We start from the raw sequence: 72089 nt of genomic DNA on the forward strand, positions 1-72089 counted from the left end.
AATATTCATACACTATAATGTGTACCCGTTCTGAATGGGTTATTTACTATTCAACGATATGGATCAATATTTAAAACAATAAATTAAACGAAGTTAAATTAAAACAATGAACCTGAAGATCGACTTCGGTTCCAGACCTGCTCCACTACTGTTGGGACCCTGGGACCACATCCAGACCACCATGTACCTCCCTTTAACCCATTCTAATTTTCAAAATTTTTCAAAAATAGCAGATCTACAGGCTCGCAGCGCGGCACTCGGTGCCGCGCTGTGAGCTTGTATATCTGCTATTTTTCAACAGTTAAAGCATGAAATAATGATACACGATAATGTGTACCCGTTCTAAATGGGTTAAATAGTCGTAGCAAGGATCCTTTTTATGAATGCAAAACTCGTCCCGCAACACCCATAAATATATTGTCTCCCGGAAGAAAGATGATACGTTTCGTGGACGACATTCGGTAGCAGAGTTTTTAAGGCGTGTACACATTTTAGTGTTTTATTTTTTTATCTTTTTAAATTCTATAATCAACCGCCTGCACGGTTGATTAAGAGAAGAGGTACCCGGCGGACTGGAGCAGTTCAAGGCCTCCGTGTTGGGACAGAGTGATGGGACTTTGCTTTCTTTTTTTGAAAAAATCCGTAAGTGGAATTTAGCTAAAAGTAAAAGAAACATTCGACGACAGCGGCATTCGCTGCTCCAGCAACATTTTGAGTGTTTTTCCCCCAACGAGCGAACGAAAGGGTCCTTTGGTTTTGAAAAAAGAGAGACGCCTGTCCCGTGGAGACGAAAGGCGACAGTCTGTTCTCCGGAGACGAAAGTCTTGACTGTCACGCTAGAAGCACAGCTTGTGGATCGTATGGTCCAGCATTTAGTAGTATTTTAGTCAGGGACGTGCTGGCCATTGGGAAAAGCGGGACAACTCCCGAACGGCCGGTTCATTCCCGGCCGGTCGGGCAGACACCTTGAATCTCCCAAGTTTCAAATTTGTAAATGTTTTCGCATAGCAAAGCCCTGCTTCATCGTACAAGGCTCTCGCACAAAAGTAGTGAAAACAGCAGATCTACAAGCACACAACGCCTCGCGGTGTGAGGCGTTGTGTGCTTGTAGATCGGCTGTTTTCACAGTTTAAATCATTTTTAAAATGGTTTTGGACATACAAGGTTTCCACCCGACAACGACGAAATATAACTCATGTACAGTAATTGGCCCACCGGCTTGTCACTTGCCATGATCTGAAATGGCAAATCTTTGAGTAGCAGCAGCGCTATAGAGAGAGATCTCTCTATGGCGCGCAATGAGGGCCTCTACAACTCTTTTTCCCGGACTGAATCAGGGGCCCAGCACGTCCCTGATGAAGGGAGTCACAGTAAAAGGAAGGAGTCTGACAGAAAAATGGAAAACAAGCCAGTGACAAGGCACGATCAATTTCTTGGTCCTGTGCAGTCAGTGTCCGGCCGTTTGGGAGCTAGATCAGAGGTCAGAGAACTTGGCCGGGGGACTTTGAAGGCTTCTCCCGTCCACAACAATTCTACCATAAAAAAAATCGAACAAATCAAAATGAGACGGCAGCGTGTCGTCGTCGTCTCCGCGGGACAGAGCGGTCAACACCTGAGAATCAAAAAAGAGATTATATACCGAAGACCGAAAGAGAGACCCAGCCCGTCGATCCCCCCAGCATTCAAAATCAGCCCAGGTTCCAGCCAACGCCTCACCCCATCTTCCAGCGGGGGATGTTTTACAATGAAAAAAGAAAAGAAAAATAATAATAATCTGCTTTGACGCTACAAAATTGTAACATTGTGGTGTACCCCCGGCCGGGGGGCTCAAACCTCAAAAGGCAGAAGGTTTATATTTCTGCATTACAACCGCCAGGGGGATGGGGGCTGAAGCTGCCTCCTGAATTGGTCATTACGTAAAACAAAAAACGATATCCATCTGCTTCTAAAGCTAGTTTCGGTATCCTCTAATTTTTTGGCCCGATTCCGGTTCACGTCGGTTCCTCCTTCGGGCGGAACCCGGCGAGGACCAATTGTAACAACATGTTTCTGTTATGCAAAACGAATAACAGAGGGGGTCGCGGGTTCAAAAGCCCCCTTTATCGCCTGAAGACTGGGGGGGGCAATGCCCTCTCCGCACGCGTGCACGCACGCACGCACACCACACACGCACGCATGCACGAGCACACACAACACACACATACACACACAGTCGCGCGCGCGCACACACACACACAGCTAAAAGACAAAACATGGATTATACCCAACTCCCTGACTGCGGCCCTCATCTAGGTCACATCCAGGGACTGCTACAACACAAACAAAAAAAACAAATATATACACCGTCACACGCCAAAACCGCTCTGCAGAGTGTGAGAGACCGTTGTCCAACCACTGGATGACATTTTGAAACCTGGATTCTGAACAGTGAAGGTGGGTGGGGGCACAGATATAGAAAAGCTAGATATCTCATCCGCCGCTGCAGTGCAGTTCATTGGTGCGACCAGGGGCGTCACAAGGGGTAGGAAAGTGGGACTGAGTTACCAGGGCCCAAGTTGGAGGGGCCCTAGTAACTTTAGCTATTGAAAAATAGCAGATATACAAGCTCACAGCGCGGCACCGAGTGCCGCGCTGCGAGCTTGTAGATCTGCTATTTTTGAAAAGTCATGAAAATGTGCGCAAATCTTTGAATATATGTATTTTTTAAGTGAACATTTGTAACTCAAAATTTTGCTTCTGGGGGGTCCCTGGAACTAAATATTTTGAGATGGGGGGTCCTTCACATGAAACATTTTGAGCATCACTGACAGGGAAACATAGGTTTCTTGGCACACATTTTCACGATTTTTCAAAAATAGCAGATCTACAAGCTCGCAGCGCGGCACTCGGTGCCGCGCTGTGAGCTGGGGGGCCCGCAGTGAATCCTTGTACCCAGGGCCCAGAATTTGGTGTGACGCCCCTGGGTGCGACTGGTAAAACAGGACTGGCGGATGTGCGTAACTGTGGAAGGCACTCTGCTGCCCCCTGCAGTGGGAAAGAGGGAGTCCCGCATCTGATTGGGCCTACCGAGCATCCCATTCTGTGACGCACAAGGAAGCGTCCTTCAGAATTCCGGAAGCTTGCCAGTCCTCTTTTACCAACGCCTCAGAGCCGGAGGAGGCGTCTACCTTTCTATGTCTATGGGTGGGGTGGGGGGGGGGGTGACCTCCTACACTTCTCCCAAATCAATTCTGACTTCGATATCCTCCGAATTCGGAGCGTCTCCTTTGTCCTAACGAATCAGAGATGGGCGACTGCGAGGAAGTATGATGAAAAGCACCTGGCAATTACAAGATAATATGCAGCGATTGTGGAAAAAAAACTGGAATGTCAAAGTCTGATTTTGTGGGTGGAAAACCCCTCATAAGTCTGAGATCTGAAGTTGCGTTCGAGAGAACAAACAAACAAAAACCTGCAATGCTGAGATAGCTATTGTTGGAATCGCAAAAGCGTCATTTTGAGATGTCGGAGGTCACGAATTTCCCCCACCTCCCACGAACAATTCAGGTCTTTTCCAGTGGTTCTCAACCTTTTCAGGCCGCGACCCCCAGAATAATCATATTTTAACTGGGGACCCCCCACACTGACGAGCACTAAGAGTTGAGGCATTACATTTTGTATAACGCGGTTCTATAGTGAAAATAGGTGATCTACATGCGTTGCGAGGTGTTGTGAGATCGTCTATTTTCACTATTTCTGCCTCTAATATTTGACAATTTAGCCAATGTTCAACAAAAAGTCCTTAAATTGTCACTTTAGAAATGTGCAGATACCCTCTATAGTCTATACTCTTAAACTTTGTTTGTTTTGTTCACTGTTGAGTGAGAAAATGTTGTAATGTTGCACATTAAGTTAATCATCTGGGCAGCCCCCAAAATAATGTGGGGACCCCCCTGGGGGTCCCGAACCACAGGTTGAGAACCACTGTTTTATTCTGCAATTCAATCATGTGGCAGAAACTTATATTCCAGGAGAGGAACAAACCATTTACCCACAATCCCCCTCAACCGTCATAAACATTTAAAAGTACATCATTTTCCAAAAAGAAAAAAAAAACACAGACCACAGAAAAGAAACCAGAAAACATTTTCTACAACCATTTCTCTACCAAAACAAACAAACAAACAAACAAACAAAAATATCCAATACGAAAAAGGAAAAGAAAAAACCCACATCGCCACCGATAAAAGATTCAAAATATCATACAAAAAGAAAAGAAAAAAAGACTTGCGAAAACTCATAACTAACGCAGGATTTTTAAGGCACGTAAGGAAACGAAGAGAAGTTCAATCTGTTTGGTTTTGGGGGGGTGGGGGGGGTGTTCTGATAATTTTTTCCGAACAGCGAGTAGGAATTCCTTTTTTTTTTTTTTTGCGGTTCATCCGATTGCTTTTTTCCGTCAACGACGACATTTCGGGAGACCAGTATCGTCTTGGTGGTTCTAGAGGACCATTTGTTGAACTGGTCGTCTCTCTTTGTCACCTGATGGTAGAAGACCAGTGGGTCGTACTGGTTACCTGACGTAGAAGAGTAGGGTGGCTGTACGGGACGGCTCCCAGTTGCCTTGACAGTAGCAGAATGAATGGTAGGTGGTGGTCGTACTGGGCGGCACCCCCCGGTCACCTGACGGTATAGGGGATCAGTGGTCATGCTGGGCGGCCCCCCCAGTCAACCTGAAAAAACCTCGCTCCCAAAGGAAACGACCCGACTTAGAAAGAAAAAACCCAAAGATTATCCACCCGCTCCAACTGCCCCCTCCCTCGAGTTTGTCTGCGTGGCGATCGTTTGTTGAAAAATCGACTCCCCCGCCACCCCCCATAGTGGTACAAAAAACCCAGCAAGTTTTCACATTGAAACTTTGTTTTTAAAAAAACAACATCAGAGTGACGTATGGGAACTCTGGGATTGGAACGAGCGACCCGAGGGTGGCTTCGCCTCTTCTTCCGGGGGAACGGAGGAACGTTTGCAAACGTCAATGTCGCGGTTGTAGACATGGTATTAGTAGTACTAATAGTAGTAGTAGTAGTAGTACTAGGAGTAGAAGTAGTAGTAGTACAACCTGAATGAAGGATCTTTACCTTATCGGTAAACCATTTTTTTCTCCATCGTAAAGAAACATCTTGTGGGCTGAAGAGGGCAGGGGAGTCGGGTTGTCTTTCGGAAAACCCATTGTGAAAAAAAACCAAACAAAGAACTATTCAGGATTTTACAGAACGACAAAAAGGGGTTTGTCAGGGGGGCCGCAGAAATAAATCGAACACACACGCCAAAAGGGTCTCGAAAATCACAACAGTGGTCCCTTCCACTTTCGGGGGGAGAACTAGACAGCGCGAGGGGTGGGTGTGTGTGTGTGTTTTACGAGGAGGCCCCAGAGATTGGGGGAGCCTGGGGCAACAAGCTCCGAGGATCGTTCCCCCTTGATGCTACACCGAGGGAAGGTAGTCTCTTCTGTCGGGTCAAGACAGATTTCTGCATGGATGAGGATTTTATGGAGGCACGAAGGCTTGGAATTGGGAATTGCTCACATTCCTATCGGTTCCCTTGCCTCTCCCCCTCCTCCTGTCCATCCCATGCGGTTGCCCATAATGAGGCAAGTTGCTCGTCTGCCTTGCCAGAGGAGGGTTGTAGTCCAATCAGAAAAAAGGCTGGGAAAACAAGAAAATGTTTCCCACAAAAAGGCCGGTAAGTCGACAAGTAGACGGCCCCAGCGACTAGCTGAACGCTGCCCCCCAAAGCTAGTACTCCACAAAACGACTAGTCCACGTTCCCAGTCCGCTAGTCCAAAAAGGCAACTAGTAGCCATCTATAATCAGCTTGTCGGTTAGCTCGGTCAGTCGGCTACCCAGTCAACTGGCCAACCAGTCGGGCCATATTACGAGTCAGTAAATAGTAGAAGGGGGGGGGGTAGAGTAGCTGGGTGACTAGTCCAGGTAGTAAACAAGTCTAGGATGTGAGCGTCCTCCGGGAAGTCTAGGATGAGAGCCAATCAACCAGTATAGGAAGTAAAAGGTCAAAGTTTGTATAGTAGACATCAATTACTAGCTGATATATATATATATACATTAATCACCCAAATTCACTTAATTAAAGTACAAATACTTAAAAATACATGTAATAAAATCACATGTAATATACCAGTAAAACCAGCTGGCTTTTTTACCAGTAATGGTTGATTGGTAGTAGCAATGACAGTTAAGTTACTTAATATGGTATAATAACTGGTTATTACATTCATTTTACTAGTATGTTACTGTTTATTACATCTATTATTACATATATTTCCCTGGTATATCACTGGTTATGGCATCCATTTTCCTGGTATATATTACTGTCGTGTTTCGATCACAATTAATAATCTGGGATTTCAATTGATATCTAAATTTCATGTGTGTTCGTCCAAAAGTCATAGTTTAGGGGATAGTCGCGCTAATGTCACAACGTCCGAGTCGAAAGCTCTCCATCAGCCAAATGTGCATCAAGAGGGGGTCGACGTCATTGTCTGTCAAAGGGGTCCTAATAGGTCAACTGTTGGTCCGTCTCTCCTGTCAGACGAAGAAGAGGAGTCACAGGGTCGTCGTGCGGCGGCCGAGGTCGACGGTCGCACCGGGGGGAAGGCGTCAGATGGTGGATTTGGAGAAAGACACGCGGAGGTGGTGGTTTTCTGAAAGGTCGTGATTGTGGAGGTCGATCAGCGCCTGGATGGCTTCCTCCACCGAGGCCAGCTGGATCAGTGCCATCTTTCTGTCTTTCCTACACGTGGGGAGAGGGAGAGGGAGGGAGAGAGATGGGGAGAGAGAGAGAGAGGGAGAGGGAGAGGGAGAGAGAGGGAGAGGGAGAGAGAGAGACAGTGACAGAGAGACAGTGACATCATTCCCCAACAAATCCGACCCAACCAAATTATGAATCAACAGAAACAAAAATATGAAAACTATTGGATAGAAACAACAAAAACACAAAGTAAACTAAATTGCTATCTGGCCCTAAAAAGACAATACACCGTGGCAGAATACCTGAGCATGGTGACTGATAATAAAGTGAGAAAAACCTTAACAATGTACAGACTCAGTGAGCACAGCCTGGCCATCGAAAAAGGCAGACATGGACAAACCTGGCTGCCCATAGAGGACAGACTGTGTTCTCACTGTGGTCAAGGAGCGGTGGAGACAGAGCTCCACTTCTTGACTGCATGTGACAAATACAAACAAATAAGAGAGGAATACTACCCTAAATTCACACAAATAACAAAAATAAAGATACAATTCGACTCCATCCAGGCAATCCCCTATTTACTAGGTGAGAAAGCCGAATGTTCAAGGTTGGCAGCAAAATATGTAGCAGCCTGTCACAAAATGAGGGACAACGGGTGAACACTATAAGTGTTGATCACTATGAATAGACTAATGTCATTTTGCTTATATTTTTCTTTGTTTTGTTCATATTGTTCTGATTTTGAATATGTATTATTTATATTATTATTTTGTATCATACTGTATTGTAATGCTTTGGCAATGTAAGAATGCTTGTCATGCCAATAAAGCTTATTTGAATTGAATTGAATTGAATTGAGAGAGAGAGAGAGAGAGAGAGAGAGGTTTGATTAGAGCAGTGGTTCTCAACCTGTGGGGGTCCCCAGAAGTTTAGCTAAATGTTAACACTGTTTTCTCACTCAACAGACCAACATACAGTAGAAGTGTATACAGGGTATATGCACATTTATAAAGTGACAATTTAAGGACTTTAAATTAAAGACCTTTTTTAGTACCTCTGGTCAAACATTGGTCAAATTGTCAAATATTAGAGGCAGAAATTGTGAAAATAGCAGATCTACGTGCTCACGACGCCTCGCGACGCGAGGCGTTGTGAGCATGTAGATCGGCTATTTTCACAATGGAATAGATCGAGTCAAGCTAAATGTAATGCCAACTCCTACAATTCCCAGTGCCTGTGCTGGGTGGGGGGTCCCCAGTTCAAATATGATTATTTTGGGGGTCGCGGCCTGAAAAGGTTGAGGACCACTGGATTAGAGAGAGATCAAAATGTTGTCAGTAGCTAGTAACATTAGAAGTGGTACTAGTACTAGTAGTAGAAATAGTAGTAGTAATAGCAGTAGCAGTAATAGTTGTCCTAGTAAAAGTGTTAATTGATAGTAGTAGGAGCATTAGAAATTAATTAAAAGTAGTACTAGTACTGGTAGTAGTAGTAGAAATAGTAGCAGTCTCTTCCCCCCCTTACTTTAACCCCACCCCCTTGTTTCCCCTATCCTGTACATATAGTGTTTTTATAACCGCGACATTATTGCTTTATAGTTTTCTTTGCTTGCTATTTATTATATCCATGAATTAAATTCCAAGGACTTCCAACGTAAAAAAGTCCATGAAAGGACTTATTTGGGATGTTCCTTTTAGGCAGGGTGTTTAACTGTACTCTTGTACTGTACGACATTTCTATTGTATTGACTATACTTGTACTGTTCTCCATTTTTGTCTAATAAAATAATCAATCAATCAATCAATAGTAGTAATAGCAGTAAGTAGTAAAATGGTGCATTTATAAAGCGCTTTTATCCAAAGCACTTTACATAGATTGTGCATTACATTCACCCATTCACGCACACATTCATACACCGGTGGCGGAGGAAACCATGCAAGGCACCAACCTGCTCACCGGGAGCAATTAGGGGTTCAGAGTCTTGCCCAAGGACTCTTCGACATTAACTCAGGGGGAGCCCGGATTCAAACTGGGAACAATTCGGGAACCCTTCGTGCTCTAATAACGGTTTCTCTACCCCTGAGCTATGCCGCCCCACAGCAGTAGTAAGTCCTAATAGTAGGAGCAGTAGTACAAATAGTAGAAGTAGTAATAGCAGTAATACGTGTCCTAGTAGTAGGAGCAGTAGTAGTAGTAAAACTAATACTCACTGGAAGAACTTGAAGGCCTTGACACTGTACCCACTGCTGGAGAACAAATCCTTCAACATGTCATCCGTAATGGAAGGACTGACAGAGAGACAGACAGACAGACAGACAGACAGACAGAGAGAGATATTAACTTAACTAGGCCTTACCCGTTCAAAGATATGAGCTCCAAAATGATGTGCAGTGTGTGGGTTATGGGATGTGCACTGTGCACACAGTATATGAGGGATGGAAAGTAACTTTAACTGGTGCTTGCATGATGTAGGAGCATCAATGTAAAAAACCCGTTTCGTTTAATGGCTACAGAGATACTGTTCCCCCCCCCAGCCCGCCCGCCCACCCACCCGCCTGCACACACACCCGCCTGCCTGCACACACACACACACGCACACACACACACACACACAGAGCTGGTTAAACATTTTGCCTCAAGCTAGATGCAGAATAGATGTGCCTCATGCTAGATGCAGAATAGATAGTAGATACACCATAAAAATGCTAATATACAGCATACGATTTGTGAAAGTGACAAACGGGCTTCACAGTTATGTCAGGTGTGTTCATATGCTTATGGTGATGCGATTTCAGATCAATTGCTCCAGCCACTGAGGAGAAACGCTGTTTCAGACAGACAGACAGACAGACAGACAGACACTCACTCACTCAGACAGACATTCGCAAAATTATAGTATAGATTGTAAAAGACTATCCTAGTCTAGACTAGACTAAACTTCATTCGCTGCTCTGTTTCTTTCTGTGTTCCGTCCGACTAGGGCTGTCACAATTATTACATAATCGTCTAATCGCAATTATTTGACATAATCACAATTATTTTTCTTAATCGTCATAATCAGTTCCATGTTGGAAAATGTTCATATATATTTTTGAAAGTAAAAAAAATGTGGAAATAGCAGATCTACAAGTTCACAACGCGTCGCATATTTCCACTATCAGTGTTCTTTTTTAAATATAAAGTTGTCAAATATGTCAGGAATTTCTTTGTATTGCATGTGTCATATCATCTACCATGTGCAACTTCAAAGCCTAAAACAGAAATGTAATTGTCAACGACGAAAACACACTTAAATCGTTAATCGCAATAATTTCAGTGACAATTAATCGTCAAGTAAAATGTCATAATCGTGACAGCCCTACGTCCGACGTCGTGAAGGAACGGGTATTCGTGCCCAACAACTACTAAGTACTGATATCTTACGGAATGTTAGACAGGTGGAGGGTTGCAGACGGAGGGAAAATGTTCTGGAAGTTTTTGGAGCCGGGCTTCTTGAAGCGGTGGAGCGGAGAGCCAGAGTAGTCCTTGGTCAGACCCTGGTCCTCCTGTCCTTCCCTGGGGAGCTGGACCGACTGGTGTCTGGACAATGTGACGCGGATGGTCTTGCCGTGGAGACGCTGGCCGTTGAGGTGGGACATGGCTGCAACGCAAGACGCACAAGGCAGGCATTGACACTAAGGCTTGCCCACCTGCCCCCGGCAGGTAAATAAAACGTTTGGGCAGGTGAAGTTTGCTTTCAGGTTGCCCGACCGGCAAGAGAGGGGACGCAACCGTCTATAAACACAACACCAGATATCTGTCTAAACACCTGAACGTGGCCAGAGCGCTCTGTCTTCTGCTCTGTGGAATGTAAAATAAGAGCACTGTTTACCTATAATGTGCTTAAAAATACTTAAAAATATAAAATAACAAGTGTGAAACCGTATACATATTCAATCATAGCTATCTAGGGATTTGGGATTTGGAGGTATTGAGGTATGACATTTTATCGCACAGCCCCAGAAAGTAAATAAATAAGTGTTAAATTGAGCTATAATTAAAATCGTACCTGTCATTTTATAATAGACAATTTACTTTTTGGGCAAGTAGAACATGACCTGTACTTGCCCTACGGGCAAGTGCTTCTGAGACCTTAGTGTCAACCCCTGTACAAGGCAATGGATGAGTGGTGACGTGCTGCTAGCTTACTGAGGTAATAATAATAATAACTAGAACTGCACTCTGTCGAGGTGCCAAAATGCGCCTCACACTCAAGCAGGCCTACTTGTGCGCAAGCAGAGCGCGCCACGAGGTGTACGCTGCTGGCCTCAAGTCCTGAATGTCTTTGCCCGTTATAGCCCGGCAGCTTAACACTTAAGTTGCAATGAATTATTCTCTTTGAAGGTCCAAGATGCCTATGCTCTCCATAGACTTCCATGTAATTCATAGTGCACGGAACGTGCACGCCCATGCCTAGATCATGCACCAGCTTTCAAACAAAAAAATCCGCTTGGAAATCCGTTCAGGCATTCATGATTTAGCAGCCATTATGTTTTCTTCAGATGTAAACAAACATGGCTGCCATGTTTGAAAGAATGGGTTGGTATGGGGGTTAAACATCCAATTTCGCGATCGTGATCATGCCTATTACATTTCTGGAGGTCCAAAAACCCTTTTTTTTCTTTTTTTTTTCTTTCTTTTTTTAATCTTCAAAAACGGCCAAAACTCGGGAAACTCTGGGTTGGCACCAGAAGTGTTAAGTCAGTTCTTTTGGAAGAATTGTTCACTTTGTGATACAAGCACCACATTTTTCTCTGGACCTACTTTTTCCAAAAAGCAAGTTAGCCACTCAAAAAATGGTGGTTTTGGTTTATGGTTTTTCCTGTATAGTAAATTCAATGGGACCCCAATCCTTTTTTGAAAAATGGTGCCCATATTGCATTTCTTTTGAGTGGCTAACTTGCTTTTTGGAAAAAGTAGGTCCAGAGGAAACTGTGCAAAATGTGGTGCTCATATCACAAAGTGAACGATTGTCTCACTAAGGTGCCGGGCTATTAATGAAGACATTATCAAGAGTGCTCTTATATACCAAACTCTGCTGACGTCATCACCAGGAATGCTGGTCCCTCATTGGCTGTTATCCATCACAAACAAAGTCAAGTGACAAAAACTAACCACGTGTCATCCCTATTTTGAGCATTTCATAGCAGGCGAACATTCGGTGAAAATAGGCGATAATTTGCAGAAAGATTTCACAAGTGGGCATGTGGAGTTTTTGGTATTGTTACATCCCTCCACCGTGATAGTGTCTATGGAAAGAAACCTTTCCACGAGCCTGTGCTTAGCCTATATTAGAGGGAAGATCAACGTTCACCTTAACTATGGTCTCAGTTATCCAATATGTCAAGGGCAATGATCTCTCTCACTTAATGGAGGAACCAGGAGTAGGGTAGCCGCAGCCTCTCTGCAGTCACTTGTCCGGCCTTATGGCATGGGACTCTGGGAGTTACTGTTAATGATATGTGCTCTATGTATCATAATTATTTAATATTTTTATGTCTGTTAATGTCAGGTATTGTATGGTGTTGTATTCTCTTTTCTTTTCTTATTTTCATGTTTTGTCTGTAAGTAGTCGTTTTTATTGTCAAGTAAATGTTGTCTTGTACGTCAAAAAAATTAAAAACTAAATAAAAATATGGTCTCAGTTCAAAGATGCTACATTTAACCCATTAAAACCAGGAAAGCATCTGTGTCATTTTAGATGTAACCACTTTATCCATTCTTTGATACATTGGCTATTCACAAGTAGCAGATATACGAGATTGTAGATATGCTATTTTTTGAAGGGCAGGGGAGAGGATAGGGGAGCAGAAACCTCCCTCAGTAGCTCCTCCTAAGGACCATAAAACAGCCTGTTGATATTATACTCAAAAAGAGCCCACGGATATGGAGCAGTGCTAATTTTGCTCTATATTTAGTTTAGTCATAGTCTTTGGAATAACATGTTTTAGTCATATTTCAGTAATCTGAAAGTTTTCGTTTTAGTCATATGATTTTAGTCGACTAAATCTACAGTTGATTTTGTGAATAAAAAATGTATTTTGGTAGGCCTAGATGGTGCCATAATGGCAGATTTTACACTTGCTGAAAACAAGCGCGTAGCTGATCTAAGTGTCGCAGCGAGACGTGTTGTGAGCTTGTAGACCTGCCATTTTCAGAGCAAATACAATCACTTCACAGTCTTTTGGTTCTACTGGATCACTTCTCCACTAGTCCCAACATTTTAGTCTAGTTTTTATTTGTTGACAAAATTGTCTACTTAAAGTCATCATAGATTCGTTTTTATTTTGTTGAAAAAGGTAGATGACAAAAAAAATCGTCATAGTCAACTAAATTGACACTGCATGATGTAATAAACAGCGTTTTCAGCTAACATTGCGATAAGTGATTAGTTGAACAGGTTCTGTACCGAGCTGGGCTTGAGTTGCATCAGCCATCTGGACCAGAGCGTTCTCCTTCTTGTTGAACAGGATTTTGACTCTGTACACGTCCCCATACACACCTACGGAAAGAGGTTCAGAATGAGGAGAGAAATTGGTTCAGAATCTGGCAAGAGAGACATTGGTTCAGAATGGAGAGAAACATTGGTTAGAGAGAGAGAGAGAGAGAGAGAGAGAGAGGGAGGGAGAGAGAGAGAGAGAGAGAGAGAGAGAGAGAGAGAGGGAGAGAAAGATTGTTTTTTATCATGAAGAAAGTAGGGCTGTCACGATATGACATTTTACATGACGATTAATTGTCACTCAAATAATTGGCGATTAAAGATTTAATTGTGTTTTTGTCGGTGATAATTACATTTCTGTTTGGCTTTTAGGCTTTGAAGTTGTACATGGCAGATATGACACATAACCTAAATATACAAAGAAATTACTGACATATTTGACAACTTACTACTTAAAAATAACTTTGATAGTGGAAATAGCCGATCTACAAGCTCACAACGCGTCGCGATGCGACGCGTTGTGAGCTTGTAGATCTGCTATTTCCACTATTTTTGACCTTTTTTTAAATATATGAACATTTTTCAACATGGAAACGATTATGACGATTATGAAAAATAATCACGATTATGTCAAAAAAATCACGATTAGACGATTATGTAATAATTGTGACAGCCCTAGAAGAAAGAGACTTACCAAATAGGATGAACAGGCTTTGTGGGTTCACAGCCTGTAAAAGACAAGTACACATGTTAAATATAATAATAATAATGATGATAATAATCACATGTACTATGTAGGCATTTAATGTGAACTATGTACATTATGTATTGTGTGTGTGTGGGTACCTCTGGGTTCAGATTAGACACCAGTAACACAGCGTGGCCCATAGGTGGACCGTGGGCGAGCGACATTCGACTGACCGAGGCAGAGAGAGAGAGGGGGCCTGGTATCGTCTGCATTGATAGCCCTGAAACAATGGAAGAAGTAGTCCTTTAAGGCATTTAGGCCTAGAATTATTGAATGCTTTAACTATTGAAAAATAGCAGATCTACAAGCTCACAGCGCGGCACCGAGTGCCGCGCTGCGAGCTTGTAGATCTGCTATTTTTGAAAAAGTCATAAAAATGTGTGCAAATCTTTGATTATATGTATTTTCAAAGCGAACGTTTGTAACTCATATTTTGTTTCTGGAGGTCCCTGGAACTAAATATTTTGAGATGGGGGTCCGTGGAAAAATACATATCATTTTGGGGGTCTTTGACATGAAAAAGTTTGAGCACCACTGACATAGAAACATAGGTTTTTCAAAAAACCTTAGAAGGATTTAGGAGACACTTCGGGTCAAAATATTTAAAGAATTGCACACGTTTTCACGATAAAAAAAAAGAAAAGAAAAGAAATAGCAGATCTACAAGCTCGTAGTTCAGAACATATTTAACTGGGTTAAATATGTTCATATGTCATTGGCAACATTGGGAAATATGTGTTACAGAATGTAGCATTTCCTTAACCCTTTAAGATCTGGAACGCATCTGTGTCGCGTTAGACTTGAACCACTTCTAACCGCTATGTTATGCTTTAACTATCGAAAAATAGCAGATATACAAGCTCACAGCGTGGCACCGAGTGCTTTGAATATATTGACCAGATTCGATGTCTTCTGAATCCTTCTTTTTAATCAGTGGTTCTTAAAACTTTTTTCATGCCAAGGACCCCCAAATGTCCATGTATTTGGCCGCAGACCCCCCCCCCCCCCCCCCCCCCCATCTCAAAATATGTTGTTCCAGGGTCCCCCAATAGCAGAGATTTGAGTTACAAAAGTCCGCTTTGATAGCAGATCTACAAGCTTGCAGCACAGCACTCGGTGCCAATTCCTCGGGCACGCAGACATACACTAACACACACACACACACACACACACACGATCCCAATTGATTAATTCGTCTGATTCTATAGTACGAACATACATTGTATGATTGACTGGCCCTGTAGCTCTGAGCCCCTGGGCTGTAGCCCTGTGAGAGCCTATGTGTTAACCCATTTAGGCCTGAACACATTATGACGCAATATTTTATGCTTTAAATATAAAAAAATAGCAGATATACAAGCTCACAGCGCGGCACCGAGTGCCGCGCTGCGAGCTTATAGATCTGCTATTTTTGAAAAATCGTGAAAATTAGAATTTTGACCCGATTCTATAAGTGTCTTTTGAATCCTTCTAAGATTTTTGGAAAAACCCTATGTTTCTATGTCAGCAATCTGGCTAGCCATCGTCAAAGAAAAGGTCCTTTTCACTTAACTGAAGCTCAGTTAGTCTGTTCTTGAGAGACTACTATGTCAGTGGTTCTCAAACGTTTTCATGTGAAGGACCCCCAAAATGACATGTATTTGGCCACGGACCCCCATTTCAAAATATCTAGTTCCAGGGACCACCCAGAAGCAAAATGTAGTTACAAACGTTCGCTTTAAAAATACATATATTCAAAGATTTGCACACATTTTCACAACTTTTTCAAAAATAGCAGATCTACAAGCTCGCAGCGCGGCACTCGGTGCCGCGCTGCGAGCTTGTATATCTGCTATTTTTCACTGGTTAAAGCAGTCAATAATTCTAGGCCTAAATGGCTAGTGGTAGCAGCAATTCTACAAGTATCAGCAGTAATACTACTAATAGCAGCAGTAATACTACTAATAGCAGCAGTAATACTACTAATAGCAGCAGTAATACTACTAATAGCAGCAGTAATACTACTAATAGCAGCAGTAGTAGTACCTGCACCCTGAGGGAATGCCATGGTAGGAGCGAATCCCGCTCCATACGGCGATGAGATGATGCCAGGACCTGTAACACAAAGAAATCATTATTATCCACCAATCACGCGGCTGATCCCAGGTTCTGCAAACAAGCTCGTTATCTGAAGAGTTCTCAATGGCAACCCAAGCGACACAAGGTATTTTGTTCCCCGAGTTAGGAAGAATATGGCAGCGTTACCGAGTGTGACAGGGAGAAGAGAGCAGAATTCTGGGAAGTAACTCACATGGATAACTCACATGGATTTTACACTGGCCTTCAATCCGATCTGGTTCAGTAGCGACACTCACCCTTAACCCTGCAAGGCCCAGCGTTGCTTTTTGGCAACGTTTTTTAAATCATTTTAAAAAAAATGTTATAATTAGTTTTCCTGTTCTTTTTTCACATTAACATCATCATTAAATCCTATTGTTTAGTATTACAATGCCATTGGCCACGATATTTGCATATAAATACGCCCCACAGAGGCTGATATTCACACTTCCCAGAGAATTTGAAATTCCAGCGTCTGGACGAACAACATCTCACTTTTTAACTGAAGCTATTCCTCACAAAAAGTAAAGTAAAATGCCTGTAATATTGTTTTTCGTGATCATTAGAATGTCTAGAACATGTACATGTGTTATTATTGTGAACCCAAAATGCAAATTGGAGCATGATTTATGATTTATGGCTATAAAACCTTACAAAAACATTATTACTTTTTTAACATTACATTTTCCTGTGATTAGGACTCCTACAACACCATCTGATTTTTTTCAATTTTTTTTTGGCCAGTAGAAATTAATTCGGGCCTTGCAGGGTTAAAGGGGCAACACCGGCGCCATGCTAACCTTTTCTGTATCGTTCCAATTTTAGTTTGTCACAATGCTTATCTTCTCTGAATCTTATTTTTTTTGGGTGGACAAATACACTGGGAATAATAAAATATTATGGAAAAAATAGATTTCTTTTTAATTTTATGGTGGGGCCCCTTTAAAGGACCCCCCGATGAGATCTGCTAAAGCGGATCGGCGATCAGGCACCATTAAAGCACCGTAAAGACCCTCAGCTGGTTCTGGTATGATGGAATAATGATTGGTTTCCCTTATAAGACCCAGATCTTACCGAAAGCCATCCCGGGGTCCATGCTGGGCTGCTGGTCGCCAGACGGCAGGTCCAGGCGAGTGAAGTCACGGCTCTTGTCGTTGTTGTACTTGACGTTGAGGCTGGTCAGCTTGGAGTACTCGACGCGCAGCGTGCAACACGCGTTGTAGATGTTCTGCCCGTCCAGGCTCTGGAGGTCAAAGGAAAAGTACATCGGTCAGTCACATCAAGCAGATAACGATTTCCTTATCATCACAACCGACAACTATCCGGTAACGTGTAGATGATTATTGGTTAATGGTTATCGATCACAACTGGCAGACAAGAAGGCCTGTCACAATTATTACATAATCGTCTAATCGTAATTATTTTACATAATCACAATTCTTTAGTCATAATCGTTTCCATTACAGGAGAACAGGCCTGACCCCACTATCAAATGTCATAAAGTACAGAAGATGGATGTGGATTGGCCACGTATGCAGAATGGACCCAAGTGCCATCCCAAGAGTAGCAATGAGATGGACACCACCAGGGTAGAGAAAAAGAGGCAGATCCAAAGAGACCTGGAGAAGATCTGTGGAGAATGAAATGAAAGAAGTTGGATGGACTTGGGGCCAGGTGCAGCATCGGGCAGTAGACAGACAGCATTGGCGTTCATTGGTGAAGACCTTTTGTGCTACCCAGCACGAAGAGGATTAAGTAAGTAAGTAAAGTAAAGGTGGTTGCACACTGCTGCGTTTTTCGTTGCGAAATGCGTTTTTCAGGGCAAGGAGAGAGAGAGAGATAGAGAGAGCAAGGGACCGAGTGGCGCGTGAAACGGGCAGCAGTGTGCAAACGTGACTGACATCACGTGAGGTTGATTTTTGAGCGGTGGTCACAACGCTCCTATACGTGGCCGTGTGTGTGGGTCTGTCTGTCTGTCTGTCTGTCTGTCTGTCTGTATGCGTGTCTGTCTGTATGGTGTATGTAGCCTGTATGTAGTACCTTTTGTGACCACACATGTTAAGGGAGGGGCGCTGTTGTTCAGGCCAGGCCAGGCCAGACACCCACCCACCCACACACACACACACACACACACACACACACACACACACACACACACAATATATATATATTTGTTTTGCTGTTGCGCAGCCTCCACGACCACCGCTCAGTTCACACGGGTGTGATTTTTAATTCACGCTCCGAAATTCACTCCGATATTCGGCCCGAAAAACGCAGCAGTGTGCAACCGGCTTAATCGTTTCCATGTTGAAAGATCTTCAAACATAGTGGAAATAGCAGATCTAAAAGCTCACAGCTTGAAATATCTTTTCCACTATACATGTTCTTTTTGAAGTATAAAGTTCTCAAATATGTAATTTCATGTCATTTCTTTGTATAATTATTAGGTTATGTGTCATAACTGCCATGTGCAACTTCAAAGCCTACAAGCCAAACAGAGATGTAATTGTCAACAACAAAAACACAATTAAATCGTTAATCACAATTATTTGAGTGACAATTAATCGTTGTGTAAAATGTCATAATGGTGACAGCCCTACAGACAGGTGTATCATTATCGGTCACAACAAGCAGATCATTAAGGCTTATGGGTTTCCTCACCATCTTGGCGTTGTGGGCATTCTGGGCATCGCTGTACTGGAGCAATGCCTGGAACTGGTTGTTCCTCGTAAACGTGATGATCTTCAGCACTGTTCCGAACTTAGTGAAGATCTGGACGGACAGATAACACACGGCAACAAAGACAAGTTGGAGTATTACAGGTACTAGGAATTAGGGGTGGGCGATATGGAAAAATGCAATATCACGATATTTTCCCAAGCTGTATCACGATACACGATCTTATCTTTTTCACGTTGTTTTTTATGGTTATTTTTTCAAGTTACTTAACAGTACAACCACCAACAGTTCAAGGTAACAAAAACTAAAAGAAAAAGGAGTAACAGTCCATTTAGACCAGTGGTCCTCAAAGTGGGGTCCAGGGACTCTGGGTTCCTTTTGGGAGGTCTAAATTTGACCCTTGCGGGTCCATTTGGTTTCATTTGTATACTGTCAGAGTTAAGGGGAGACCTTGACATTTTAAAGTTCGAGAACAACTGATTTAGACAAAAATGCAGGTTTAAATGAATTCTGCAATGAATTTCTGTATTAACGATTAAACAGGATGTTTTTATAAGGCTCCCTCCCGCATTGTATCACGATATATACGATATCTCTGAAAAGGCATATCGTGGAGACATTGTATCGTATCCACAATATTTATCACTATTTCGCCCACCACTACTAGTTATAGCATTACAACTAGCACTGCTGCAAGATAACCCCATGAACCCTCGCATCCCTTCTCTGGGGTGAACAGTAGGCAAAAACAGCAACATATCTACATTCTACAAGCTGATTAACGCGTCGCAATGCGTGAGCCGACATGCACATGTACAGTAGTGACAGCTGCTGAACCAGTCCAGAGCCGCAGGGCCATTCCAGCATGAACTTTATCTTGTTGCATTTAATCAACATATGTATTAAATATCCAATGCTGCTGGCTGCCATCAAATATTAAAGCATTTCACTGCAATAAGACGGTTGGCTTTGTTACTAGTACTGATGCCAGTTGCGTAACATACTGTACACCAGAGGGCTTCAACGTTTTCAGGCCAAGGACCCCTTAGTTGAGAGAGAGATGAAGCAGGGACCCCCACAACCTGTTCATAGATTCCATATAGTTTAATCGTTTGACAGCACAATCATCAGTGTATTTTGGATTCATGTCAATTTGTGTTTTCAGTTGTTTAACCACTTAAACCGTCAATAAACTTGACCTTTCACTCTGTACTTAGTCTGCTCTTGTTCCCCTCTACACCAAACCTCTTTGCCAAAAACAGCCGATCTACAAGCTCACAACGCCTCGCAGTGAGCTTGTAGATCGACTATTTTTGGCTAAAGTTCTCAAAATAAGGACACTAGGGTTCAAGTGGTTAATATAAAAATGGAGAAAAGAGTTTCTATCACACAAAGATTTGGAGGACCCCCTGTAGTAACTCTGAGGACCCCCTAGTTGAAGACCCTTGCTGTACATGCTCTACATGCTCACAACGCCTCGCAACGCGACGCGTCGTGAGCATGTAGATCTGCTATTTTCACAATATTTATCTGTGGAAACCGAGTCACAACCGAGTCATAACCTACAATTCCAAGTGCTGGTCAGGGTGGGGGTCCCCAGTTCAAATATGTTTATTTTGGGGGTCACGGCCTAAAAAGGTTTGAGAACCCCTGGACTAGTAGTACAAGCAATACTTGTTTATCCCATTTAGAACGGGTACACATTATTGTGTATCATTATTTTATGCTTTAACTATTGAAAAATAGCAGATATACAAGCTCACAGCGTGGCACCGAGTGCCGCGCTGCGAGCTTGTAGATCTGCTATTTTTGACCCGATTCTATAAGTGTCTTTTGAATCCTTCTAAGGTTTTTTGGAAAAACCTATGTTTCTATGTCAGCAATCTGGCCAGCCATCGTCAAAGAAAAGGTCCTTTTCACTTAACTGGAGCTCAGTTAGTCTGTTCTTGAGAGACTACCATGTCAGTGGTTCTCAAACCTTTTCATGTGAAGGACCCCCAAAATGATATGTATTTGGCCACGGACCCCCCATCTCAAAATATCTAGTTCCAGGGACCACGCAGAAGCAAAATTTGAATTACAAGCGTTCGCTTTAAAAATACATATATTCAAGGATTTGCACACATTTTCACGACTTTTTCAAAAATAGCAGATCTACAAGCTCGCAGCGCGGCACTCGGTGCCGCGCTGTGAGCTTGTATATCTGCTATTTTTCACTGGTTAAAGCATTCAATAATTCTAAGTACCTGATGGAGAACCTCCAGCGAGACGGGGTAGAACAGGTTCTCCACGATGATCCTCAGCACGGCGGTGCTGTGGCCGGGAGGTGGAGGCCCGCCTCCTTCCACGCCAGCCACAGGCCCTGCTCCCCCGGCCGCCACCATGTTCCCAGCATGCATCGGGGCGCCGGGCAGCGTGTTGACGGCCTGCAAGGCCGCCTGGGCCCTCTGAAGAGATCAGAAGAATAAAAATTTAACCGCTGTTTTTAATATCTATTTTTCATCTATGGATAAATAAACAACATTTACCTTTATTTTTAAATGATTAAATTAGTCATTACAGTTTACAGTTTGGGAATTTAGCAGATGCTTTTAATCCAAATCCACTTACAATAAGCAGGTAATACATCAATATAATAAGCAAGATAATACGTCAGTACATCAACAACAATATAACAATGCATAGGAATATCAATCTAGAAAAAACAATGACATAGGTAGACCACGCACCTAATCAGTAAAAAAAACATTTCTAAAACCTAAAAATGCTATTTATCATTTATGTTAATTGACTTATTTTTAGAGTTTTCTTTTAAAATATTTTTATTAGCGTTTTAGGTATGGGGAAAAGAAGGTTCAAACATTGCGTGAATAGAGTCAACCGAAGACGCCCGGGAGAGCAGGATCGTGGCCTCACTCTAACACCAAGGATGTTGAGACGACACCCCGCAGTAGTCCTGACAGACCTGGACTATGCGGATGACATCAGCCTGCTCTCCAAACACGCGGAACAAGCACAGGAGCTCTTGAGCAGAGTGGAGTCAGAGTGTGCCAACCCTAACCCTATAACAGGGTTCCACAATTAGTTTTCCCCAAGGGCCGAATTATGTCTCGGGTACCAAGCCGAGGGCCACAACATTGCAGGGGTGACGGTGGCGTTCCCGCTACTCCAGCGACAGTTCAGATATCGTTGTTGTCGGAGGAAAATCTTGTATGTCCAAAACCGTTTGTTTTGCATTTATCATTTTAAAAACGATTTAAACTAGTAAAAACAGCCGATCTACAAGCACACAACGCCTCGCATCGCCAGGCGTTGTGTGCTTGTAGATCTGCTGTTTTCACTACCTTTGTGCGACGGCCTTGTATGATGAAGCAGGGCTTTACTTTGCGAAAGAACATACACATTTGGAGATACAAGGTTTCCACTCGACAACAACGATATACTAGTGTTGTTGCTGCTCTTATACCACCATTATTACTGGGGTTGGTGGGGGCCAGACAGTAGCCCCCCACGGGCCGCAAATAGCCCGCGGGCCGCCTATTGGGGAACCCTGACCTATAACATCCAATCAGAACATCCACCTCTGATAACAACAGGGGGAACTGCTCTGTCATGTCATTTGTCACATTCCACGCAATTTATAGGCCCTGTTTGTGCCAGATTACATTTTCTGCCATCGTTTTTCTTCAAAACACACTTTTTGCTACTACACCTACAGATTCTGTCCAAAACTCGGTACGCAATTATCTGGGGGGTCATGTGATCAAAATGAGTCAGATAGTTGGCTATGACTGCCTTCCATGGTTTGCGGGCCCTGGGAAGGCAACCCGGCCTGGCAGAGACCTGTGCTCAGAGGAGCACACTTTTAGTATACAAGTCTTTTACAAAATGAATGTGTCATGTTTGCTTTTTTTATTACATCAAACTTACAGCCTGATTGGGCAGGTTGTCAGTCTTGAGCTGTCGGTGGTTGGAGAACTGGATGTAGATTGGCTGATTGCGCAGGTGGGCGGGGGCTGCGGCATAGTAGTTCACCATGGCGACCGCCGCCTCCTCGGAAGCCATTTCCAGAAATGCCTGGAGACAAAACACACACACACACACGCACGCACGCACACGCGCGCACACACACACACACACACACACACACACACACACAGGTAAAAGCATTGAAAATTAAAGGGGAAACAAATTGTAAATAGGATGCAAATAACAGATTTGATTACATTGCTAGTCCAGGAAGTAAGACTACTATAGCAGTAACAGTAGTAGTAGAACCAGCAGTAGCGCTTGATAGTTAGCTAAAGGAGTAATAGTACTAGCATTTATGGCGACCGTAGGTCGCAGTTTAGTATCAGAACCGTCACATCCTGTCCGTGTCTGTATGGGTAACGCTTGTCTTTTTTGTTGATTGACTCTCACGCTCTGACATCACTGTGATGTCAGGAAAACCAAATCCCTTTTATGCCCATCTATGGAGATCCCTGTGATGCCAGGGGAACCAAATCCCTTTTATGCCCATATATGGAGATCCCTGATGTCTTCAATATTCATATGGTCCGATATACAGTACATCACTTGCCAGATGGCCAAGACTTGGCGCGACCTCGCCCTTTAGAGCAGTATTAGTTGTATTACCTTCAGTAGTACCTCAGTAACACATTATAACCAAGAAAGCATATCGTTGTTGTCGGGTGGAAACCTCGTATCTCCAAGTTTCATGTTCTTTCGCAAAGTAAAGCCCTGCTTCATCATACAAGGCCGTCTCACAAAAGTAGTGAAAACAGCCGATCTACAAGCACACGAGGCGTTGTGTGCTTGTAGATCAGCTGTTTTCACTAGTTTATCATTTTAAAAATGATAAATGCAAAACGAACGGTTTTGGACGTACAAGGTTTCCACCCGACAACGACGATATGAGAATGTTTATACTTTGGCTATTCAAAAATAGCAGATATACAAGGTCATAGCACGTCATGAATGTAGATCTGCTCTTTTTGAAGAAATATTGAAAATGTGTGCAAATCTTTCATATAAATATTTGTAAGTGAACATTTTTATCTCATTTTTTTGCTTCTGGGGGATCCCTGGATCAAAATATTTTGACATTCTTTTTAGAACCACTGACATACCGCACCATACATTTTCTGGAAGCTGTTAGGAATTAGAAGACATTAGGGCATTAACGAAAAAGTCGACTCAGTCGTCTTCATTACACAAGTCGACTCCCACCAGAGAAAGTCGAAAGTCGAAGTTGTAAAAAAAAAATATATATATACTTTCTATTGTGAAAACATTAAATCACAATGTTTTTCACACTGTCTGCTTCTATATATTTGACAATTTGGACAATGTTTAATTTGTCATTTTAGAGGTATTAAAAAGTCCTTAAATTGGTACTTTAGAAATGTGAAGATACCCTCTATACACTTAAACTTTTTGTTGGTTTGTTTACAGTTGAGTGAGAAAACAATGTTTCACATTAAGTTAATCATCTGGGGACCCCCCAACATAATTGGGGGGTTGTGTGTGATGTGATGACGTCATCAAACGATAAAGTCGACTTCGACTCAACTTTTTACTGAGTCGAGTCGACTTGCAAAAATCACAAGTCGTTATTGCCCTAGAAGACACGTGTAGACGTGGTCTCAGGTCTTAATTAGTTAGCTACAGCAGTAGTAATAGTAGTACTACTACTACCAGAATTAGAACTAGCCCGCAGCCAGCCTGGGATCAATAAATCCCATTCCGGTGTCTGATCCGGTCAGGAGCGGAAACAACTTATCGTCATGTCGTAGTCATCAGGCTGCCGGAAACACCAAACCGTAACCACTGGTGCCTTGCACCTCCAAAATGGTTAAAATTTGTATAATCATTTAGTTTCTTTTGGTATAATAATCGCTTGGTATGTTCATCTTGTATCCTAATTCGTAGCGCGACTAGCGAGAATAAACAACTTGATTTGCATTGTTACGAAAATAACGTTATGTCACGTTGAAGTTTGTTGTAGTAGGCCAGGGGTTTTCAAAGTGGGTGACGGGGCACCCTGGGGTGCCGTGACGGCAGTCCAGGGGTGCAAGATCATTTGATAATATTTGGAATTTATTTGGACACTTGAAAAAATATTTAGTATCATTTTAAATTTGAAGCACAAAGTTATTTTCAGTCAGTTCTAACCAAAATGGCTATTATCTCAACGTTTTCCTCGCAACATAATCACTAAAATATCGTCACTGTCGGGCAGAAACCTCGTATCTCCAAGTTTCAAATGTGTACGTCTTTTGGTAAAGCAAAGCCCTGCTTCATCATACAAGACTGTCGCACAAAACTAGTGAAAACAGCCGATCTACAAGCACTTGTAGATCGTGCTTGTAGATCTGCTGTTTTCACTAGTTTAGTAAATTTTATAGATGATAAATACAAAAAGAACGGTTTTGGACATACAAGGTTTCCACCTGACAACGACGATATGCTATAAATATAAGGTGCGGGGAGTGAAAATTATAATGTAGGGGTGCCTCGGATTAAAAAAAAAAAAAAAATGATGGGGTGCCCTGAGACAAAAAAGTTTGGGAACCCCTGCATTAGGCAGCCGGAACCAGCCAACCACCCTCCCTCTTTTTTTCTTTTTCTAAAGCGGATCACACGGCTAGTTATAGAGCGAGTACCAGGCTTTCCTCCAAGGTGGAAAGTCTGGTGAGGTGACGCGAGGTTACTCTGCAGCAGTACCTGGTTTTTGGCTCTTAGCATCAACAGGTTGGTGACCTTTCCAAAGGGAAGCCCGAGAGAGATCACTTCGTTCTCAGAGACGACGGCGGAGACGCGACGGAGGTGCAGCACTCTGGACGGGACCGACTGAGCGCGCTCACTTTTGAAGAGTCTGTCACTGCCATTCGCTGACAGAGGGGGGGGGGAGAGAGAGAGAGAGATTGTTGTCAGTACAAAACATACATGTATCCATATTAGTGCATTGGAAGATCACACAGGATGGGAAATATTGTGTACTAATAAAACGCATTTAGGATAAGCAGGGGTCGTCAACGTTTTCAGGCCAAGGACCCCTTAGTTGAGAGAGAGAGAGATGAAGCAGGGACCCCCACAACCTGTTCCATATAGTTTCATTGTTTGACAGCACAATCATCAGTGTATTTTGGATTCATGTCAATTTGTGTTTTCAGATATTTAACCACTTGAACTGTCAATACTTAATAAACCTTACCTTTCACTCTGTACTTAGTCTGCTCTTTTTCCCCTCTACACCAAAGCTCTTTGCCAAAAAATAGCTGATCTACAAGCCCACAAAGCCTCGCAGCGCGAGGCGTTGTGAGCTTGTAGATCTTCTATTTTTGGCTAAAGTTCTCAGAATATGGACGCTAGGGTTCAAGTGGTTAATATAAAAAAAACGTTTTCACTCAAAGATTTGGAGGACCCCCTGTAGTAACTCTGGGGACCCCCTAGGGGTCCCGGAACCCCATGTCAAAGACCCCTGGGCAAGTGCATTGCCATTTAGTGATATAATAACCAATAAATCACTAAATGCCAATGGCATATTTTCGCAAATTGATTCTAAAACAGGCAACCCATGCAAGGACTTTAAAATGGGTATAATCAAATGTGTGCACTATTTATGTCTGGTCTTCGTCAGCACACATGCAGCTGCATTCTGCTAGAGTTGTAACTGACAAACTGCCTTTTTTGGACACCAGACATGAGAGCATTACAGTGATCAAGACTGCAAGTAATAAAACCATGCATTATATTACATTATATTTTCAGTATCAGCCTGAGAGAGAAATGGTTGAACTCCAGCTGCAATGTAAAAACCTTATTTTTGTATAATACAGGCTTTTAAAGTTATAATGCACTTCAGAAGGATTTACGTGTTGTAGAGGACTGAACATTTTCACAGTAGGTAGGCTAGGCCTATACCATTCAATTACTTAGGTTTACAATTTAATTTAACCCATTTAAATCCTGGTGCTACCTATACATTGTTTTACCTTTAACACATCGGGTGCCCACGTGGTGTCTACACGCCAACCTCTTTGATGTCGCTGGAGGCCCAACGACGCGTTTGACGCGTTGTACAGTAAACTATACTGTACTGTGCTACTGCACTTGGCTACCGCGGTGATGAAACAAACTCCATTTCCCAACATGCAGCGCGCAATTACGTCACCCGGACGCGCCGTCGGCCTCGTTGACTTCCTGTCTAGTGGCTGCACAAAAGTGCTTTTTTCTACGGATTCTCTTCCTTTTTTCATTTTTTTCTCAAAACGGCAGCCTCTTCTACCGGCCGTCACACAAACAATGTGGCTCAGAATTGATAAAAAACGGTCCTGACTGAAAGAGAAGATTTTCGCGAAATAAACAGGACATACTCCGATTACATTTACTCGGATTACTTTTCTCGCCAATACTCTCGCCGGTAGGTAAAAGGACGCGTTGCCATGGGCACCAGCAAACACACACACGTCATACATCCGGGCACCCGATGTGTTAAGGCCGGGTGCTACGTCTGTGTCACATCAGTATTTGCTATACATATACTGTAGCAACATAATTAATTTTACATTTTTGGAATAAGAAATTGAAGGTTTTCAGAAACCTCATGTTAGGTTTTAGAAGGCATTTTCAGAATCGGCCTCAAGTCTAAATGGGTTAATGTTATGTTTGCAGGAGGGATTATACGCCACACCACGTGTGCATAATATTTATCAGAATCTTTGTATTAACTGATGAAAAGTAGCCATTAGCAGTAATATAGAAACAATGCCTCCCCCAGTAGCAGTAATATAGAAATGTAGAGAACATTTAAATGCATCGCGATGCAAAGTTGAATGGAATTGTTAACTGGTGAATCGCAATTGAATCAAATCATGATGGCCAGCTAAGTTTTTAGATCTGTTGGGTGCTTGCAGATCTGCTTTATTTTTTATAGGCCTGCTATTTTATCGCCATTGTACATCGCCATTGTACATGATTTCACTGTAGTAGTAAAAACTGAGAGATTTCCGCTTTCAAAATACATTTTTTTATAGCTCCAGAAGCATTAGTGGCTATAGCGGTTAGCCTGGACTTCAGAAAGGAGGACACTTTCCCAGGCTCGCTATGGGTAACAACACAGATTCGAATGTGTTTACACCAGTGGTATCAAAATGTTTCATGTGAGGGACCCTCAAAATAATATGTATTTAGCCGCAGCCCTCCCTTTGTAAAATATGAATATTTATATATCTAATTGTGGGCTCACTGAAAGGCGAGACCAGTACTTACCATACCAAATCTTTATAGGTCAAGTTTATTCTCCTCAAAGAAATTACCGACAGTACAAAGGCTTAGCCAATGACGAGTAACAAGTGCGACCTGATATAATTAACAACAACATGTGGGCTCGAGACCAGTATGTTATATCAGTATGTTATACCAAATCTTTATAGACCAAGGATATTCTCCTCAAAAGAATTACCGACACGTAAAGGCAGGCAGGGCCCTTAGCCAATGAGGAGCAGCCAAAGGGTAGGGTCTTTATTTCCATACATGGTGTTCCATGCAACCCCACACTGTTTCAAGGAACAGTATTTCTAGTTTCAAGCCATTGCACTTTCTTGTGGTCTAAATCCTTTTATTAGACCTTGTATATGAACCGTCCTGTCCTGCTAGTATAGGCAAACTTATAATACAGTATTCAATCAATCAATCAATAGCTTGTAGATCAGCTATTTCTTGGCTTGTTGTTGAAAGTAATTATTCCAGAGTTAAATTGTCCCAAAGTACAGTAAATCTAATCCACACTCTGGTATGAACTGGCATATCTGAAATAATAAAACAGAGAGAGAGTGGAAGAGAAGGGGACAACTCATGGACATAGGATACTGGATAGCTCTGCTGCTGTCAATTGGGGATCCAACAGGATGGGGGAAAATGAGAGGGCAGGCCTATCTGCAGACAGTTCTCATTCAGATTGAGTGATTCGGTCAGTCAAATCATGCCGTTCCATCGTGGCACATTTCCTTCAATCATTTACGCTAAATGAGGTTTTCTGTTTTGGCATCTTTGGGCATATCTACGATCTACCGCAGATTACCTGTGTTACAACTACTGTACTTGGCGTCGGTTCCATCCTAGCCAGTATTTTCTCACTCCACTCAGAATCAAGCTGGGAGGAGCGTTCTCAGTGTGAGTGACTGTTGAGCGAGCCAATGACAAAACGAAACACAAGGTTCACGCAGCCATGCGAGATGACAATGGTAACCGGAAATGATCAGCACTCAATAGATAAACATGCCGCCGTAGCAGTCGCGCCTAAAACGTCTGCTGCACAGACGCGTCACCATTGGAACCAAAGAGTTCAGTAAAAGGGGTGGGACCCTGTCGCCGACGGCTGTTTGCTTAACGATTTGGACCGCAACGGCGTTTGCGTCATTGCAGCCGTAGTCCCGCCTCACGTCGCGGTAGTAGAAACAGGCTCCGTAAATTCCCTAATATGTTGGCTGCCAGCTGTTAAACCAATGAAACGTGAATGACCGTGATATGCAGATACCGGTATATGCCAGTAGAATGCTTGACCGCGCAGAGCTACATTCTATGACAATGAAACGGGAATTTTCCCGAGACATGTAAATGACACATACACAGTAATCACTCTCACAAAAAACGGACCATTATTATGCGTTCGGCCAGAGGTTGAGCTGGAAGGAGGATAGGCAGGTCAAAAACCGGACGGTCCGGCTTAAAACCTGGAGTATGCCATAAACATAGTTAAATGCGATGCTGCGCCCAGAAGACCAACAATTGCAAATTCCACAACTACACTGGTTAAATTGGTGTACTGGTAACAGTACACCAATTTACTAAACTAACACACTTCACACCCCTAATGCAGTGCGGTTCTCAAAGTGATTGATTTGAGAGTCCTTGACAATGAGAACCACAGATGCAATACATGAATAACTAAATAGGTAGACAGACAGATATACAGCTTACCTGTCAATGGGTTAGTGGTGTTCATGGTAGAGAAAAGCAGACAGACAGGCAGCTAAGATTCCTGGAGAGAGAGACAGAGAGAGACAGAGAGGAAGATACATTAAAATAGTTTCTCTTATTTTCACGGTGTCATAGTGAAACGATAATTGGACGAGAACACAGAACGTAAAATATTGCGATCACATTTTCGAAATGTTTTAAAAACAGTGGAAATGGCTGCTCTACAAGCTTACAACACTTCGCAGATTGTGACGCATTGTTGTGAGCAGTATGTAGAGATGCTATTTCCATTAGCCTATTTTAAAAATTCTATGAACACTTTTCAATACGGAAACGATAAAATAATTCCGATTATCTCAACTAATTGTGATCAGGCGATTATGTAACAATTGTGAAAGGCCTACTCCTCCTGAGTCTGACATGATGAAAACATGTCTGAACGGGTTTGTTAACATAGCTCTCAAGGTTTAACCCAAGACCAGAGGGTGATTCTACAAATGCCTTCCAAATCCTAAGAGTTTCTGAAAGACTTATGTTGCTATATCAGTGGTGCTCAAAACATTTTCAGGTCAAGGACCCCCAAAATGATATGTATTTGGCCAGTTTCATGCAGGGACCCCTAAAAGCAAAGATTTGAGTTAAGAATTTTGGGCTTTGAACCCGGGGTCTCCCGCATGAAAGTCCAATATCTTAACCACTAGACCAAAAACCATCTCTTTGGTCTGAGGGAGATATTAGAGTTTTGTGGCTTCAGGCTGGGGCTGTGACTCTCTCCACCACATATACATATACAGTATATGCAAATGTTACGTTTTTCAAAAATCGCAGATCTACAAGCTTGTAGAGCAGCACAAAGTGGCGTGCTATTCGCTTGTATGTCTGCTATTTTTGTTTTCTTAAATGTTTTACCCATTTTTCACCCAGTGCCAATTGCCTAAGCTGTAATCATGGGCGCTACTCTTACTCTGCCAATCTGGGGAGAGCCCCGAACTGAGCTCATGCTTTCTTCGCCGCTTCTTATCACCTGACAGGGGGAGTTTCCCCTGTAGGACGTACAGTAGCACGTGGAGGGAACGCTTTATTCCAACTAGTTCCACGGGTAGAACATGCAACTCCACATAGAAAGGCCCTTTCGCCAAACCCACCTAGCAGGATATGGGCACTGATGACGTAGGGAGTGAAGACTCCCTCAGCGTCCCCAGTGGGAAGCGAACACTGGGCTGTCTAGCTGTGAGGTGACAGCACTACCGACTGTGCCACCGTGCCCCCTATATCTACTCAGTTTGAATAGTATAGTATAATATCATGCTTTATGGATCAAATCTAAAATGACAGCTGCTTTCCCGGTTTTAATGGGTTAAGCTGGGATCAAATAAGACACCAAAGTCTTTGGCAACAGGCCTGACATTGTTAGAAAAAAGGACCAATTATGTTTATCGATTCGTAAGATGTGATTGTGTAATGTCTGCATGACAATGGAAGGAGATGTTACGGTGTTGCCAAAGGAAGGAACATATATAAGGGGGACTAAGGCGTAATGATTATTGTCACCATACTGTCATATCTAGATATGAACATGCAAGATAATTAATATTGCAAAAGGAAATAATATTGATGTAATATATAATCGGATCCTGTAAATGCTCACCCCACACGTGTGGTACAGCTGTTTTTTTGTTTGTTTCTTTGTAAAGTATTGTTGAATCATTGTGTCAAAGCCGAGGTGCAGCAGGTGATTTTAAAATGTATTTAATTTTATTTAAGCAAATTTTAAATAAGCCTAAGCAACTTGGCATTAGTGGTCTTTTGTGTTGCCATTCCAGTTGCAAATGTGAAGTGCTCCCTCTTGTGGCATTTAAGTTAATCGTGAGCTGCAGAGAAATGGCTGAGCCTTCAAAAGCAGTACTAAGCTAGCACTGAGCAGAACATTTCAGATCATCAAACCATGATGTGTTTAGCATACTGAAAACTGCAATTATCACACGGAATGGAATGCATTTTCATCATTGCTGAACCATTCAAAAACAACAGCATGGCCAGTAGTGCAGTAGTGCTTATGCATTGTTCAGGTGAATGGGGGACGTGAATTACTGATGGTTAGAATTATTGACTGCTTTAACTGTTGAAAAATAGCAGATCTGCAAGCTCAAAGCGCGGCACCGGGTGCCGCGCTGTGAGCTTGTAGATCTGCTATTTTTGAAAAAGTCGTGAAAATGTGTGCAAATCTTTGACTATATGTATTTTCAAAGCGAACGTTTTTCAAATTTTGCTTCTGGGTGGTCCATTTTGAGATATGAATATTTTTTACAGGAGTCTTTCACATGAAAAGGTTTGAGAACCACTGACATAGTAGTCTCTCAAGAACAGACCAACTGAGCTCCATTTAAGTGAAAAGGACCTTTTCTTTGACGATGGCTGGCCAGATTGCTGACATAGAAACATAGGTTTTTCAAAAAACCTCAGAAGGACTCAAAAAGACACTTATAGAATCGGGTCAAAATTTTAATTTTCACGATTTTTCAAAAATAGCAGATCTACTCGGTGCCGCGCTGTGAGCTTGTATATCTGCTATTTTTCAATAGCTAAAGCAATCAATAATCCTAGGCCTAAATGGGTTGTATGAATCCATGAGAAAACGAATTCTCACATGCATGGCCTGATGAATCAATAGAGAAGACACATGAGGACATTTTCAGGTAACACGGTTTGCCCTGTTATCCTGGACAACCTCCCTAATACCTTTATAAAGAGAGTACAATTCTAAAATATATATTGTGGGTTCATAATTGACCCATTTAGGCCTGGAACGCAATTGTATAACTATTTTAACCACTTTAACGATTATTTTATGCTTTAACTATTAAAAAATAGCAGATATACAAGCTCACAGGCGAGCTTGTAGATCTGCTATTTTTGAAGAAAAGAAAAAACATGACAATTTGAATATATTTACCCGATTCTATAAATGTCTCCTAAATGAAAAACCTGTTTCTATATCAGTGGTGCTGAAACTTTTTCATGTCAAGGACTCCCAAATGTTATGTATTTGGCCACGGACCCCCCAATATTTCGTTCCAGGGACCCCCAGAAGCAAAATTTTACTTACAAATGTTCGCTTTAAAAATACATATATTCAAAGATTTGCACAGATTTTCAACGACTTTTAGGTCCTTGGCGGTCCTTGGCGCTTAACAGGATAGGGACCTCTGATGTAAACGACTGCAAAGCAGTCCCAGATATGCCGACCCACTTCTGTATTCTACTGATAATAACATTATGATCATCAAGTGCTGCACTCAAGTCTAACAAAACAAGTCAGCATCCATGCATTAAAGGGGCCGTTCACTTTTTGTCTGTCGATTACTCATCCCATGCAGACTTGAATTCATAGATTATTCCAGATTTATTTTTTACAAATTAAAAATAATCGGCCTACAGTAATTGTTCATAATGGTTGGGTCAAGACTGGGTTCTTAAGAAGAGACTGAATCGAAGCAGGGACACGATACAAATAATAATAAAATGGAGAGCAAGTGATATGCAATAAATTAGAAATTTCAACAGGGCAAGAGGTTATTTAAAAAATGGCATTGTGATGCAATCAATGCGTTGTCAGCTTGTAGATTGGCTATTTAACTTTTCGCTATTTATTTGCGCAACAATTTTCTCCTACGCACAGTGTATGTTTTTAATTCCTTCTATGGGAGCTAATAGGATGTTTTTGGAAACATCTATTGTGGTCTGATATATTTTCAACTTGTCGTTTTTAGGCGAGCGTGTGGTGTTTTCAGTCAGGCAAAAAGATTGATTGTGACCGTAGGTCGCAGATTAGTATGTGAACGGTCAAAGCTAGTCTCTGTCTGTCTGTCACACCGACCTGACACTGTGGTTCTATGGGTTTGTCGCTCTGACATCATGCTCTGATGTCACTGTGATGTCAGGGGAACCACTCTGAACAGAATGGGTTTGCCATGCTGACATCACACTCTGGCTTCACTGTGATGTCACACTAACAGAATCCCTTTTATGCCCATATATGGAGTTCCCTGATGTCATCAATATTAAGCCCATATCTAACAGGACTTCATATGGGAATGCTTATATGGCCAAGACAGCCCATATCTGTGTGGCTGGTTCTACAGACAGGGATCTCCATGTATGGGCATAAAAGGGTATGATGTCAGATGTCATAGACGTCATAAGACTTTCACATAACGAATAACTGAGTAAGCATGTTTGGGCTCTCACAGCATATCTCCATATACAGTACATGGATCTCCATATATGGGTACCAGGGGTCTCCATATATGGGTAACTGGTCCAATATACACCACTGGCCAGATGGCCAAGAATTGGCGCGACCTTGCCCTTTAGGGTGAGGTCGGATGTCACCCTGAGGCGTCTTACTAGATTATTATGTGTGTGCTGTGTGTGTGTGTGTGTGTGTGTGTGTGTGTGTGCGTGTGTGTGTGTGTGTGTGTGTGTGTGTGTGTGTGTGTGTGTGTGTGTGTGCGTGCGTGTGCGTGTGTAAAGAATAATTGCAATAAATAGATAATCGGCAGCCCTAGTTTCAAGTGAGACAAAATATCCATGAGATCACCAACAAGCATTGGCATTAACGGTCCAGGGTACACCAGTGAAAGATATCAAAGCAGAGATTAGATCATAGATCAGATGCCTTCAACACTGTCAGTAGAAAAAAGAATAAGAACTTAAAGACATTCATCACTTGAAGAGCATTGCGAGGCGTTGTGAGCATGTAGATCTGCTATTTTCACAATTTCTGCCTCTAATATTTGACAATTTGGCCAATGTTTAATTTGTATGGTATTAACAAAATCAATAACCAAAGACAATGCATGGCTATTTTTCCAGGACCTTCCAGGACCCTTGATCAATTCCAAAACTTTTCCAGTAGTGGAAAAATATTTTTCTAATTTCAAAATATTTCCAAGGAATTTCATGACCGTGGGAACCCTGCTACTAGTACTAGTGGTACTAGTAATACTACTATACTAGTAGTAATGCATTAATAATCAGTGGCAGCAGTAGCAGAAACGTGTATGTCCAAGCAATCATGGCATGAATATTAGAGAAGGCCCAGTTCCACCCTGCAACCACACAACACAGAAACAAGTTCCCTGTGCGCGTGTCGCGTGTGCCCCGTATAACCACGTGCCCTCACTCTCTCTCTCCATCCTACCTGCAAGTGACTCCCCCCGCAAACAAATTGATATTTTAAACAAACCGTCGTCATCAAGAGAGAGAGAAGGATAAGAAAGGAGAGAGAAAAAGAGAGACACACAGATGAGAGGATAGGAGAGGAAAGAGAGGGAGAGAGAGGGAGAGAGAGAATACCTCTAATATATAATTCAAATAGGTTCCTACCCCTTGTAATAAGACACTTCAGGACAGATTATAAGCCTCGTGGATGGACATGATTGTCAGTTAATTCTCCCCCTGGGAGGACTAGGGGTCCAGTTGCCCTCAAGCAAGGCTGTAGAAGAACTACAGTATTAACTATGCCACTGTGTGTATGCGTACATGCTTGTACCGCTGGTGCGGTCGGTAAAACGGGGGAGAAACGCAAGACTTGAAATTGGACCTCAATTCAACTTCAAACCTATGTTTTCACTGAGAAACGAGACACCAGATCCAACATGGCCGACACAGCTCACATACAAACACACACATACAAATACACATATACGGGCCGCGAGGTGGGTCAGTAGTAGTATTAGTATCAATAATAGTAGTGCTATCTGTGGTAATAATAGTTACAATATCAGTAGTGGGTTAGTTGTTACAGGATCAGTGATAGTAAGTAGCAATATTGGTGGTGGTGGTGGTAGTAGTAGTAGCAGTAGTAATAGTAGTTACAGTATCACTAAAGGTTGTACGCTACTGCCAGTAGTAGTAACAGTATTAGTAATAGTTACAGTATAGCAGGGGTGTCCAAACTTTTTTCAAAGGGGGCCACATTAGAACATTTTAAAACACCCAAGGGCCGACTATCTCCTCAAATAATGTACTTTCGGTCGGACCATAACAAAGTCACATAAATGTATCGATTTTAAAGGATTTTATTTAACTATCATCATCAATATTCAATATAAATGGTCTTTTGTCAGGTGTCTGCTCTGAACAAAACACGAATAACTCAGCCTTATTTCACATTACCAAATGTAACCAGACATGCAAGGTAAAACAATACAATAAAATTGCCTTTTTTTCCAACCTCTTCACAATGAGACAACAGGGAACAATCCTGACAAATTATACTCTGGGAAAATATTCTTGTTTGACGGTGCTGGTGGGCCGTTTATAATATAATTTAGGGATGAAGCCAAGGGCCACATAAAATGTGCCGCATTTGGCCCCCGGGCCGGACTTTGGACACCCCTGCAGTATAGTAACAGCATTAGTAATAGTGGTTATAGTTAAGTAGGCTTATTTAGTAGTTGTTAAATATCAGTAATAGTAGTAATAGTTACCCTATTACTAATAGTAGTTGTTAAAGTATAGTTAGTATCAGTGATAGTACTAATTGTTACAGTATGAGTTATAATAGCTGTTCCAGTATCAGCGGTAGTTGTTACATAATCAGCAGAAGTAGCAGTAGTACCTCTGTGAGGTTCTGCAAAAGCTTATTACTCAGAGCTGTCAGGTTTCTAAACACCCTGCCATAAACCGCAACATGCACGTGATTACCCAACTATATATATATATATATATATATATATATATACACACACACACTATTGTATTGTATTTTATTACCACTGGCACTGTGCTCATTGATTAGGCATTATTTAGCCTATATTCTTATAGTTTTCATATTACAATGACACAGCATTAATAATGTATTATAGCCTGATATTCAGTAGGCCTATTCAGATTATCAGTGAGACAATGCTCATAGTGTTGACTGCTACTTACACTGTCAGATAATCATATTGCTTATCCACTGTTTTGATAATGCTTCATTGTCAATGTTATTCTTTCGATCGTGGATACTCTTTCTACTATGTTTACATTCTACTGTGTTCGCTATGTCGACTATGCATACATCCAGGTGTCTAAACACCCAAATTACCGGTAAATGTCATTAGTCTTTGTGGTTCAGTTTTGTTTTTAATTATACATTTTCCTGTGAGGTAAAACATCAGAGTAGCATTATAGCCTACTATTACTGTAACTAACAACGGTTATTGTTACGACTATTATAATAGTTGTTATAATAGTAGTCGTTACAGCAGTAGTAGGCCTAGTAATAGTAGCAACATTACAGCCAAGTAAATACCATGCTTGAAAGCTAAAAATACTATTTAGGAGTGACAGTAACAGCACTGCTTGTAATACTATTACTATACTCCCATTAAACTAGCTTTTACTACTTTTGCTACACTGTTATTGTGACTGCTACTTTACCATAATTAGGCTACTGTTGTTATTACTGTAGCTGCTACTATTACGATAATACGCATGGTGAGCCTTGAATTCACACAAACACCGGACAATGCAAAACAATATTCGCAGTAATTCGACCATCAGCTCCATCCACAACAATGGTCACGCCCCCTCTCGTCCACAACAAACAGTGTAAACAAGGCAACTCTTCCCCAACAGCCCACAACCACAATGGTTTCGCGAGAACACTAAATGTTGCTGACTGTTTAAATATGTAAAAGGCCCCACCGTACAAACAGGGAATATGATTTAATACAATTATTAATAACGCGACGTTTATTGTCGGAAGGAACGCCCCTCTCTCGCGCGCGGCTGGTGTTTTGGAAAATGGCCGCGCGCATTCTCGTTCCGTCTGTTTCTATAACAACCACGAACGAGCCGCTCGAGACGTCGCCGTATTTTTAAGGCCGTTTTCGCTCAAAACGTTCGAACCGAAACGGCAAGGAACGACGCGTCAATTTTTCGGCATTTATTCGATTTATTTTATTTCCTTTTTATTTCCTGCTCGAGCGTCCCCTCCCCGCTCTTCCTCGTGACAACTTTTTTTTTTGTTTCCTCCGAACGCGGAAATAAAAATAATAATAATAAAAACAAACAAAAAACGAAACAAAAAAACCCGGAAAATAAAATAAAACCAACAATATCTGCGCCAAACGAGGAGGCTGTTTATGACGAGAATATGTTTTCTTAACGACGTTCCATTTTATTCAAGTGTGTTGTCTTTTTTCCTCCCTTCTCATTTGACGAAGCGCACGCGCCCCTCGTTTTTTCGACGGGGAGAAGGAAGAGAAGAAAAACACAAGAAAGGCTGAAAAGAACAAAAATGAAACAATATGCAAAACACTCACCCGTCCATTTCCGAATGAGGGGAGGAGAGGAGGAGGAGGGAGAGAAGAGGAAAAGAGAGGAGAAGAGAAAGAGGAGGAGAAGGAGAGAGAGACAGAGAGAGAGAGAGAAGACAGAGACAGGAGGCTCGCGGGCGGAGGAGAGAAAATGTTGTGGTCCTCCAGCTTCCGGCTTCTCTCCGTGACGTCACGGCGACAAAATGGCGGCGCTGCCCTCGAAACCACACCCATCAGTGGACACACCCCACCCTCAGTGTAGAAATAAATAAAACAAACAAACAAACAAAAATACTTCTACTACTACTAGGCTATTACCAATTTATAACAACATTATTAGGCCTATTATTATTATAAAACATGTATAATAGCCTAATAATGATAGTAATAATCTAACTATAAATTACACAATATGTGTGTGTGTGTGTGTGTGTGTGTGTGTGTGTGTGTGTGTGTGTGTGTGTGTGTGTGTGTGTGTGTGTGTGCATGCCTGCGCTCGTCTGTAGTTCATGTATCTTGACACCCGTCGGAAACGAATACTTCTACTACTATTTGGCTATTACCAATTTATAACAACATTATTCAGCCTATTATTATTATTATAAAACATGTATAATAGCCTAATAATGATAGTAATAATCTAACTATAAATTACACAAACATGTGTGCGTGCATGCCTTCGCTCGTCTGTAGTTCATGTATCTTGACACCCGTCGGTCCGAACAACCGACTTCAAACTTGGCACTGCCGGTGTCGAGCGGTTCGGATAGGTGGTTTTCCAGAGCCACTGATTCAACTGGTGATCTTGTTGTCCGGAAGCGCCAATCCAACCGATAAGCTCATAAGGGTCGATTCATACTCCATTCATACTACTTATTTCGGTTCGGCTCTGTCTAAACTATGATATGCCGTCATTCAGAGGATCTGGGGGTTGGGTAACGTCATTCATTCGGCTCCGAATGACGCCATATCATAGTTTAGAGAGAGCCGAACCGAAATAAATTTGACTCTAAAAGTGGAGTATGAATCGACCCTAATATGGGACCCACCGACTTCAAACTCGGTGTATGTAAAACCTAGGACCGGAGGCCGTGATGAAGCACAGAGTGGGAAGTCGTCACATCAGCAGATCTCCAAATAAAAATCACACCTAGTGCGAAGTGAGCGCACAGTTACCGTAGGTGTGATGAGTTGATTTCATCAAGCGTCGGTCCCGCTAGCCAATCGCAGCGCGAACCTTGGCCAATGGGACCCAGTGTGGGCGTACAACAAACGTAGAGCCGTGTGTGCCAAAATGTAGGCCAGATGTAGGCTACGGTTCAGTTTACTTTAAGCCCTCGACAGACAAAGCCAGATGTTGGAGCTCATAAAAAAACGCAAATCCGTCATATGGCCTAGACTCCATATATGGGCATGACTGACACAGAACTCCATATATATGGTAGGCATAAAAGGGACAGAAATCTCCATAGCCTATCCACAAGTTTCCAACGTCCCATCGTGCAGTGTGCAGAACGTGTGCGTCATTTCCGGCGTCGGCTACAAGCTCTACAAGCTCACAGCGGTTGCATCTGCGACGTGACGTGAGCTTGTATGTCTGCTGTTAACCGGATGTGTCCCACACATAATTCTACAGTAAATTGGCGGCGCTGCCCTCGAAACCACACCCATCAGTGGACACACCCCACCCTCAGCGTAGAAATAAATAAAACAAACAAACAAACAAAAATACTTCTACTACTACTAGGCTATTACCAATTTATAACAACATTATTAGGCCTATTATTATTATAAAACATGTATAATAGCCTAATAATGATAGTAATAATCTAACTATAAATTACACAATATGTGTGTGTGTGTGTGTGTGTGTGTGTGTGTGTGTGTGTGTGTGTGTGTGTGTGTGTGTGTGCATGCCTGCGCTCGTCTGTAGTTCATGTATCTTGACACCCGTCGGAAACGAATACTTCTACTACTATTTGGCTATTACCAATTTATAACAACATTATTCAGCCTATTATTATTATTATAAAACATGTATAATAGCCTAATAATGATAGTAATAATCTAACTATAAATTACACAAACATGTGTGCGTGCATGCCTTCGCTCGTCTGTAGTTCATGTATCTTGACACCCGTCGGTCCGAACAACCGACTTCAAACTTGGCACTGCCGGTGTCGAGCGGTTCGGATAGGTGGTTTTCCAGAGCCACTGATTCAACTGGTGATCTTGTTGTCCGGAAGCGCCAATCCAACCGATAAGCTCATAAGGGTCGATTCATACTCCATTCATACTACTTATTTCGGTTCGGCTCTGTCTAAACTATGATATGCCGTCATTCAGAGGATCTGGGGGTTGGGTAACGTCATTCATTCGGCTCCGAATGACGCCATATCATAGTTTAGAGAGAGCCGAACCGAAATAAATTTGACTCTAAAAGTGGAGTATGAATCGACCCTAATATGGGACCCACCGACTTCAAACTCGGTGTATGTAAAACCTAGGACCGGAGGCCGTGATGAAGCACAGAGTGGGAAGTCGTCACATCAGCAGATCTCCAAATAAAAATCACACCTAGTGCGAAGTGAGCGCACAGTTACCGTAGGTGTGATGAGTTGATTTCATCAAGCGTCGGTCCCGCTAGCCAATCGCAGCGCGAACCTTGGCCAATGGGACCCAGTGTGGGCGTACAACAAACGTAGAGCCGTGTGTGCCAAAATGTAGGCCAGATGTAGGCTACGGTTCAGTTTACTTTAAGCCCTCGACAGACAAAGCCAGATGTTGGAGCTCATAAAAAAACGCAAATCCGTCATATGGCCTAGACTCCATATATGGGCATGACTGACACAGAACTCCATATATATGGTAGGCATAAAAGGGACAGAAATCTCCATAGCCTATCCACAAGTTTCCAACGTCCCATCGTGCAGTGTGCAGAACGTGTGCGTCATTTCCGGCGTCGGCTACAAGCTCTACAAGCTCACAGCGGTTGCATCTGCGACGTGACGTGAGCTTGTATGTCTGCTGTTAACCGGATGTGTCCCACACATAATTCTACAGTAAATTCTGGCTGAAACAGGTGGATATTATGGCCATATTATATGGCCATAAAAGGGACACCAACAGATTGTCGAGTAGACCAGTGCCCACCGGACTAGTAATAGGCTAATAGTAGCCTATAATTGATTGAATAACTTTGTTAACACGATTATTATCAGTACAGTACAATTATGGTCCATTGGAGTTTACTAACTGTGGTCCTTTCTTTTTTTTAAGATCAATTTTTGGCATTTTCTGCAGTAGATTGACAGGAAATTGGGAGAGAGAGATGGCAAGTGACACACAGTAAAGGTCACTGGGAACGTGAATCGAACCTGTGACGTGCTGTCAGGCTGGCATTGCCGCCTATAGGGTGCAGCCAACTGTGGTCCTTTCTGAATAGCAAATATGCTATTGCAGTTATTGCAATGCAAATATAATTCTATATTATAGGCTACTATTAGCCTGCACCCTATAGGCGGCAATGCCAGCCTGACAGCACGTCACAGGTTCGATTCACGTTCCCAGTGACCTTTACTGTGTGTCACTCGCCATCTCTCTCTCCCAATTTCCTGTCAATCTACTGCAGAAAATGCCAAAAAATGATCTTAAAAAAAAGAAAGGACCACAGTTAGTAAACTCCAATGGACCATAATTGTACTGTACTGATAATAATCGTGTTAACAAAGTTATTCAATCAATAAATCAATCAAACAAACAAACAATGCATCAGAAATGCATCTGTTGTCTTTAAATGGTTTTTGGGTAGCTGAAATAAAACAGAAAATTATCGACTGGTCATATTCGACTAGGGGTGTAACGATACATTTAATAGCGATTTGATATGCATTACGATACATGGTTGACGATATGATACATGGACGATATTGGTTCATTCATGGCGATACGATACGATTTGATTCAATGATTTAAAATCGATATAGTAACTATTTAGCAAATAAATTAAATCTGTGTGAAACCTGTCAATAGTGCAGGTTTTTAAAGGAAAAATATATTATTATGGATATCAATAACAAAACACTGTGATTCTCTAGCAAATACATGGATTGGACATTATATTTCAACACATGGACAAACCTGCACCTTGACATGAACACAGAGTGATTAGACCCCTCTTTTTAATTATTCTTCTTAAAATCACTAAATACAAGCCACAAGTACTTACAGAATTCATAGAATTGATTATTTGCATTGCCAAACGATGTGATACGGATTATTTGCATTGTAAAGCGACACACAGCCAAACGGTACGACATTTTTCTGTTTGTATATCGATATAGTAGATCGCTGCAAAATAAAATCTTTTTTTTATTCAGTTACTATCGTTACACCCCTATATTCTACACATTGCTGGTCAGGCCTGGAATCGACTCCATCTCACCAGGTGGGCTCTCTAACCATCCATCTATGCCGCCCCCCATTACAATGTTTCTGCTTATAAATGGCGGAAACGTGGCTGATTCCGTGAAAGCACCATAGGGTTCCAAGAATCTAGATATTCTATAACGATTCTGTGATAGCACAAAGGTTCCAAGAATCTAGTAGAACTAGAAGTTCCTTTGGTGGAAAAGAGGCCTCAGTTCATAATTGGTCCTTACTAATGTTAACTATCAGGCATGTGCACACATACAGTAGACATCAAAGGGGCCTGCCCTTTTATCCATCTGTAAAAAGTGCCCTCTCAAGACCATGAATGCGTTTTTTTTTACTATGGTGAAAGAAATGCAAATGCCCCCTTTCCATGCCATACCTGAAAGCAGCATTCAAGAGAATTGCCTTGTCCAAATTCTCCTGAACTTGAATGCAGCATCTTACGTTGAACGAATTTCTCTCTCTGTGTAGAAATCAAGTATCGAAAATAGCCGACCTCCGAGGTCAGCTATTTTCAATATTTTCACCAAAAGGCCCTTTTAGAAATGTCAGCCCCTGCCTCTCTAACATTCTCTGCACGTCACTGTTCACTATAACCATTTCTGTCTTCTTGCTGTGTCTCATTGGTGGGCTAAGGGCAGTACAGAAACCAACCTGCCTACCAATTACATCATCAATAACGATTTCAAGCCTTTCTGTTCCTGGAAAGTTAGTATCAGAGGCGTCAATTGGGTATGGCAAGCTATGGCAGCTGCCATACCTTGGCTACAGGGGGGAGATAATAAAATGTACTCTAATCGTGCCTGTTGCTAAGGTACGGCAACATGACTGGTGTCTTGCGCAAGACACCAGTCATGTTGCCATACCTTAGCTTTTTCTGAACTGACGCCGCTGGTTAGTATGCTGGAATAGAAGCCATTATTCTTGAATTAATTATAAGAAAAATCTGTTTGAAATGACCCAATCTGGGAACCCATCGTCAAAGGCAGGTCTCCCAACTGTTTACAGCACAGCCACCCAATTCTATCAGAATAGGAAACATTGTGAACCTTTTCCTAAAGAAACAGTACTTTCATTATGAAAGTAATACAAACTAAAAGGGTCAGACTCAGCATGATAGGACTAGTCCTCTGCACATGAAAATGTCATAGACTGACTACTGACTGATCGGTTGTCTACATGTTATAACTACCGGTATGTTATTCTATTTTACATCAATTTGGACAGATGTGGGGGCTGCTGTCTTTTAAATCACCAGGCTAATTGTTCCCAGTTATTCATTCTCCATGTAGGCCTATACCGTATACTTTAGTATAGCATTTTATATGTGTTTAATACACACACACACACACACACACACACACACACACACACACACACACACACACACACACACACACACACACACACACACACACACACACAGTATAACAAACTGTCATAGGACAGTTGAGGGTTAACTGTAAGACCTTGCATCACACCTGGAGCAAAATTTCAAGGACCTAAAAAGTGGTTATTTGGTCAAACACCAGCCATTGGCAAGAATAAGGAGAAAAAGGAAACCATATACATGCTGTGAATTTGCAAAATTGCTGTTAATAGCAGGGCATCTTATTTAAAGCTTACCTCTGGTTGTGCACACTTTTTCCTGCAATGAAACAGGGGTCCATGGCATTGGTCCTACAGCCCATTAGTCCGAAACTGGTGAATGCTAACCTGGTGAATTCTAACCCTAAACCTAATCCTAAACCCAACCCTAACACCAACCCTACCCCTAACCCTAAACCTAACCCTAACCAATGTAGGACTAATGAGCTTTCGGACTTATGGGCAGTCCACATGAAACACTTGGTGTCAGGGGACACGTCTAAATGTATTTTTAGACACAGTAAGCCCGTTCCACACACACACACACACACACACACACACACACACACACACACACACACACACACACACACACACACACACACACACACACACACACACACATTTCAATTTCTTTATTTGAGTCCACATTTATAAAATACATTACAAGGGACACAAATATTTTCAGTTGCTTCTGATGTCCCACATGCTTGAAACAACATGTATCAGTGCATAAATCCAAGTCCAGACTGTACAGAATCAACACGTCATGAGCTTATTCACAGTCAAATGGTCATACATTTCAGTCTGTATTAACACCGGACAAGTAATTATGGGTACAAATAGCACCTTCTCCTCCAAATGGATCTACTGCCTATAATGGAGGAGATTGAGCAATAGGTTGTGAGCTGCTTTGCCTTATACTTGGACAACCCCAAAATCCTCAGGCCCCTGACCACCAGCCTGTGGACATGGCCCAGGCTGCCAAATATAAAAACAATGAGCTGACACTTATATCCTAGGTGTATGATGGCCTGTACTAATGGTTGGTATTTAACCTGTTTGGTAAGGAAAGCTTCCTCCAAACTTGAATCAAAAGTACAGCCAACTTCCAATAAGAAAACCTCTCTGCTGTTCTCAATCACAATGACGTCTGGTGTATTTGCTGTTATATTTGCAAACACATGGGGGTCATTGCTTTGAAACATTTCTGGTTTCACACAAGAATGTTTGTAAAACACAGCAAAGGAATCAAACACAGGTGACACGTCTTTTGCAATAATGTCAACAATTCTGTCATGCCTGGTAATGTAAAGTCCTTTGTAAACATTACAGCCGTTTAATATATGAGACATAGACTCTATATGTTTTGATACTGTCCGTGGTGTAAACAGTAAGAGTCATGCGCATTTGGATACACACACACACACCAGACTAGCCACACCCCACACCCAGACAGTAATTTGAAGAGCAGATCTTCAGATTGTCACATTATTTGTGCTTTAATACTTATTTATAATGTTCCGTTTTCTTGTCTCAACACTAGTTATACTGCAGTTTTCTAGAGCATATTATGGGCAACCTGTTTGCAACTGGATGCAAGAGCAAGATGGATCAGCATCTCAACCCATTCCAGGCAAGTCAATCGATCAAGATTAACTTTTTAAAGACCATTTGTGTTTAATTAAACTCCAGTGCAAACAAAATGAGAGCTAAATGTCAATTATCTTAATCACAATGAAACGCATCTTTTAACTTCTTAAACCTTCACCAACAATAATGAAATGTAAGTTATTCTTTGTTTTAACTCTTTTTAACAACCATGACATGTAGTTATTTATATTATGCTTCTCCTTTTATCAAAATATACATTTTACTCCATGAATTATCCCTTTATAGGCGGCTGCAGATATGGTTTGACCCTCAACAAATTGCAACAAAAGGTTTCTCAATTGTTTATTGCGACCGTAGGGAGCTACTTACTGTAGAAACCTCCACGGGCTGTCTGTGAGTGAGTGAGTGAGTCACTTTTGCCCTGCTCATATCTCCACAACCGTTGCCCCCATCCATGCCAAATTTTGCACACACACTCCTTACCTGCCAAACTACAACCTCCAAGGACCCCCGGAGCTCCAGGGACCCCCAGGTCCCTGGGGGACCCCCAGGTGTAAAAAAAAATGTCCGTCCGTGAGTCATACGTCACACGTCACACTTTTGCCCTGCTCATATCTCCACAACCGTTGCCCCCATCCATGCCAACTTTTGCACACACACTCCTTACCTGCCAAACTACTACCTCCAAGGACCCCCGGAGCTCCAGGGACCCCCAGGTCCCTGGGGGACCCCCAGGTGTAAAAAATGACCAAATGTGCAAAAATGACCAAATGACCACCCCCACGGAGCTGCTCACGGGGAATTCCTGGGGACCACCCACTCCTGGTGCTCCAGAACGGATGCAAAAGTGGTGGCGCCCCCAGTGGAGGACCCCCTGCCACTGCAGCGCACATAAAATGCCGTAACTCGGGCTAGGAGCGTCCGGGAGAGCCGGGGCCGGTACCTATTCGTCCGCCAAGGCAACGCGGAGACCCCACCCCTCATTTCTCACATGGCCCTATTGTAGCGCCACCTTCAGGCCGATTTTTAAAAAACATTTTTGGACACTGCTCCTACAGTTTTTGCCCTAAAATCACGAATATCACTACACAGCATGTCTACACTCATGTCATCAACATGGATCAGGAAGATTTTGGAAAAACACATTTTTGCCCTATTTGTGGAGATAAGCCACCTACGGTCGCTTATCTCCCGATTAGGGAGTCTTACTGGTAGTAGTATCAGGTGTACTTAATAACATATCAAAAGTCTACCAAAATCTGACCACTAGAAATGCACATTTTCAAGATGGCCGCCGCCAGTTCCTTAAAAGACCATTACTCCTTTATTATTCATCATAGACAGATATTTGTGGTGTCATGTTTTGATGATCTAGGAATCCAATTAGCATATAAATTATAGTCAAGTGATTGGTGGTTATAATAAGGTTATAAGCATATTTATGTTAAATTTGAAGATTTCCAAATGTAATTGGACGTTTCTCCTTTTTCCATGCACCATAATGTCCAGTATTGATGATTTCAGTTATGATTAACATTTTGTTAAAGCTTTCAGGAGATTTCTTTTGATACCAATAAGGAATAAATTAGTTATTACTGTGAGGTATACTGTGAAATTTGTAAAAACAGGGTGGCCATGTAATAGTCATTAAATATACAAATTTGGGAACAAATTCCTTACCAAGAAATGTCTTCACCATTGTGTTTGATAAGCTTGGTGTCTATCACATAAAGATAAAAATAATACTGAAATATAACTCCCCTAGGGGAACCTGTGACAGATGCTGAAAGTTGGGGTGCTGCAACCTTATACAGGAAAAATCTAAAGAATTTTAATTCTCACGTTTTAATTCTACGTAGCTTGTGATCAGTTAAACTAGAGTTTCTTAATACTTAAGTAACATCAAACTTTTATCCACATTATACTTTCTCAGTCTGCGCATAAAATGCAGCCTCTGCTGACCTTTCTGGCATCGGTGTTAGAATTCCATGTCAGCTTTGAATCAATCTTTGTACCCAAGTACTTGTATTCTTCAACAGTTTCTACCTCATCACCATCAATGACTATTTTCTGGTGTGTAGCATCAGCACTAGTCCGAAAATCAAATATAACCTCCTTAGTTTTTTTTTTTTTTATATTCAACTGAAGTATTCTTACACCAACCAGAAAACTCATCCACTGTTCCTCGATAGCTTATCTCGTCTTCCTCGATCAAACCAACGATGGCTGTGTCGTCGGCAAATTTAACAATACAGGTGTTATCAGAGTCGCTCCTACAGTCGCTTGTGTACCGAGTAAACAATAACGGCGAGATCACACTCCCTTGCGGGGCCCCCGTGTTGGTCGTAATAGGGAGATATATCGCTTTATTCACCCTGACATGTTGTACCCGATCAGTCAGGAACGACTCCACCCATCTGATGATATTGGTGCCCGCATGGGCATTTGATCAGATATATGACATGAGTAGTAGTACAAGTGATGACACCATTGATAGAATATTTTCTCCCCGTATGGGGATGAGAAAAACAGTTACCTTTGAACCATATTGTTACATTGGGCACATCCTCTACACTTGTAGCAGCCATTCGGGAGAGGTTTCAACGGTGTGGAGAGCTGACGTGCTTGAAACATGGAGTCTGAGTCGGAGACAGAGCGCGAAATACAAACTAGCCAAGATGATATGAGAGGAATCGAAAGTAAAAATAAGAAAAGGAAAATCCCTAGCTCAGGAAGTGAAAGCAATAAGGAAAAGGAGAAGTATACCGTTGGCATTAAAGAACAGTTAGAGGCTCAGTGGCAAAAGGAGTGGGAAGAAGAGGAAAGGGGCAGGTTATATTTCACTGTGCAATCATCAGTTAAAAAAAGGGGGTGTACTATGCTTTCGGGGAGGAGGGATAGCGTCGTCATGACCAGGCTGAGACTTGGGCATTGTGGTCTAGCCAGCTGCCTATATGTCATAGGCAAGCATCCAGATGGGCTCTGTGAGTGTGGACAGCAGGAGACTGTGGGACATGTCTTGTTCTCATGTGAGAAATATGCAAGTGAGAGACAGCAGATGTTCGAGGAATTGTCAGATCAGGGTCTCAACGTTTTCTCCTTTAAGTTTGTTTTTACACCAAATGTGAAATCCCAGAAATTTGTGAGAGCAGTCATTAGATTTCTCCACTCCACTGAATTGTATTCCAAAGTGTAGGACAAAAAAAGTAAAACCTTGCCTGTGGGGGCAGCATTACACATACTAGTGTACAGCCTGCCGTAAATAAAAAGAAGAAAGAAGAAGAAGAGAGGTTTCAACAAAGTCTGTGTTCTTTTTTTGTACCATAAGGAGAAATGATAGAAACTATCCAGTAGCAGTACATTTCAATGACTTCAACTATGATATCTCAAATCTCATCATTCAAGTTCCAGGGTATTGAAAAAGTGACTCTTCCAGAGAGAGGGGGGAATATAGATGACATTCTTGACAAAAGAGAGGTTTATTGGATTTACACCTTACAAACACTATGCCCTAAAGGACTACATGATGAGGTTCCATGGCATGTAATGTGTGAAGAAATGTGGAGATTATGGAGAATGTGAAATAAGTTTATAGATGGTGCATCCAAGATACACTTGTTGATTATACTGCACAGTTTGGAATGTTTTATGAAAGGTGTAAAGCCAATGTTCACATCTCTAAAATGTACAGTTTCTGTAAATAATGTAAATATAGACCTAATTGTGTCATCATCATCGGCGATCACTCGGAACGAGTATGATTGTCCTCCTGTTGGTGGGTCTGGTCATCTGTGGGTCCTCAGGTGGCTGTAGAGGCCGATCCTTGAACCACAGTCTCTATTGCAGTGGGTGCAAATGTGAATGGTGGTGGTGGTGGTAGTGGCTTGAGGAGCTGTTTTGGTGGTGGATCTCTCCTTTCTTTGCTGCTGCTTTGCTTCTGCAGACTGTGCCGTGCCTCTCACACCTGTGAACAGGAAGGGGAGTGTATATATGAGAGGGGTGCACAATGGCTGTAAGACACTCTTGAAGAAGGTCCAGGGGGACCGAAACGTCTGTCAATTGAAACTAGCCCTTACCCGTTCAAAGATATGAGTTCTGAAATGATGTGCAGTGTGAGGGTTATGGGGTGTGCACTGTGCACACAGTATATGAGGGATGGAAAGTAACTTTAACTGGTGCTTGCATGATAATATGTAGCAGCATCAATGTAAGAAATACCTGTTTCGTTTAATGGCTACAGAGATACTGTGTACCGATCTGCATGATTTTTGGACAACATCTGTAACAGGCCCAGCCACCCCCCCCCCCACCCCACCCCCCGCCTGCGCGCTGCGCGCGCACACACACACACACACACACACACACACACACACACACACACACACACACACACACACACACACACACACAGCTGGTTAAACATGTTGCCTCATGCTAGATGCAGAATAGATAAGCCTCATGCTAGATGCAGAATAGATAGTAGATACACCATAAAAATGCTAATATACATACATACGATTTGTGAAAGTGACAAACGGGCTTCACAGGTATGTCAGGTGTGTTCATATGCTAATGGTGATGCAATTTCAGATCAATTGCTCCAGCCACTGAGGAGAAACGCTGTGACAGACACTCAGACAGACAGAAAGACTTTTGGAAAATTATATGTTTGATAAAGATGAGCAGCTGAGCGAGAGAGGGCGAGATCATTTAGCGACCTACAACTGGGTTGCAACCTGGTCGGTAGTTTTCAGCAACCAGGTCGCTATAGCTACCGTCCGGGCCGGTAAATCACCGACTGGGTCGCTAAATCTACCGACTGGGTCGCTAAATCTACCGACTGGGTTGCTAAATCTACAGACTGTGTCGCTAAATCTACCGACTGGGTCGCTAAATCTACCGACTGGGTCGCTAAATCTACCGACTGGGTCGCTAAATCTACTACAGACCGGGTCGCTAAATCTACCGACCAGGTCGCTAAATCTACCGACAGGGTCGCTATCCACCGACCGGGCTGCTAACCCTAACCCAAACCCTAACCCTAACCCTAACCCTAACCCTAACCCAAACCCTAACCCAAACCCTAACCCTAAGCCTAACCCTAAATCACCGACCGGGTCGCTAACGCTAAATCTACCGAACCCTAACCCAAACCCTAACCCTAACCCTAAGCCTAACCCTAAATCACCGACCGGGTCGCTAACGCTAAATCTACCGACTGGGTTGCTAAATCTACCGACTGGGTCGCTAAATCTACCGACTGGGTCGCTAAATCTACCGACCGGGTCGCTAAATCTACCGACCGGGCTGGTAAATCACCGACTGGGTCGCTAAATCTACCGACCGGGTCACTAAATCTACCGACCGGGCCGGTAAATCACCGACTGGGTCGCTAAATCTACCGACCGGGTCGCTAAATCTACCGACCGGGCCCGGTCGGTGATTTTGCAGCCCGGTCGGTAGATTTAGCGACCCGGTCGGTAGATTTAGCGACCCGGTCGGTAGATTTAGCGACCCAGTCGGTAGATTTAGCAACCCAGTCGGTAGATTTAACGACCCAGTCGGTAGATTTAGCGACCCAGCCGGTAGATTTAGCAACCCAGTCGGAAGATTTAGCGACCTGGTCGGTGAAAACTACCAACCAGGTTGCATCCCAGTTGTAGGTCGCTAAATGATCTCGATCCGAGCTGAGCAAGAGTAGAGTGCGGGATTTTTTGTACGTGAAATATCTTTTGTCATGATTGCTTCAGTGTTCACTGACCAACGCACCTGCACCCGAATCCAATGGATGTGCGAATACTTCCCTTACAATGATGATGGCACCAACCTAGTACATCTGTCACTTATAGCATCGGGCAGGTGAAGACGCTTCTTCGTAGAGTGGATGGGAAAAAGGCAGCTGGAAAAGACGGCATCCCTGCCTGGATTCTTAAAACCTTTAATGATAGACAGGTCTTATCCTACAATCTTTCAATAAAAGGGTGTACCAAACTTTTCTCAGTTGATTCTAATGTATTTTGTCCTGTAGAATCCATTTCTGCCATGTATATTTTTGTATTGTGCATAATTAACGAGATAATTAGAATATTGACTAAAATATGCTAATTATCTCATTAACTATGCATGATATAAAAATGTACATGGCAGAAATGGATTCTACAGTAACTCTAGAAAGTGTGGACCTATATAAACCCTGAAAAAGTGTTCAAATCGACTCGCCAGACTTTGCTGTGTGTTCCTGACTGAAACTGAACCAGAATTCTCGACTTGCGGTTTGAGAGCTTTCCTCTCTTTTTTCACCCCATCAGAACACAAGTGCAATGATGCCTTCAGACAGACTGCAAGAGAGCACGAGGTCAAGGTGACAGATGAGAGGAAAAGAGCATTGGTTATGGTCCAAGGGGCAATGGAGCTCCATGCTGTGCTGCTGAAGGGTGGTTCCACTCATCACATAGGTAAGCTTCATCTGAACAGCAGTTTCTTCTTAATTAACAGGAAGGTTTTTGAACCTGAGAAACAATGATTTTATAGTTTCCCTAAAAGGTTTAGATTGACTTTTGCTACTCTTGACCTGTTCTCAGCCGATCTCATCATCACTACCTACATCTCCCCTCGGATCTCCCCTCAGCCCAGTACCAATGGCCGCCCTGTGACACTGCGTATCAAGGGCACAGACCTCTACCTTTCCTGTGGAAAGGTAGATGCTGACAACAAGCCAACCCTGCGCCTGGAGGTAGTATACAACCCTGTAAAAATACTCTGTTATCTCAATTATGGTCCTGGGTGACGAAGTAGGCTACAGATTAATAGCCTATATTCACTATAGTGAAAAAATGGCTTGTTTCTATCTTATCTTAGCCACACCAACTCAAAATGGCCAAAGACTGTTTTTGTTCGGCTATTCCCAACATTCGGTCGTGTTGTAAGTCACCATTATTACAGAAATATATACTGCATGCTATGCTGAACGTAATCCACTTAGTGTCATCTTTTCAAAATGCATATTTACCGTACAGTTTGTGTTTGTATGCTTATTTCGCAATACCTATTGCGCAATCCTCTGTAGAGAGAAGTGTCATTATCATCACAAAAGTATCGGGTTTCAAGAGGGAAGGGGGGGTCAGATGCACAGAGAGAGAGAGAGAGAGAGAGAGAGAGAGAGAGAGAGAGATCTAGAACACATAGAATTCATATACACAGAATTAAAAACATAGATCTAGAACACCTAGAATTCATAGATATAGAACACAGAATCAAAAACATAGATCTAGAACACAGAACACTATAGAATGAAAAACATAGATCTAAAACACATAGAATTCATAGATGTTTAGAACACAGAATCAAAAACATAGATCTAGAACACATAGAATTCATAGATGTAGAACACAAAATCAAAAACATAGATCTAGAACACATAGAATTCATAGATGTAGAACACAGAATCAAAAACATAGATCTAGAACACATAGAATATGTACAGTACAGTAAGGTACAGTAAAGTACAGTAAGAAAACATAGATCTAGAACACATAGAATTCATAGATCTAGAACACAGAATCAAAAACATAGATCAAGAACATATAGAATTCATAGATAAAGAACACAGAATAAAAAACATAGATCTAGAACACATAGAATATGTACAGTACAGTACAGCAAGGGACAGTAAAGTACAGTAAGGTACAGTACAGTAAGGTACAGTAAAGTACAGTATAGTAAGGTACAGTAGAGTACATTAAAGTACAATAAAGTACAGTAAGGTACAGTCGAGTACATTAAAGTACATTAAGGCAGAGTACAGTAAGGTACAGTAGAGTACAGTAAATTACAGTGCAGTAAGGTACAGTACAGTACAGTACAGTAAGGTTACAGTAAGGTACAGTAAGCTACAGTAGAGTACAGTAAAGTACAATACAGTACAGTACGGTACAGTAGAGTACATTACAGTAAGGTATAGTAGAGTACAGTAAAGTACAGTACAGTAAGGTACAGTACACTAAGGTACAGTAGTGTACAGTAAAGTACAGTAGAGTACAGTTAAGTACAGTACAGTAAGGTACAGTAGTGTACAGTCAAGTACAGTACAGTAAGGTACAGTACAGTAAGGTACTGTACACCAAGATACAGTAGTTTACAGTAAAGTACAGTACAGTGAAGTACAGTAGAGTACAGTTAAGTACAGTACAGTAAGGTACAGCACAGTAAGGTACAGTAGTGTACAGTCAAGTACAGTACAGTAAGGTACAGTAAGGTACAGTAGAGTACAGCAAAGTACAGTACAGTAAGGTACAGTACGGTACAGTAAGGTACAGTACAGTAAGGTACAGTATAGTAAGGTACAGTAAGGTACAGTACAGTAAGGTACAGTACAGTACAGTACAGTACAGCACAGTAAGGTACATTACAGTAAGGTACAGTAAGGTAAAGTACAGTAAGGTAGGGTACAGTACATTAAGGTACATTACAGTACAGCACAGTAAGGTACAGTAAGTTACAGTAAAGTACAGTAAGGTACAGTACAGTAAGGTACAGTAAGGTACAGTACAGTAAGGTACAGTAAGGTAAAGTACAGTAAGGTACGGTACGGTACAGTACGGTACGGTACGGTACAGTAACGTACAGTACAGTACAGTACAGTACAGTACAGTACAGTACACACACAGGGTATAGCCGCACACAGTAGGCATTGCAGGGCCGGAATGGGCCCCCACACTGTAGGTGGTGCAGGGCCGGACGGGAATGCAGGGCCGGACTGGGCATCACACAGTAGGCGTTGCAGGGCCAGACTGGGCCCCTACGCAGTAGGCGTTGCAGGGCCGGACTGGGGCACCACACAGTAGGCGGTGCAGGGACGGACTGGGTCCCCACACAGTAGGCGGTGCAAGGCTGAACTGGTCCCCCACGCAGTAGGCGTTGCAGGGCCGTATCAGTTTGATCACTGCTGCAACGTAGCTGTGAGCGCCTGCAGGCGCGATCTCTAGATGTGAGCGGCCCGAAGGGCCCCTGGAACAAAATATTTTCAGAGGGGTGTCTGTGGACAGATATGGGGGGGGGTTCTTGACATGAAAATGGTTGAAAACCACTGGTTTGAACAACATTAGGAAACAAGCCCAAATAAGCAACTGCATTTTAGAAACAACCCCCCCAAAAACACGTACCACAACTACTCAAAGTCGGGTGTCGGCACAATAGCCGATCTACAAGTAGATCGGCTTTTTTTTACACTTTTTTTTGCAAATGTTCTGCCCCAGGATAATGGATGCCGGGGATATTTTGATTATCGTGATAATATTGTAAATCGTAACATTCATATCGTCCCATCCCTAGAGAGGGCCAGAGAGAGAGAGAGAGAGAGAGAGAGAGAGAGAGAGAAAGAGAGAGAGAGAGAGAGCTTCGTATAGGGATAGGGATGAAGCCACTGGCCATTGACTTTGGTTTCTTCCATCCTACAAAGAAGCTGGAGGACAAGGAACAGCTGAGGAGGATAAACAAGAATAGCGACATGATGCGGTTCCTCTTCTTCAGACGGGCCACAGGGCGAAATGCCAACACCCTCATGTTCGCTCAATGCCCTGATTGGTACATCAGCACAGCCGTGCAGGACAGCATGCCAGTGGACATGTGCCAAGAGAGCTCTGGTCGCTACCAAACCTTCACCATGACTGAGATGGGGAGAGTGGGGTAAAGTAAAGTTAGCTCTAGCCGAGCTAAAAGATACATCAGTAAAATGTAGACATTTCCAATTCATTTGGGATATTTCCTAACAATGGAAATTATCCGAATGTATTCAAGACAAGGGGCAGTGAAAATATTGGGGTCTCTCACCCCAATTCAAGGGTAAACTGAGACAGACAAGAGAAATCAAGGGGGTTAAGTCAACCAGGTAGGCTACCTTACAGTTTACAGGTTTGATTGATTGATTTATTTATTAGACACATAAAAAATGCATACAGTACAAGGGTACAGCCAAAGCACTTTGGTCCAAAAGGATAACACTGAAGAAAGACCATGTGGTCATGTGGTCGCTGACTCATTGTGACATCACTTCATAAAAGGCTCTGACATCACGTACACCACATGAGTCAATGGGCATAAATGGACACAGGCAAACAGATGGTCAAAACGGGTCCTATGACAACAGGTATAATGGGGTTTGCATTAAAGGGCGGGGCATTCATTCCCTATTTACATTGTTCCCGAGTTGGCCAAGGCTAGACGCTCGGCCGCCCATCTCCATATATGGGCATAAAATGGACGTGGACAGACAGATATCTCCATATATGGGCATAAATGGACACACGCATACAGATGGTCAAAACAGATCCTATGACAACAGGTATAATGGGGTTTGCTGTTTGCATTAAAGGGCAGGGAATTCATTCCCTATTTACACTAGACGCTCGGCCGCCCATCTCCATATATGGGCATAAAATGGACGTAGACAGACAGATATCTCCATATATGGGCATAAATGGACACACGCAAACAGATTGTCAAAACAGATCCTATGACAACAGGTATAATGGGGTTTGCATTAAAGGGCCCTTTAATGCAACTAGCCCTTACCCGTTCAAAGATATGAGCTCCGAAATGATGTGCAGTGTGTGGGTTATGGGATGTGCACTGTGCACACAGTATATGAGGGATGGAAAGTAACTTTAACTGGTGCTTGCATGCTAATATGTAGGAGCATCAATGTAAGAAATACCCGTTCCATGTAACGGCTACAGAGATACTGTGTACCGATCTGCATGATTTTTGGACAACATCTGTAACAGGGCCAGAACCCCCCACCCCCCCGCCCGCCCGCCCGCCCGCCTGCACACACACACACTCCCCCCCCCCCCCCCCCCCCCCCCGTGTGTGTGTGTGTGTGTGGGTTTGTGTGTGATTGTGCATGGCCTGAACAACAGCGCCCCTCCCTTAACATGTGTGGTCACAAAAGGTACTGTAGGCTAAATAGATATAGATACACCATAAAAATGCTAATATACAGCATACGATTTGTGAAAGTGACAAACGGGCTTCACAGTTATGTTCACAGTTATGTCAGGTGTGTTCATATGCTGTTGGTGATGCGATTTCAGATCAATTGCTCCAGCCACTGAGGAGAAACGCTGAGACAGACAGACAGACAGACAGACAGACAGACAGACAGACAGACAGACAGACAGACACTCACTCACTCACTCAGACATTCGCAAAATTATAGTATAGATGCACTATTTACATTGTTCCCGAGTTGGCCTGTATATATTACTGTATTAAGTCAAGTCTGTTTTGTATTGGGAGGGATTTCTAAAGAATGCAAAGTGATGGTCAATTTCCTGATATACTTGAGATCTTCTAATTCTGCTCCAAGACTAGACTAGACATGACAAGACTTGACAATTACAGTGAACACATACACAGAAAAACCTTTCTGGACATATTTTGTTGACAATTAGGCCCTGGTGGACCATCAGCCTGCTTTGTTGAGCCACCTCACTCTCTTCAAATTCAGTTTTGTCACAAGAGGTTTACAGACTTTAAGTGTGTAAAATTATTTTTTGTACAGGCCTCCATCATTGTCTTCAATTCTGTTTGGCATGTCAATACATGCGAGAGACACTGTGCCTTTAGCTTTGGCTTCAAACAGGTGTTTTTGTTTCACTTTGGCATTTACTTATTGAGCAAACCATTCTCGCTACACTCGTTTATGGCTCGAGGCGAATGTTTTATGACGTTGTGCATGTAGTGCCATGAGCTGTTATTGGTTTACTTTTTAGGGAACAGATATAGTACATACTCTACAAACTAGGCAATGCAGATGCAACTATAAATGTACTGTATTTTGTGCTGTTTATTATACTGGACGTTTTCCACCTGCACAAGAAGCATTTCTGCCATCCACACGGTGCCACCTATTCATTGAAATTTGTTTTAACTGGTCATGCACCTTACATATTGGACATATTTGCACAATTTCTGCCTCTAATATTTTTCATTTTGGCCAATGTTTAATTTGTCATTTTAGGTATAAAAAAGTCCTTAAATTGTCATTTTAGAAATGTGCATATAGCCTCTACACACTTAAACTTTGTTGGTTTGTTTTCTGTGGAGTGAGAAAACAATGTTGCAAAATCAAAAATAATTTCGGGATCCCCCTGGTGGTCCCGACCCACAGGTTGAGAACCACTGGTTTATGCCATGGAGAGACACTGTAATTACAATCTGCGAAACTTCAAACAAATTCGACCCTACCAAACAATAGAAGCAGCCAAAACATACCTTCACTGCATGCTTTTCTCTCACATGGAATACTGTTTTACAAACTGTTCTTTTGCAAATACAACAACCACCAAACCTATTGAACAGGTATTTAAAAGGGCTATTAAAATACTAGACAAAAAACCAAACTCCTATCACCACTGTAACATTCTGGAAAAGTATCACCTCCTCAGCTTTGAAATGAAAAATGAATGCTTAATATATAAATGCCTTAATGGTCTGGCTCCCCCTCCTCTTATGGAATTCATCCATAAGAAGAGGGATATTGGACGCAGTACTAGGTCAACATCCAGGGGAGACTCACTGTGAAATTGATTTTTAGAAAAACTACCTTTAGTAAAAACGTTCTCTCCATAAATGGATGCCAATATTGGAACCAGCTCCCTGCCTCAATTAGAGAGATCCCCACATTCGGTGCTTTTAAAGGGCAGTTGAAGCAATGGTTAAAACGCTCACAAACATGTAACCACCTATAAGAAAATATTTGATGCCTGTACGAATTACTCTGCCAGGTTAGTCTCTCTTGTGTGGTTTTTGAGCGGTGGTCACAACGCTCCTATACGTGGCCGTGTGTGTGGGTCTGTCTGTCTGTCTCCGTCCGTCCGTGTCTGTCTGTATGTAGCCTACAGTACCTTTTTTGACCACACATGTTAAGGGAGGGGCGCTGTTGTTCAGGCCAGACCAGACACACCAGACACACACACACACACACACACACATACACACACACACACACACACACGCACACACACACACACACACACACACACAAGGATGGATACCAGTGGCGTCCTGAGTGACATGCATTTTATTGCGACCGTCAGGGAGCAGTTTACTATGAAAACCTCCACCGGCCGTCCGTCCGTCCGTCCGTCCGTCCGTCCGTCACACGTCACACGTCACACCTTTGTTTGTGTACGGTGTGATGTCATATATCTTCAGTATGACATCACACCACATGTGTACACAAACCTTTGTGTACGTTGCTGTGGCAACAGTCTGTTGTTGCTGGTCTGTTAGTGTACGTTAGCAACCACCTTAGCAACCATGGTTTTACCCTAGCAACCAACTGTTTACCCTAGCAACCAACTGTTTACCATAGCAACCATGTTTTTTTACCCTAGCAACCAACTGGGCATAAAAGGGATTCTGTTAGGGATCTCCATATATGGGCATAAAAGGGATTCTGTTAGGGATCTCCATATATGGGCATAAAAGGGATTCTGTTAGGGATCTCCATATATGGGCATAAAAGGGATTCTGTTAGCTGTTAGTGATCTCCATATATGGGCATAAAAGGGATGCTGTTAGGGATCTCCATATATGGGCATAAAAGGGATTCTGTTAGGGATCTCCATATATGGGCATGAAAGGGATTATGTTAGGGATCTCCATATATGGGCATAAAAGGGATTGTATCCCAGATGATGCCCTGTACTTGGGATTTGTTGATGTAAATGTTCACATAGAGTGTAATAATTGGTAAAACAAACTTTTGGCCTATTTGTGGAGATAAGCGACCAACGGTCGCTTATCTCCCGATTAGGGAGTCTTACTGGTTATTAATATTTTGTTGCGACCGTAGGTCGCACTTTACTATCAAAACCACCACAAAGTGTAAGTAACTCCGTCCGTCCGTCCGTCCGTCCCTCCGTCTGTCTGTCACACCTCACACGTCACACTTTTTCCCTGCTTATATATCTCCGCAACCGTTGCCCCGATCCATGCCAAATTTTGCACACACGTTCCTTGGCTGCCAAACTACAACCTCCAAGGACCCCCGGAGCTCCAGGGACCCCCAGGTCCCTGGGGGACCCCCAGATGTAAAAAATTACCAAATGCGCAAACATGACCAAATGACCACCCCAACGGGGCTGCTCACGGGGAATTCCCGGGGACCACCGACTCCTGGTGCTCCAGAACGGATGCAAAAGTGGTGGCGCCCCCAGTGGAGGACCCCCTACACTGCAGCTCACATAAAATGCCGTAACTCCGGCTAGGAGCGACCGGGACAGCCGGGGCCGGTACCTATTCGTCCGCCTTGCCGGCGCGGAGACCCCACCCCTCATTTCTCACATGGCCCTCTTCTAGCGCCACCATGAGGCCGATTCTTGCAAAACACATTTTTGGACACTGCTCCTACAATTTTCGCCCTAAAATCACGCAAATCGGTACACAGTATGTCTACACTCATCCCATCAACATGAATCTGTCCCATATAGCGCCACCTCCAGGCCGATTTTTAAAAACACATTTTTGGACACTGCTCCTACAGATTTTGCCCTAAAATCACGAAAATCACTACACAGTATGTCTACACTCATGTCATCAACATGGATCAGGAAGATTTTGGCAAAACACATTTTTGCCCTATTTGTGGAGATAAGTGACCTACGGTCGCTTATCTCCCGATTAGGGAGCCTTACTGGTTTAATATTGTTTTAATATTTTTTTATAATATATATATACAGGTATATATATATATTTGTTTTGCTGTTGCGCAGCCTCCACGACCACCGCTCAGTTCACACAGGTGTGATTTTTAACTTACTTCTGGCACTAGGCACTTTGTCGCACTAGGCACTCTGTTGCGCCAAGCACCTTGTTTTTGTTGTGTTGTTGTTCGCCCTGTATTGTTTTGTTCTTAGTTTTTGTTAGTCTTGTTTTGTTTCTTGTTTTTTGTCCTGAGGACAACGGATGAAATATAGCTTAAAGCAAAGATCTTTGTACATTGTATTATGCAATATGTCAATATCTCTGTGTCCATGAACTCTTACTGTCCTGTCTAAATAAACAAATAAAGTAAAGTATAAAGTAAAGACTGTTGTTTTTGTAATTAATGCATTGCATACTGCTTTGGCAGGCGACGCGTAACCGCCACTGCGTGTCATTGACAGAGACTCTCGAGTGTCTCTATACAATTCCTTTCATTAGGTTGGAGATTGTTTGTCAGTAGGCTATCTGCCACCGTGATGGTGATCAGGAGAGAAAACAGTATAAAGACTGCACGGATGAAAAAAGGCCTCTTCCAAGAAGAGCTCCTCAGTGGGTGCGTTTATATGCACAGATGTATTCCACTTATATTCGGAATGACTGCTCATTCAGAATAGAAATGCTCATATAAACGTTTAGGAATGGCCATTCCGGTCTGACCCGAATGAATTTTCATTCTGGTCTGAGGAGGTGGTTTATGCCGTTTCAATCGGGATACATTTGTCATATAAACCGCTCCATTCGGAATGAACTGCTGTCTGAACTGCCCCCCCCCCCTTCTCCGACCTGAAGTAGGCCTACTTTGCGCATGCCCAAAGTTCTATTCCGAATGAATCCTTTGGTCATGTAAACGACAGTGGAATGAGGGATACTTGTATTCAGGTCCCATGTAAACGTTTGGGTATGAAGCTCTATTCGGAATAAGTTCATTCTGAATGCCATTCTGAATGTGCATACAAACGCACCCAATGGCACCTTCAGGGGGCGACGTTATCTCATAATCACAGTTAGCTGGTCTATTGTTGCATAATGTCAGTTGTTGGCACAAACATAAACAAGGGCAGAGGACGGAAAAGACCATTGTCGTTTACAGTGCACAAAAGGGAAAGTTTTGAGCAGCACTTGCGGGTGGCCAGACAAGACTGCTAAAGCAGTGGTTCTCAACCTTTTCAGGCCGCGACCCCCAAAATAATCATATTTTTACAGTAATAATAATCAATCTACAACATACATGGGCAACTGGCGGCCCGGGGGCCACATGCGGTCCTCACCTTCATTTAATGCGGCCCGCAGGTTAATACTGGAATACTGATATAGGCCTATTATTGATTTCAGCTTTTACAATTCCAAACATGACCTGCTTTAATTCCTTCAGTCTATATCAGTAACTTAATGACTAGTATAGTAGTATTAAAATGTCTTTTATGTCCAATGAATTTGTATTTAGTTTCATAAAGTTAACATGAGTATAAAACTAAATGCGTTTGAAATTAAATCAAATGTTACTTTCAGGATTCCAATAAAAAGAATAACAAAAAATAATTCAGGAATCTAATTCAAAAGAAGCAAAAATAGACGATCTACAAGCTCAAAACACATGCGTTTTGAGCTTGTAGATCTGCTATTTTTTTAGATATTTTTGAGATACTAGATACTAGAATGACAAAGTAGTACGTAGCAATATGCAATGTGGCCCTCTGGAGTGAAGGTGGAAATATAGTGGCCCTCGCCATCATCAAAGTTGCCCACCCCTGATCTACAAAGTAACTCGTAACTAAAGTTTTCAAATAAAAGTAGAGGAGTAAAAGTGCTTGAGTTGAGTACTTGGCTACTTTCCACCACTGCATTTTGCTCTAATCGTATTCAAATGTTTCAGCTGAGGCCGATCCTACAAATGCCTCCTAAAATCAGTAGTTGCACAGATGCTTTCCCGGAATTAATGTCGTCAAATCAATCTGTTCAACATGAAAAACTTTATTGAATACCTCACAGCTTACAAATTACAGCTTTCTTTCAAATATCAGGTATGAGAGCTTGTTTCTACAGTTGTATTGTTCATATACACATACAAGCGTGTTCATGCATATCGTCGTTGTCGGGCGGAAACCTCGTATCTCCAAGTTTCAAATTTGTACGTTCTTTCGCAAAGTAAAGCCCTGCTTCGTCATACAAGGCCGTCGCACAAAGGTATTGAAAACAGCCGATCTACAAGCACACAACGCCTCGCACCGCGAGGCGTTGTGTGCTTGTAGATCGGCAGTTTTCACTAGTTTAAATCATTTTTTAAAATGATAAGTGCAAAACGAACATACAAGGACATACAAGGTTTTCACCCGACAACGACGATATTCTGGTTCCTTCTGGTACATCCATGCATATTCATGAGTGTTTGTGCATATTCATGTGTACTGCATTACTGTTTACAGTAAGGCCGTCTTGCTGTACGCTAGCACACACAGGCTCTTGTTGAACGCCATCTGCAGCTCCCCCCACGTCTCCTCCAATCGGGTGGACAGGCGGCCGAGTGTCGCCATAGCGACCGTGTCCACAGCGATCTGCCTTAGGTGGAGCTGAGAAAGAGAGAGAGACATTGGTTTAAGGCCTAGAATTATTGAATGCTTTAACCATTGAAAAATAGCAGATATACAAGCTCACAGCGCGGCACCGAGTGCCACGCTGCGAGCTTGTAGATCTGCTCTTTTTGAAAAAGTTTGAAAATGTGTGCAAATCTTTGAATATATGTATTTTTAAAGCGAACATTTGTAACTAAAATTTTGCTTCTGGGGGGGGGTCCCTGGAACTAGATATTTTGAGATGGGGGTCCGTGGCCGAACACATATCATTTTGGGGGTCCTTCACATGAAAAAGTTTGAGAACCACTGACATAGTAGTCTCTCAAGAACAGACTAACTGAGCTCCAGTTAACTCATACAGTGCCAGGCGACTTTTAGAGCAACTTTCTCACTATGGAGTTCCCTGCCAAGCGACTTTGGGCGACTTTTACTTAGAAAAAAAAAAAAAGAAAAAAACTTTTTTTTTTTTTTTTTTTTGGACCCAATTAAATCTAGTAAACATGATTTCAATCGCGATTTTGCATGTTCCACCCCCATACAACCCCATCTTTCAAACATGGCAGCCATTTTTGTTTACATCTGAAGAAAACATTATGGCTGATAAATCATGAATGCCTGAACGGATTTCCAATCTTTTTTTTTTGTTTGAAAGCTGTGAACAGCCTGCACAAACATGGTGCATGATCTGTGCATGGGCGTGCATGATCTGTGCACTATAAATTACATGGGAGTCTATGGAGGCTTCTGGCACTAGTGCCACTCGAGGGGCATTTTAAATTGGCAGTAAGTGAGTTAAGTGAAAAGGACCTTTTCTTTGACGATGGCAGGCCAGATTGCTGACATAGAAACATGGGGGTTTCAAAAAACCTTAGAAGGATTCAAAAGACACTTATAGAATCGCGTCAAAATTCTCATTTTCACAATTTTTCAAAAATAGCAGATCTACAAGCTCGCAGCGCGGCACTCGGTGCCGCGCTGTGAGCTTGTATATCTGCTGTTTTTCAATAGTTAAAGCATAAGATAATGATACACATTAATGTGTACCCGTTCTAAATGGGTTAAAAAGGAGAGACAGAGGCACTGGTTTATAGTGGAGAGAGGTACTGGTTTATACCAGAGGTTCTCAAAGGGTCCTTGGGGGAGTTTCAGGAGGTCCCCAGCTAAAGGACTGTTAACTCTGAGAATGTACAAATGGAACCAAATGGTTGTACCTCTCTTGTGGGAGAGTTATGGGGGTCTGTGGCCTAATACGATACCGAAATGTCCTTGAAATGAAAAAAGTTTGAGTACAACTGGTTTATACAATTTATAAAATCTGACGGTTCGTTTTGACAGCGGGGGACAGTCGAACGTATTTTCCGGAAGTGCGGTGTTTGTCAGTGGAACCCGGAAACTACTGGTGATGAGGCGATAGTGGAAAACGTCGCCCAAAAACATGAAAGTAATTTAACTTTTGGACGACATCGCCCAGTGTCGCTGGCTGCGGCCCGCTGGGCCAGGAATCTCTGTCTGCGTATCTCTTTCTTATTTTTGAATGACTTGCATGTTATATGAAGGCTTTTTTTCCCCCCATTTAAATAACCTATCATTTCAGGAGCAAGAGCTTCAAAATCTCCCCTAAATCTAGTCAACAAGGCCTGTCCTGCAGTAGGCTATGCATTTGAAAAACGTGCATGACATTATTTCAATAAAGTAAAGGAGTTTTCATGTACCGCGCGGTAAGACTACATAGTGGCAGTTGACAAATAGACCAACAAATGAATTAATATGCTTTTAACGTTGCGGAATACGAAACAGGCCAGCCAAGCAGCCGTCAACATACAGTATCAGCATAAGATCACTGCAGATTTGTACATGTGTTTGTTTTATATGATTTGCACATGTGTTAGGATTACGGTGATCAGTATTATTGCCATCACCTGGGCTGGTGAGTCATGTAACTTTCCAGACAGCTATGCTGTCTATGAGTTCAACAAAAAGCCTTGCAGTTTAAGTGCAGATTTCAGCTTGGGGAAAGGGGTGGAAAAATGCATCCTCCAAGTGTTCTCATGGAATCTGTTGCTGGTTCATAGTCACCGTCACGTTATTGGGTTATTCCTGTTCTTGCTAGTGATTGTGTGTGAGTGAGGCTATGACAGGTGACAGAAGCTTGCCATGGCAAGCTGCCAGGTTAGCGACAGTTTCTAAGCTAGCATTGGACAATAGCTTTTGGGGGTGGACACACTACCAACCGTTGGGAGTCGCTGGTGCAAGACAAGATCGCCCCCGTCCCATTTGCACCTTGCACAACCCGTCGCGATGCGACGCGTTGTGAGCTTGTAGATCGGCTATTTCCACAATCAATGTTATTTTTCAAGTATAAAGTTGTCAAAATTGTAAGTAATTTCTTTGTATATTTAGGTTATGTGTCATATCTGCCATGTGCAACTTCAAAGCCTAAAAGCCAAACAGAAATGTAATTGTCTACGACAGAAACACAATTAAATCGTTAATCGCGATTATTTGAGAGACAATTAATCGTCACGTGAAATGTCATAATCGTGACAGTCCCGCTTGGGATGCACCCCTTGAAGGCACACCTTGAGGAACAGAGCCAGATAGGCCTGGGCCAGGTCGAAGTCCCGCCTCCCCTGCAGCATGCTGTCAATCATCTTCATGAAGGCCACCAGGACACAGGAGTCTGCGCCCATGTCCGGGGACAGACCGCGGAGCTCCGTCTCTATCGCCGAGGGCCCCATCTGCTTCAGCAACGTGATTGGCTCACTGTCTGAATTGCAAATAGTGGATTAAAATGACATTAATAATGAGTATAATACGAGTACTGACGGTTTATAATTCTACCATATTATGCAAAAATAAATATTACCATAAGGGCTATCTCTGCTGTCAGGCCGAAACCTCCTAACTCCAAAATGTTCATTTTCGGGAAAATGAGCTGCGATCCCCGTCGAAACCATTGATTTCCCACTGTACCACGCTGCGATGCCCGTCGTTCCCGGAAATTTAATTAGCTTTAATCATTATGAAACAATTAAAAGTATGATCGCTGTATATGGCCGTTTCGGAGTCTTAGGCCCGCCCCCTAACTGTATCCTGCCGTATTTCCGGTTCTGACCGGATCTAGGTTTCCGTATCCTGTCCAAGGCCCAATCGTAGCTTCCGTCCCATCTGTTTACATGAGGAAGGAGCAGCACGTTCATTTCATCGTCTTTTTTCACCCATTTTTTATTTTTATTTGATAGCTTTTCAATTCTTGTGCTTCTTGTGCCCGCCTGGCATATGATCCGCGCACATATCGTCTGCTATGTGCGCGAACGTGTCCACGTGTTACCATAGCGCACAACTGGCCGTTTCCAATGTTTTCTTATGTAACACCGGCGGTTACAGCAGGGGTAACAGCCTGGCAACGGATTTGTCTATTCCAATGGATTTTTTTTTATTCGAAAGCTGTCATCTTGTCTACCGGTCTACTACATGAGTCGCGCACAGATCATGCACTATGTGTGCACGTGCCCACGTTAAAAGGTAAGGACAATTTGGCAGCTGCTTACTACAGCTATGTTTAAAATGGCAGCAAAATTGTTAAGAGGTTTTGACCGAAGCACTTTTTACTACTTTTTATTGGTTCAATATTATTTTAACCAACACGCAAACGTAAAGGGTGTTCAATAGCACAGATTTATGAAGAAAAGAAAGAAAAAAAAAAAAGAGTTGGCCAAACGGGTGGAGTTAGCTGGTTTGGCAGAAAGTGTGGAGTTGGGAGGTATTGTCCAAAGCATTTTTTACTACTTTACATTGGTTCAATATTATTTTAACCAACACACGTAAAGGGTGTTCAATAGCCCTAATAATAAATCAACCTCAAAAATGGAGTGAGGAGGTTTTGGCCAGACAGTGACGCTATAATATGAGAACTAGGTCTTACAAATATCTGTCTGGTCGGCATCTTCCAGCGCCAAGTAGAAAGGAGTCTTCTGAGCCAGAACACCCAGGTTCAAAACCTTGGACTGAAAAAAGAAAAAGAGAGAATTATTATTAATAACAGTAGTTGTTCTAGTAACCGTAGTAATAATAGTAAGAACCAGTAGTAGTAACAGTACTCTACCTGCGTATCAGTACCCGTAGGAACAGCAAACTGTGGTAGCAATCCAGGGATGGTGGGCAGAAAGAAGGGAGCGGACTGTGGAACCTTCGGAGGTTCTTTGGGTTTGTTCCGCCTCTGAAAGGAGAGAGGAAGTCATTAGTGTGTGTGAGAGAGAGAGAGAGAGAGAGAGAGAGAGAGAGAGAGAGAGAGAGAGAGAGAGAGAGAGAGAGAGAGAGAGAGAGAGAGAGAGAGAGAGAGAGAGATCCCATGCACACACTATAACAAACAAAAGGCCTTGTTGCTGCCATGTCAAGGAGCCCAAAGCAACAATTTCTGTACGCTTGTATAATGCAGTGGTCCTCAACCTTTTCATGCCGCGACCCCCATAATAATCATATTTTAATTGGGGACGCCCCACCCTGATGAGCACTAAGAGTTGAGGCATTAGAGTTGCGAGGCGTTGTGAGCATTTGTGAGCATAATTTGTCATGTTAAAAAGGTTCCAGGGGGTCCCCAGCTAAATGACTTAATTTGGCAATCCAATCAGTTTAACTCACTCACTACCAATGACAAGATGTGACAGGAGTTTTAAAAAGCCCCCTGTACCAATTACAAGATTTGACAGATTGACACTAGAGGGTGCTGTTCACTAATATATGAGCCAACACTTGCTATCTGGCTTCAGTTATGTCCTGTGTGTGTTGGGGTGTGTGTGTGTGTGTGTGTGTGTGTGTGTGTGTGTGTGTGTGTGTGTGTGTGTGTGTGTGTGTGTGTGTGTGTGTAGAGAGAGAGAGACACATACAGAACAGCAGTTAATCAAGTTTTTTTTATCTTATCTTATATTCAAAAATAGCTTATGTACAATGATATGAGAACTAGTACTGATTTAGAAGGCAACGATCATGAGTGTATTTTGGAGTCAATTTCTGTTTTCCAATATTTAACCACTTGAACCATCAATACTTAATAAACTTGACCTTTCACTCTGTAATTAGTCTGTTCTTTTTCCCCTCTACACTAAACCTCTTTGCCAAAAATAGCCGATCTACAAGTTCACAACGCCTCGGTTGCGAGGCGTTGTGAGCTATTAGATCTGCTATTTTTGGCTTAAGTTCTCCAAATATGGACACTAAGGGTGCGTTCGGAAATGCGCACTCAACACACTGGTGTGCCATGTTTCTATCACACAATTTGGAGGATCCCCTGTAGTAACTCTTAGGACCCCCTAGAGGTCCCGGACCCCCTGTTGAAGATCCCTGGGTTAAAATGTTACCTTGATAACATCTAAGCTCAGCAGGTTCTTCCACCTGGACTCGGGCAGCAGTGATAACGTGACCAGCTTGGCATCCAGCTGTTGAGGTGATTCGTAGTCCTGCGGCCCAGACAGCTCCTCGCTGGCCTCATCCAGCTCCTCACCTGGGTGGGTTCAACACAGTGGGCTTCATTTGATCCTTATTCTGAAACAATTCTGGCATTACTGCTTTTCTATCCTACCAGGAACTCTAGCACTACCAAGTCTTTGTCAAGCACTTCTTGGTAGTGCTAGACAAAGACAAAGACAAAATACTTATAGTACTGCAGGTTCATATCCTACTGGGAGGAGCCTAGTACTGAGTTTTTAAAATCTATTTGTATTTTTACAACTGGAAAGACAGCTGTTAATAAGTGACCTCAAAAGCTACTTTTAGTAGCTTAAAACTAGTTTTTTTTTTTCATGATTCTGAATCCATTGCAAGCATTTAATCTCAGTCTTGTTTCTAACCTACACGGACCTCTAGTCAGTCTAGTGCTGAGTTTTGTTTTTTTAGTTTTTTTTTTACATCCTACCATGACCTCTAGCGCAGCTATTTTTAGTTCTGTTTATCCTACCAGGACCTCTAGTACTGCTGCTTTCAGAAATACAGTTACCTTGACTAGGACAGGTTCCAGGCAGCATTACGGATGTAGGTTCATAGTCCGATGGTAGAGGGCGCAGCGATACCATGGTGCAGAGACTCTTATTGGACCTACAATAAACAGTTATCATCATCAGAAATAGTATTATCAGTATCTCTTTGAAGGTCCAAGTTGCCATGGTCTCCATAGACTTCCATGTAATTCATAGTGCACGGATCATGCACGTCCATGCCTAGATCATGCACCACGTGTGTGCACGCTGTTCACAGCTTTCAGACAAAAAAAATCCACTTGGAAATCCGTGAAGGCATTCATGATATAGCAGCCATTATGTTTTTGTCAAATATAAACAAACATGGCTGCCATGTTTGAAAGATGGGGTTGGTATGGGGGTTAAACATGCAATTTCGCAATCGCGATCATGCCTAATACATTTCTGGAGGTCCAAAAAACATTAAAAAAAGAAAAAAAAGAAAAAACATCTCACCAGAGATACACCCCCAGGTTGTCCACGTGTGCAGTGGCCAGGTAGTCACCCGTGGGCGACATGGACACGCACACCGGCGCTGATGTCACCAAGAAACAGTCCACGAGGCTATGGCAAACACAGAAGGAACCGATGTCAACAATGTTCATATCAAATGATCTAAATCAGTGGTTCTCAACCTTCTCAGGCCACAACCCCCAAAATACCCATATTTTAATTGTGAGCATGTAGATCGGCTATTTTCACAATTTCTGCCTCTGATATTTGACAATTTGGCCAATGTTTAATTTGTCATTTTAGAGGTATTATTAAAAATATTTAAATTGTCACTGCAGATACTCTCTTTGAACTTAAACTTTATGTTGGTTTGTTTACTGTTGAGTGAGAAACCAACGTTGCACAATCATCTGGGGACCCCCAAAATAATTTGGGGACCCCCTGGGGGTCCCGACCCACAGGTTGAGAACCACTGATCTAAATAAATGTCATAAATAAATGATGATGCTGATAACAATAACAATGACAACAATAAACACTACTAGCTCTACTAAACATAAACCAAATTCAATTTAACTCTACTCTGAACCTAAATTTAAGCTCAACCTTTAATCAGATATAACTTTCGACTTGAAAACTAAGGGATGAAGTGTTTAGAAGAGATCAAGTTCATTGAACGGAAGGTTCCATTTGTTACCATCCTGAGGGCAGGTCCCACGTTCTGATGGTACAGTCCATCGCTGCCGAGATCAACCAACGACCATCTGGACTGAACGTCTAGAATGGAGGCAAGGAAAGCAGGGTTGAGAAAACAAAACTTCCTACTGATGACGTAAGTTCTTTCCTCTCCTGAGCAGATACCAGGCCAGTAGTACAGCACTCACCATATCATTAATCTGTCCTCTGTGTCCTGGGAACCTCCTGACGATGCGTTTGGTTTCCAAATCCAGGATGTTTATGGTGAAGTCATCCAGCGCTACAGCTAGCATGTTGCTAAGATAACATTACAATTCATTTATTAACAATCCATTGTAAAAATAAATAGATTGTTTATATTATTTCACTTTCATATAATTCTAGTTGTAAAACGTACATTATGTTCATTTGTATTTGAGAAATAATACTATGATTAAAAAACAATGTTAATAACAATAATTATACTGATAATAACAATACTAATACTCGTAATATTATTATTATTACCAAAAATCAAACGCAGGAGCGGTTAGCACCGCTCAAAACTAATAATAATCCTAACTACCTGTCTCTGTGTAGCTTTATGGAAGCCGGGGGGGCAGGCAGCTGTGTGCTGTGGACCAACTTCTTGCTTTTGAAGTGCCACATCTTCAGGAGCCTGTCAGAGCCGGCGCTCACCGTCACCTGACTCAAGCCGTCCACACACACGCCTCGCACCGCCCCTTGGTGGGCTGGAGAGAGACACAGGGACAGAGAGAGACAGAGACAAAGCATTAACAGGGAGTGTGCATGCACAGTTTCGCTGCCAACGGTGCCGGAGATTAACTGGTAACAGAAGGACGGACGCACGCCAGACGCACGCACGGACGGACGGGAGCGAAAACATAGTCTCCCCGATGCCTTCGGCTGGTGGAGACAATAAGCTGGAGAGAGCCGAAGTAAATACTTATTTTTAACCACTTAAAACCCCAGCATCGCTATTCTGGGGAAAACCTTTGTCGGAAAATAGCAGATTGAGCTTGTAGCTATTTTCAGCGAGATATTTAAAGGGGTACTATCACCTAAAGGGGTTGAGGGGCAGATTACACTATGACATGAGCTTCTCTGAAAACAGCCTGAAACAGTCTGAAGCTCATGTCACAGTGTAATCTGCCCCTCGTCCCCCAACAACAGCTGACCAGTACAGTAAGTAATCATACAGTCAGGCTATACAGACAATTAATTTGATTGGCTTATAATTGCGCATCCCCACAATGACATCATAAAAATAAAAAATATACACGTTTTTTAAGATGATTCTTAAAGTGACAGTAACCCTTTAGGTGACAGGCCCCCTTTAATGTAGAGCAAAAACAGACAAGACACTAATATGGAGCCCTGATGGACTCCGGTCTAACGAGTATAGGGTTTAAGCGGTAAACCATGGGTCTTCAACAGGGGGTCCGGGACCCCTAGGGGGTCCTCAGACTTACTACAGGGGGTCCTCCAAATCTTTGAGTGATAGATTTTTTTTTCTCCTTTTTTATATTAACCACATGAAACCTAGTGTCCATATTCGGAGAACTTTAGCCAAAAATAGCAGCTCACAACAATAACAAGCTCACAACGCCTCCTGCTGCGAGGCGTTGTGAGCTTGTAGATCGGCTATTTTTGGCAAAGAGATTTGGTGTAGAGGGGGAAAAGAGCAGACTAGTGTTAAAGGTCAAGTTTATTAAGTATTGACGGTTCAAGTGGTTAAATATCTGAAAACACCAATTGACATGAATCCAAAATACACTGATGATTGTGCTGTCAACAATGAAACTATATGGAATCTATGACAAGGTTGCTTCATCTCTCTCTCAACTAAGGGGTCCTTGGCCTGAAAACGTTGAAGACCCCTGCGTTAAACAGTACAAGCAGCAGTAGTACCTGTATCGTCTCCGTACTGCCCTCGGTGGAGTCCAGACTGCAGGTTGTACACATCAATGTGTCCCGAGGACAAGCCCACCACCGCAAAGTTCCCACAGGAAGTGATGTCAACAGCCTGCCCGAGACAGACACAGGACGTTAGGTGTCATACAGTACATTGAGCAACTACTGTCTTCCACAAACTCTAATGCTATATAGTCTGGAACTATACCTACC

At 42.5% G+C, this 72089-nt stretch overlaps 2 protein-coding genes across 3 annotated transcripts in view; both read right to left on the reverse strand.

Annotated features, from left to right (window-relative positions):
- Positions 1-2913: 2913 nt before the first annotated feature.
- Positions 2914-38185, reverse strand: ptbp3 (polypyrimidine tract binding protein 3). 2 transcript variants are annotated; one of them, XM_080743100.1, is made up of 14 exons: positions 38054-38185; positions 29736-29796; positions 25479-25645; positions 22680-22826; positions 20996-21196; positions 18732-18842; positions 17145-17313; positions 16005-16067; positions 14072-14193; positions 13920-13953; positions 13196-13288; positions 10171-10387; positions 8958-9035; positions 2914-6789 (listed from the first exon to the last, which is right to left on the reverse strand). In XM_080743100.1, the coding sequence occupies exons 2-14, from the start codon at positions 29758-29760 to the stop codon at positions 6657-6659; spliced, it is 1560 nt and encodes a 519-aa protein (XP_080599226.1). In that variant the 5' UTR covers positions 29761-29796; positions 38054-38185; the 3' UTR covers positions 2914-6656. The 2 variants fall into 2 exon arrangements, with proteins under 2 accessions (XP_080599226.1, XP_080599225.1); XM_080743099.1 differs by having other exon boundaries at positions 15999-16067.
- Positions 38186-62504: 24319 nt separating this feature from the next.
- The window catches only part of wdr36 (WD repeat domain 36), a 21186-nt gene continuing 11601 nt past the window's right edge, over positions 62505-72089 (reverse strand). Inside the window, exons 13-23 of the mRNA XM_080743098.1 lie at positions 71874-71988; positions 70528-70693; positions 70151-70259; positions 69964-70043; positions 69270-69377; positions 68795-68892; positions 68160-68302; positions 66908-67021; positions 66728-66809; positions 65382-65569; positions 62505-62799 (exon numbers count right to left, since the gene is read on the reverse strand). Coding sequence (XP_080599224.1) covers positions 62650-62799; positions 65382-65569; positions 66728-66809; positions 66908-67021; positions 68160-68302; positions 68795-68892; positions 69270-69377; positions 69964-70043; positions 70151-70259; positions 70528-70693; positions 71874-71988 — 1353 coding nt within the window. The 3' untranslated portion in view covers positions 62505-62649. The remainder of the gene's footprint in view (positions 62800-65381; positions 65570-66727; positions 66810-66907; positions 67022-68159; positions 68303-68794; positions 68893-69269; positions 69378-69963; positions 70044-70150; positions 70260-70527; positions 70694-71873; positions 71989-72089) is intronic.

The sequence above is a fragment of the Nannobrachium achirus genome, assembly GCF_963921795.1.
Source record: "Nannobrachium achirus genome assembly, chromosome: 15".
Lineage (NCBI taxonomy): Eukaryota > Metazoa > Chordata > Actinopteri > Myctophiformes > Myctophidae > Nannobrachium > Nannobrachium achirus.

What these genes read in the sequence shown, in the direction of transcription:
- ptbp3 (XM_080743099.1), bottom strand. Translation starts at nt 29,760, where the DNA reads ATGAACACCACTAACCCATTGACAG. An exon ending in CGCTGGAGGTTCTCCATCAG is followed by an intron (nt 18,843 to 20,995) that starts GTACTTAGAATT and finishes CTGTCCGTCCAG; the next exon opens with ATCTTCACTAAGTTCGGAAC. An exon ending in GGCATTCCCTCAGGGTGCAG is followed by an intron (nt 14,194 to 15,998) that starts GTACTACTACTG and finishes CCATTGTTTCAG; the next exon opens with GGCTATCAATGCAGACGATA.